The sequence below is a fragment of the Tursiops truncatus genome, chromosome 3 (assembly GCF_011762595.2).
Source record: "Tursiops truncatus isolate mTurTru1 chromosome 3, mTurTru1.mat.Y, whole genome shotgun sequence".
NCBI classification, from domain to species: domain Eukaryota; kingdom Metazoa; phylum Chordata; class Mammalia; order Artiodactyla; family Delphinidae; genus Tursiops; species Tursiops truncatus.
Window position 1 is genome coordinate 79,130,946 of NC_047036.1, and position 72,089 is coordinate 79,203,034.

At 38.5% G+C, this 72,089-nt stretch overlaps 1 non-coding gene across 1 annotated transcript; it reads left to right on the forward strand.

Annotated features, from left to right (window-relative positions):
- Positions 1–29,232: 29,232 nt before the first annotated feature.
- Positions 29,233–29,339, forward strand: LOC117312071 (U6 spliceosomal RNA). The gene has a single exon (XR_004526239.1). It is a non-coding gene; the product is annotated as a U6 spliceosomal RNA (small nuclear RNA).
- The last annotated feature ends 42,750 nt before the right edge of the window (positions 29,340–72,089 follow it).

Here is a 72,089-nt window from a genome sequence, read left to right on the forward strand (position 1 = left end):
GAGTAACTTATACTCTATTTTCAGAGCTTATTCTGTGTCTGCTGTTTCTCAAAATAATCAGCTCAAAATAATCCTTATGCCAAAGAGGCATATTTTGATATGACAAGTTCTACTACTCTTCACAATGTACTTATTTATTTCTGTCTAATCCACTAGACCGAGTCAAAACTAGAAGGCATTTCATGTATCTTCATAATCTCCCCCCACTCTTATTAGCTTCCCTCCATACCTGGTAAATAGTAGATACTCAAAATTTATTAGATGATGGCTGAATTAAAAGATATATAAACAACAAAAGAATGCATAGAATGATACAAAAGAGAGATTTTAGAGATTATTTTGCTCAACAAATGGGAAAATTAATGCCTTTGGACATAAAAAGAAAAGATTAAAGAGAAAAAGTTTTGAGATCTGGTTAGTGGCAGAAACTGAACTCAGTCCTAGCTTCACTGGCCATGCTTTCCACGATCCCACACTTAAACTCTAAAGTATACCCACATGACAGTGACGTACAAAGAAGGCATTAAAGAGGAGAAATATGTATGCATAGACAGAAACAGAGACAAACGGGAAAAGATGCAGAGAGAAGCACAGAAACACAAGATAGGCTTATAACCACACAGACTGCAAAGACTCGAACTCAGAGATAGACTGCTATAACCTGCTATAACCTGGTATCCCTACCTGGTGGTGTTTTGTATAATTCATGTAAAGACTTTGGAAGTTACATTTCATTTTCACAACTTTAAACTTTAAAGCATTGTTCATCAGTTAGTATGCACTCCAAGGTATCCATCAGTAGGAAGCAGCTAAGTGAATCATGAAGCAAGTGTATATTATACAACAATTACATGAATTATATACTTATACTGATATGGACCAAACTTCATTTAAACAATTGATGATCAAAAACAAAGTGCAGAGAAGTAAGAATCATATGCTACTAAATGGACAAAAAAAGGAAGTATTGATATGTACATACATGCTTGACAGGACTAGAATATCCCTGAATGTGTATACACAAGAATTTGAAAACTGGTTGTCATTAGAGTAGAAATTAGAGCACTAGAGACAAGAAGCAGGCATTCATTTGATGTATTCCCCCTGGCAATGTTTGAATTTCTCACTAGATACAGATAATAATTTTCTTATAAATAAAAATAGAAATAAATAGCTACTCTGGCTGATAAACTAATAGAATGCCATTACTGACACTTTTAAAAAATTCTTCAGGTTTTACCATGATTTTTGAACCCCAATAGTTACAATCAACAAAAGAAAATTAAAGGAGGTTATACTCGAGATTATAGATTGAATGAAACCATGCATTCTAGTTTAGTGCACAATGCTTGACATCAAGGAAACAATAAATTGCAAAACCTTATGCTAATCAATGAGTTACAGAGAGGAACTACTTTAACCCTCCTCTCTCTACCCACTCCCCCCATCCCAGGTCTACCCACTACTTCTCAGAGACTTCAAGCCAAAAACTTTTTTTTTTTGACTTTATCCCTTACTTTCTGTTTTGAAAATATATTCTATCACCCCTTGCCTAAGCCTCTATCTAGTGGACTGATTAACATTATTATATATATGGTATGATATGAGCATTTGAATCAACTCATGAGACAGTGTTAGACACTTTGTCTCCATGATGACAGATATAATAACTCTTAAAAGAAGAATTTTCTGGAAGAGAGCAACTGGAACAGTAAAGGTAGATTATGAAAAGAAAGCCATACACTTGTATAGAAAAATAGGCTCAGTGATCTAAAGGTACATTTTGAAGACTTCAAGCCAGAATGCCATAAAATGTCTCTAGCTGCCTAAATCTTTCTTGGAATAATGTGAAGATGTAAATAAGTATTTATTTATTAGCTCATATTGATTATATTATGTATCACCAGTATAAAGGGGAAGCATGCCTTTCGTGTCTCGGTGACACAACCTGATTGGGCAAGTGTAGATTCCACCCCTTGATGAGGGAACGGCAAGGCATATTGCAGAAGAACATGTGTGGTGGGAATTATTGTTACAGCCAACTTTGAAAAATCCAGTCAGCCACACTGAAATGTCTTCCAGAACAGGTACTGTGCACTCATGGACAGTAATTGTGTTATAGTAGAAGGACCACATGCTTAGGAGTCAGAAAATCAAGTCCTAGTTCCATCTTTTAATAACTTCATAACTTGTCACAAGCAAATCTCTTAAATAATTTTTCTTGACTAAAGTATAGAAAATACTGACGACTTTACACAATAATTTTTAAAATTTAAAAAACTAAAATAAAATTACCTCATGGTTCTATCCTTGATTAATCTCACTTCCTACTATCTCTTTCCAGAGTGAACTCACTTATACTATTGGCTTAGTAATATCAGTTCCATGCTAGTGAGTGACTCTCAAATCTATATTTATAACAATGAATTTGTGCTCTAGCTCCATTCCAGAATCCCAATAAGGATGTCCTTCCAGCATAACAAAAGCTATAAAGACATTATTGGGAATATTGGGAAAAAGTGTATAGATTGTATACCATAATATTATTTGAGAATGATGATTGTGTTTTGAATACATAAAGGAATGGACTGGTTATTAGGAGGTACGTGCCAAACAATTGGGGGGCTCAGCATCTGTCAGTGTGTGAGAAAGAGAGAGATCACATAGGTAAAACATTGACAATAGGTGAACCAAGCAAAGGGTAATTATGGTATTTATTGTACCTTCTTGTAATTTTTCTACTGTTTGAAATGTTCAAAAATAAAAAGATAGGAAAATAATAAAATTATATCTTCCCTTTCTCCTCTAAGCTTATGGCTCAAAAATGGATTCCTCTTTAATTTTTCTAGGTTTGGTCACCGACACCACCATCTCTCATTCCTCATAGTCAACTAGTCACCAAACCCTGATGACTGTTTGATTCCCACTTTCATTGTCCTAGCACAAATTCTGATGGTTATTCACTTGGATTATTGATGTTAACATATTTTGATATAATTTTCCCATTCTTCTTTTTCATCCTAGATTGCTTTTCTAAAACATAAATCTAATCATGTCCCTCTCTTCCAGAAAATAAAAACCCTTCACTGTTCCACACATGACTAAAAGAACAAAGTCTATACTCCCATACCTCCCTCTACATCCCTTCTTCTTAGTGTATGAACTATGCAATAAATATCCACACATATTTGGAAGTGACTTCTGCTTGTTTCTGTAACAAATTCATTTAGTGCTGCTATAATGAATCAAGAACAGTAGTATTTATGTTTCCTTTTATCTATTGCTGAACACTTAAGAAAAATTAAAACTCGAGCCAAGAAAATCTATACTTGCCTAGTTTGTTGCTTCAGGAATGAGGGTAGTACAAACAGTTTGCCATCTGAATGGGACGAGCGTGTGTGAAGGAAGATATGGATTTCTAATATGCTACATGGAATTAGGAAATGTTGCCTGGTAGCATCATTAATCAAAGCTAAAAATATTACCTAACAGAACCCAGCAGTCCCAGATACCATCTATTTCTCTGCTGCTTTCTTGTAAAAGCATGACACTGTGAATTTGATTAACACCTTCCTCTAATCTCTCTATTCAGTCCTACCACCTGTTTTATAAATTATTATTATTATCAGTCAGGGATTAGGATTGGTTTTTCTGTCTCCAGGTAAGCAGGTCCAGGGGGAAGAGTTTTCTGGCCTAATCACGTTTTTTAAATAAGTACACCCACATATTCTTATGGCCTTATTAGCAAGCTTTTTGCCTACAAATTGTGATGTTCTGATATGCAGTAAAATTATTTCACTCTGAAGTAATTTTAGGTTGAGCCGTTTATCTCTGAACATCAAGTGCTATCTTCAAAGTCAAAATGAATTGTGGCTCAATTGTGTAATTAATTTCCTAAAAATGGAAAACCCTTGTCAGTCAGGATTACTCATACCCACACCCAATCCCCTCAACTAGACTCTAAGCCCCTAAGGTTAGGATTCCTACCACATTCAACACACACACACACACACACACACACACACACACAGCACCTAGCCCAGTGCCATGGACATAGAAAATGCTCAATATATATTTAATAAATACGTAAATCAAGTTCTCCACCTTGTCTTTTTCTTTAGTATATGCTAGATATTTTTACCTGAATTATCAAGCTCACTTTTCCAGTTAACCTTACCTTTCAGGTCATAGCATGTTAGATTTGTGGAGTATAGAGCTCACAGGCAGCTTCAGGGTTTATAGGATGCAGCTCTTTATTTCCCAGGTGATGACATTGAGGTTATAAGAGATTAAGACAGTTATCTAAAGTCATGCAGCTGAAGAGTGACAGTTCTGGAGCCAGCCTCCGTCCTGAGCCCCAGTGCTCTCCGCTGCACCACACTGAACTGTCTCCCATCAAAGCAGTCTAATTAATTATACAGATAAAATGCAACCACATAAACCTCAATATATCTGCTTATTTCTGTGCAGAATATGTCCTTTTTGCCTTCAGATAGAAAAATCTGAATATTTGTCTAAGACTTGAATAATCTGAATATATACAAAGAAAGTCATTGACTAAAAGACATCAACAACCTCTGATATTCTCACAATAAATAATAGAGAAAGTCCCTGGAGATTTTTCCCCGACTTTGATCCATGTGAAGGTTTATTAGGCAGATTAATTATCTTGCATAGAATTCTAATGGAATGCAAAAACAGGGGAGTAAGGAAAAAAATATACATTGACTTCATTTAGCTCTTCAGAAATCTTGATTGAGGATCACCTTTGCTAGACTGTACAGAACATAGGTAAAGGAATAGGTGGGCATCTTCAAAGGTCTAACACCCTGGTAAGCTGAACTCTAGTAGCACTTCTTCCCTGTGAAGCACATAATGACTTTCATCACAGCCCACAAAAGGGAAGAGTGACATTTGGATAGCCGCACCTTAAATGCATAATAGCAGCTGAACGTTAAAAATGTCAATGTGTAAATAACTGGTAAGCTCCCCCATCCCCCAAAAAAGTGTTTAACAGAGAAAAAAAAGCACATTTTCAACTATAGTTACGGCGATTAAAAAATCAAATCGTGATCTTCAGAGTCCCTCAGGCTGGAGATCATAGACAAAGCAGTCCTCTGATGACCAGTGGTGTGACCTTTGTGTGGCTAAGCAGCTGACCCTTCAGAGAGGCTTTGGGATATTGGGTTGACATGCTAGGGAAGTTTATGGTGAAATTTCTGAATTTACAGAGAGACGAAATGTGATGGTGACAACAAAATCTATAGGGGAATCAAGGAAGTTACTTTTTTTACTGACCCTCTTAAGTCGGTCCCCAACAAGTGCTGGTGTAGTTCCAGCTAATAGAAGGAGACCATGTGCGGAAGCAAAGGAAAGTTTTATTCTTTGATCAAAGAATGGAGAGGTGCCAGCCAATGCTCTTAGAGTACATACTCTCCCTGATAGGACTTAGGTCAGGCTGCTTTATAGAGGTCTCCTCAGCGGGGAGGGAAAGGGGCAGAGTTTCGCTGGTCTGGTACAGCTGCGCGGCTCACGCCCCAGATTGAAGTACCAGGTGCAGCAGCTCTGCGCGCAGCCTGCCGCCATCATCTTGATTTGCAGCGTTGTGCGCAAACGCTTGCGCACTAGGCCGCCCAGCTGAGGTGTTGGGAGCAGCCATTTCTCACTAGGAGCTCTGGCCTGAAGCGGTGACTGCAAGGCCTCTGCACGCGGCGTCCTATGGGGCTAGTGAAACTCCATGAAGCACAAAGGAAGAAAAAAGGTTAGACTTTATTTTATTACCCAGATTCCATGTTTATTTCCCGGGAATTGTTAACGCGCTTTACCAGTGGAAAATCCCCCTCTGTCTTTCATCCTGCTCCTCTTTCTTGAGGGGCGCTGAGTGGCGCAGCTCCATCTTCTGAAAATGCTTCCTGCTGAGTCTGTGTGTTGTCGTAACGCTGGGTGGAGGAGCAGAGCTTCTCCCCAGCCTCCTTTAGATGTGTTTGACAGTCACCAGGTCTCAGCCCTAACTGTTCATAACCCTGAGCAGCCACCATTTGTCTTACCTTTTGGAGACAAAGGACACCAGATAATTTAAGATACGCGGCCCAAATATTAGGAAGAGAATAATGGTCACATGTAGGATGGCATAGTTCTAGCAGGAACCTGTGTAAACATTTAAGATCTTCCCTGTCCCGAGCTCTACGGCCCAGGTGAGGGCTATCAGCTCAGCCTTTGGGCAGAAGTCCCTGGGGGTAGGCTTCTTGCCTCTATGACTTGAGTCTGGGAGGTCACTGTGTATCCCACCAACCTTTCTCTCTCTCTCATAAAATCACTCCTGTCTGTGAACCATTCCTCTTCAGTGTTTAGGAGAGGCTCACTTCCTAACATTCTAGGTTGGAGTGACTGCAATAGATTGTGTCTATGGTTTCTATACAGTCATGCTCCAGGGACCCCGTTTCTGTGGGTAGCAGGCTGGCAGATTTTAGCGTGTGACAGGTTTCTGTGCTAGCCACTGGGTTGTCTAAAAGCATAGCCTGAACTTGAATCGACCTTACAGGGCATAGCCCCTCTGTTCCCTTAGAATTTACTAAAGCCTGAATGTGGTGTGGGGTCCATATAGTGACTGGCTGGCCAAACGTTAACTTTTCAGCCTCCTTTAGCCGGGTTGTAGGAGCTGCTACTGCCCCTAGGCAAGGAGGCCATCCCTTAGCGGTTTTTTTTTGTGTGTGCGGTACGCGGGCCTCTCACTGTTGTGGTCTCTCCCGTTGCGGAGCACAGGCTTCGGACGCGCAGGCTCAGCGGCCATGGCTCACGGGCCCAGCCGCTCCGCAGCATGTGGGATCTTCCCGGACCGGGGCACGAACCCGCGTTCCCTGAATCGGTAGGCGGACTCTCAACCACTGCGCCACCAGGGAAGCCCCCTTAGTGGTTTAATCTAATTTTTTAGAGAAAGAAGCCACCACCCAAGTAAGGGGTCCCAGTTTTTGAGCTGATGCCCAAAGGGCGATTCCCCTTCTCTCATGAATGTAAAGGTCAAAGGGTTTAGCTAAATCTGGAAGGGCCAGGGCAGGAGCCTAAAGTAATTGCTTTTTCAATTCTTGAAAGGCCCCTTCGCATTCTGAATTCCATTCAAAAGGATGATCATCCTTTTAACTTTTCAGATAGAGACCTTGCTATTTAGACCATAGTTAAGGATCCAGATGCGGCAACACCCAGCCATCCCCAGGAAACCCCTAAACTGTCTTCTAGATTTAGGATGGGTGAGGCTGCAAATAGCTTCTTTCTGTTTCTGGTGTAGTCTTCTCTGACCTTCTGTGAGAATGAATCCTGTGTAGGTCACCCTTGTTTGTGATATTTGAAACTTTTTCTTGGACACCTTATATCTTTTATCGGCTAGATGGTTCAGAGTGGTTATAGTATTTTTGTCAGAGACCTCCTTAGTAAGACTGGCCATCAGAATGTCATCTACATACTGGAGGATGGCTAATATTCATTGAGACTTATTATGTCTCAGTTGCTCTCTGTAGATTATTTAACCCCTACAATAACTCCTCTAAGATATACATTATTATTGTCTATTGAAACCCATGCAGCTACCTTCTTCTGTTTAAATAAGCATTTCTAAAGCACTTTGTTGACAATCTCTTCTAAATCACTTGGCATATTCCACCTTGATTTCCAATTTATGTGGTTGCTTATCTCTTTGTCTAGATTATAAACATCTTGAGAGCAGAAATCATAAGAACAAAGTAGCAATGCGTTCCGTTTAAGTGGGAATCAATGAACATCTGCTGGATTGGACTGAATTAATTTGAATTGAAATGTAGGTTGTAAATGTGTAAGAAAAACCCAAGTTACCATAGAGTTGATTAGCAAGTCACTGTTCAAATTCCAAGTGTTTTTCTTTGTCACCATGACATCTCATATGGTTCTAAATTTACGCCAGTTTGCTCTTTCTAACTTTCTATGCTACCATAACCGGAAAATTTGACAATATTATCACCCATTTGTATCCTGTCTAGGGGTTGCTGACTCGGAATCTGAGGCTGTCAGGGTAAATGGAGTGCAGATACCAAATCATATTATTTCTACATAGCCATATATGGATATACCAAGTTATAGATGCAGTAATTAATACAAATATAACAAGTCATGAAGGAAATTTATATACCAAAATCATAAGGATATTACTCTAACATGCATTTTTGCTCCTTTCTCCCTCATTATTAGTTTCATTTCACAGCTATTGTCCTGGATTATAACTTTCATTGGCTATATGTCATATAAAATATAGTTTGCTTTGGACTGAACTGGAAAGCTGGATAATTTGTTGGTAGAGAAACACACTTAAGGAATGAGGGTAACTTTCTCAGGAATTTGACTGAAGTAGGCTACTTAGCTATGCTAAATATGTTATAGCCAAATGACTAAAAAATGTTTTAGTCATTTTTGTTCCATCATGCAACAGTCTTTTGAAAAGATATTTACTATTTTTTTTAATATATTTTTTAGATGAAGGACTTGTACAGAAAGTTTTGATATAGCTAGCCCAAGGTTAGTAATTAGATCATCTTTGGAGCTAACACTGGAATTATAAATTTTCATTTTGTATATAACTACAGATCATAGGACAACTTCTACTAGTATGAAACAATCTCTTGTATCTACTTATATCACCTCTATTTCCATTTTCCGTTTCATACTATTTCTAATTTGGAAGAAAAACAAATTACTGAGCAAAATATTATATTTGGAAACCTTCTTAAACTTCAAAATTTGTATTCCCAAATATCAGTAGCTTTCAAAATGTTAACTATGATCCAAGATAAGAGGTAATTGTGCATTGTGACTCATGCACACACAAACATATATAAAACTGGAACAAAAGTTTTTTAAAATTGTATTTACCCTTATGATGTATAATGCATTTGGGATATTTTCTATTAAATACTATTCTATTTCATATTTTAAAAAATGCTTATCATATACTGAATTGATTTCATAACTATTAATGAGTCACAGCTATCAGAGCTTTTTTAAAATGCCATAAGCCTTAGAATAAAGACAACATTAATTAGACCTGAGTGGTCCTTAAATATATCCTTTTCTCCAGAAATTTCTTACATTTCCAAAAATTGCTACTTCATACTTCAGTGAAACTATGAAGTTTATGGCTATAGAGATAAATGTTTTGCATGTAAAAACATTTGGTACAGATATTTTATGTTTTGGGTGTGTTGTATATTAACTTTGATTTGCACTGTAGAATCAGACAACTGTTACTTACAGACAAAATTACTGAGATTGTTTTTCCCCCCACAGAGATGAGAGTTCTTGAGATAAACAGTAAGGTAGAAGATAGAGATAACAAGGGAGACTATCAGATGCAGTTGAACAAAGATAAAAGTAATAATTAATCTCTCCTTCTCCAGTCTCAGCAAATAGCATCATCTGGCCAAGACTTTAATTCAGTACCTATCCTTATTTTTTTTTAATTTTCTCTTAATTTTTTTCAATTTTATTTTGTATTTTATTTTATTCTTAATTGAAGTACAGTTGACTTACAATATTGTATTAGTGTACAATATAATGATTTGATATTTTTATACATTATACACCACACAGAATTCTTATAAAATATTGACTGTATTCCCTGTGTCATACATTACATCCCTGTGACTTATTTTATAGCTGGTATTTGGTACCTCTTAATCACCTTCACTTATTTTGCCCCTCCCCCAAACCCTCTCCCTTCTGGCAACCACTAGTTTGTTCTGTATATCTGAGTCTTTTTTTTTTTTAATTAATTTTTATTGGAGTATAGATGATTTAAAATGTTGTGTTAGTTTCTGCTGTACAACAAAGTGACTCAGTTATACATATATATATATCCACTCTTTTTTAGATTCTTTTCCCATATAGGTCATTACAGAGTATTGAGTAGAGTTCCCTGTGCTATGCAGTAGGTCCTTATTAGCTATCTATTTGGTATATAGTAGTGATTATATATCAATCCCAGTCTCCCTATTTGTCCTTCCCCGCTTCCCCCTAGGTAGCCATAAGTTTGTTTTCGACATCTGTGACTCTATTTCTGTTTTGTAAATAGGTTCATTTGTACCACTTTTTTAGACTCCACATATAAGCAATATCATATGATATTTGTCTTTCTCTGACTTACTTCACTCAGTATGACTGAGATCCATCCATGCTGCTGCAAATGGCATTATTTCATTCTTTTTAATGGCTGAATAATATTCCATTGTTTATATGTACCATATCTGCTTTATCCATTCCTCTGTCAATGGACATTTAAGTTGTTTCCATATCCTGGCTGTTGTAAATAGTGCTGCAATCAACACAGGGGTACATGTGCCTTTTTGAATTATGATTTTCTCCAGATATATGCTTAGGAGTGGGATTGTTGAATCATATGGTCCCTCTATTTTTAGTTTTTTAAGGAAAAAAAACTACCATTCATCATAGTGGCTGCATCAATTTACATTCTGACCAACAGTGTAGGAGGTTTCCCTTTTCTCCACACCTGTCCAGTATTTATTGTTTGTAGATTTTTTGATGATAGCCATTCTGAGCGGTGTGAGGTGATACCTCATTGTAGTTTTGATTTGCATTTCTCTAATAATTAGTGATATTGAACATCTTTTCATGTGCTTTTTGTCCATCTGTATGTCTTCCTTGGAGAAATGTTTATTTAGAGCTTCCACCCATTTATTGATTGGTTTGTTTGTTCTTTTTGATATTAAGCTGCATGAGCTGTTTGTATATTTTGAAGATTAATCTCTTGTCAGCCCCTTCATTTGCAAATATTTTCTTCCATTCTGTAGGTTGCCTTTTTGTTTTGTTTATGGCTTCCTTTTCTGTGCAAAAGCTTTTAAGTTTAATTAGGTCCCATTTGTTTATTTTTGTTTTTATTTTCATTACTTTAGGAGGTAGATCAAAAAAGATCTTGCTGTGATTTATGTGAGAGTGTTCTGCCTATGTTTTTCTCTAAGAGTTTTATAGTATCTGGTCTTACATTTAAGTCTGTGATCCATTTTGTGTTTATTTTTGTATATGGTGTTACAGAATGTTCTAACTTAATTCTTTTACATGTAGCTTTCCAGTTTTCCCAGCACCACTTATTGAAGAGACTTTTTCTCCATTGTATATTCTTACCTCCTTTGTTAAAGATTAGGTGACCATGGGTGCATGGGTTTATCTCTGGACTTTCTGTCCTGTTCCATTAATCTGTATATCTGTTTTTGTGCCAGTACCATAGTGTTTTTTTGTTTGTTTGTTTTACGGTACACGGGCCTCCCAATGCCGTGGCCTCTCCCGTTGTGGAGCACAGGCTGCGGATGCGCAGGCTCAGCGGCCGTGGCTCATGGGCCCAGCCGCTCCGCGGCATGTGGGATCTTACCAGACCGGGGCACAAACCTGTGTCCCCTGCACCGGCAGGTGGACTCTCAACCACTGCACCACGAGGGAAGCCCACCATACTGTTTTGATTGCTGTAACTTTGTAGTATAGTCTGAAGTCAGGGAGTCTGATTCCTCCAGCTCCATTTTTCTTTCTCAGGATTGCTTTGGCTATTCAGGGTCTCTTGTGTTTCCATATAAATTGTAAAAATTTTTGTTCTAATTCTGTGAAAAATGCTATTTGCATTGAATCTGTAGATTACGTTGGGTAGTATAGTCATTTTCACAATATTGATTCTTGTAATCCAAGAACATATCTCTCCATCTGTTTGTGTCATATTTTCTTTCTTTCATCAGTATCTTAAAGTTTTCTGAGCACATGTCTTTTGCCTCCTTAGGTAGGTTTATTCCTAGGTAATTTATTCTTTTTGATGCAATTGTAAATGGGATTGTTTCCTTAATTTCTTTTTCTGATCTTTTGTTCTTAGTGTATAGGAATGCAAGAGATTTCTCTGTATTAATTTTGCATCCTGCAACTTTACTAAATTCATTGATGAGCTTTAGTAGTTTTCTGGTAGCAGCTTTAGGATTTTTTTATGTATAGTACCATGTTATCTGCAGTGACAGTTTTACTTCTTCTTTTCCAATTTGGATTCCTTTTATTTCTTTTTCTTCTCTGACTGCCATGGCTAGGACTTACAAAACTATGTTGAATAAAATTGGCAAGAGTGGACATCCTTGTCATGTTCCTGATCTTATAGGAAATGATCATTTCGTATGATCTTATAGGAAATGCTTTCAATTTTTTACTACTGAGTTGTTAGCTGTGGATTTGTCATATATGTTGAGTTACGTTCCTCTATGCCCACTTTCTGGAGAATTTTTATCATAAATGGATGTTGAATTTTGAGGTATGTTCCCTTTATGCCCAGTTTCTGGAGAGTTTATTATGTTGAGGTATGTTCCCTCTATGCCCACTTTCTGTAGAGTTTTTATCATAAATCGGTGTTGAATTTTGTCATAAGGTTTTTCTACATCTATCAAGATGATCATATGGTTTTTATTGTTCAGTTTGTTAATGTGCTGTATCACATTGATTAATTTACGTATGTTGAAGAATTCTTGCATTCCTGGATAAATCCCAGTTGATCATGGTGTATCAACCTTTAATGTGTTGTTGGATTCGGTTTGCTAGTATTTTGTTGAGAATTTTGTGTCTATGTTCATCAGTGATATTGGCCTGTAATTTTCTTCTTTTACAATATCTTTTTCTGGTTTTGGTGGCAGGGTGATGGTGGCCTCATAGAATGAGCTTGGGAGTGCTCCTTCCTCTGCAGTTTTTTGGAAGAGTTTCAGAAGGATAGGTGTTAACTCTTCTCTAAGTGTTTGATAGAATTTGCCTGTGAAGCCATCTGGCCCTGGACTTTTGTTTGTTGGGAGTTTTTTAATCACCATTTCAATTTCAGTACTTGTGATTGGTCTATTCATATTTTCTGTTTCTTCCTCGTTTAGTCTTGGAAGGTTGTACCTTTCTAAGAGTTTACCTTTCTAAGAATTTTCTAGGTTGTCCATCTTATTGGCATATAGTTGCTTGTAGTCATCTGTTATGATGCTTTGTATTTCTGTGGTGTCCATTGTAACTTTTTCATTTCTAATTTTGTTGATTTGAATCCTCTCCCTTTTTTTCTTGATGAGTCTGGCTAAAGATTTATCAATTTTGTTTATCTTCTCAAAGAACCGGCTTTTAGTTTCATTGATCTTTCCTATTGTTTCTTCGTCTCTCTTTCATTTTTTTCTGCTCTGATCTTTATGATTTCTTTCCTTCTACTACCTTTGGGTTTTGTTTGCTCTTCTTTCTCTAGTTGCTTTAAGTGTAAGGTTAGGTTGTTTATTTGAGATTTTTCTTGTTTCCTGAGGTAAGATTGGATTGCTATAAACTTCCCTTTTAGAACTGCTTTTGCTGTGTCCCATAGGTTTTGCATCATCATGTTTTCATTGTCATTTGTTTCTAGGAATTCTTTTATTTCCTCTTTGCTTTCTTCAGTGATCCATTCATTGTTTAGTAGCATATTGTTTATCCTCCATGTGTGTTTTTTACAGTTATTTTTTCCTGTAATTGATTTCTAATCTCATATCTTTGTGGTTGGAAAAGATGCTTGATATGAGTTCAGTTTTCTTAAATTTACTGAGGCTTGATTTGTGGCCCAAGGTGTGATCTATCCTGGAGAATGTTCTGTGTGCACTTGAGAAGAAAGTGTATTCTGCTGCTTTCTGATGGAATGTCCTATAAGTATCGATTAAGTCTATCTGGTCTAATGTGTCATTTAAGCTTGTGTTTCCTTATTAATTTTCTGTCTGGATGATCTGTCCATTGGTGTAAGCAGGGTGTTAAAGTCCCCCACTATTATTGTGTTACTGTCGATTTCTTCTTTTATGGCTGTTAGCATTTGCCTTATATATTGAGGGGCTTCTATGTTGGGTGCATATATATTTACAATTGTTATATCTTCTTGTATTGATCCTTTGATCATTATGTAGTGTCCTTCCTTGTCTCTCGTAACAGTCTTTTTTCTGATATGAGTATTGCTCCTCCGGCTCTCTTTTTATTTCCATTTGCATGGAATATCCTTTTCATCCCCTCACTTTCAGTCTGCATGTGTCCTTAGGTCTGAAGTGGGTCTCCTGTAGACAGCATATATATGGGTCTTGTTTTTGTATCCATTCAGCCAGTCTGTTTTTTTGGGTTGGATCATTCCATCCTTTTACATTTAAAGTAATTATCAATATGTGTGTTCCTAGTGCCATTTAAAAAAAATTATTTGGGGTTTGTTTTTGTAGGTTTTTTTCCTTCCCTTCATCTTTTGTTTTCTTCTCCTGTGGTTTGATGACCATCTTTAGAGTTGTGTTTGGGTTGCTTTTTCTTTTTTTGTGTGTGTATCTATTGTAGTTTTGGGGTTTGATGTTGCCATGAGGTTTTGATATAGCAATCTATATATGTACAAGATTGTCTTAAGTTTCTGGTCTCTTTCCCACCTAGAGAAGTTCCTTTAGCATTTGTTGTAAAGTTGGGTTAGTGGTGCTGAATTCTCTTAGCTTTTGATTGTCTGTAAAGCTTCTGATTTCTCCATCGAATATGAATGAGAGCCTTGCTGGGTAGAGTGTCCTTGGTTGTAGGTTCTTCCCTTTCATCACTTTAAATATATCATACCACTCCCTTCTGGCCTACAGGGTTTCTGCTGAAAAATCAGCTGATAACCTTATGGGGATTCCCTTTTATATTGTTCATTGCTTTTCCCTTATTGCTTTTAATATTTTTTCTTTGCCTTTAATTTTTGTCAGTTTGGTTAATGTGTGTCTTGGCATGTTCCTCCTTGGGTTCATCCTGTATGGGACTCTCTGTGCTTCCTGGACTTGAGTGAGTGTTTCCTTTCTCATGTTAGGGAAGTTTTTGTCTGTAATATCTTCAAGTGTTTTCTCAGACTCTTTCCCTTTCTCTTCTCCTTCTGGGACCTCAATAATGTGAATGTTGGTGCATTTAATGTTGTCCCAGAAGTCTCTGAGACCGTACTCATTTCTTTTCATTCTTTTTTCTTTATTCTGTTCTGTAGCAGTGATTTCCACCACTCTGTCTTCCAGCTCACTTATTCGTTCTTCTGCCTCAGTTATTCTACTCTTGATTCCTTCTAGTGTATTTTTATTCCAGTTATTATATTGTTCATCTCTGTTTGTTTGTTCTTTAAATCTTCTAGCTCCGTGTTAAACATTTCTTATATCTTCTTGACCTGTGCCTCCATTCTTTTACCAAGATTTTGGGTCATCTTTACAATCATTACTCTGAATTCTTTTTCAGGAAGATAGCACCTATTCTTATGGAGAAGAGTGAAATTTCTCCATAGACAATATCTACTTGCAGTTTCAAAGCAGAAACTAACAAACAACAAAATCACTGAAAGATAGAAATTATAAATGAGAAATACTTTTCTTTATTTCTTAAAAATTTTACTTACAAATTCATGAGACAAATAATTTAAACTATTTAATTTAAAAATTGCCCCCATTTTACTAACACTGTATAGAAAAACTTTTATTGTGGTAATATATGTTGAATTAAAAATCAATTTATATGTGCCTAGCTTCTATAATAAATAATAAACATTTTGCTAATGGATGAAGTTCTTCTAATCAAAGAGTTGCAAGTAATTTTTAATATTGCATAGTCTTCTTATAAAATACATCATATTTGAAAAGATAAGTCCAGTTTCTCTAAATAGCTCTGTTTATTAGTTCATTCAGATTTACTATGTACAATTATTGTTATTCAAACAATTTATTCATTCCAATGTCTTCTTGCCTTTATTTCATCCAACTTCCAATCACCCATAAAATAATATTCTGGAAGGCCAATTATTTATTCCATTACTCTTCTTCCTCATATTTCCAGTGCCCTAAGGTTTATATGTAAGATCCTAAAATTGCCCATAAAGACCTCCCTAACCTGGACCTAGCCAATCTATCCTACCTAATTCCTCAGTTCTCTGCTGTATACTCAACACTGTGGACAAATCTGTCCCGTTGAACACAGATGAGTCTGTCTCTCTGCCTTTGTTAATGTTCATCCCTTTTTTGATAAAGGTTTTCCATGCCTCAGCACCTATCAAATGCTAACATTTACTTATGGAGCAATTCAAGTCTTACCTAACTCTCCCTTCATGACTTTCTAGCCTAGGAGTAAAAACGGAGATCATATTTGCATTAGCTCTCTTTTTTGCATGGTATGCTACTCTATAATTTAGTGACTTAAACTATAGTAATCATTACTATTTGTCTCTGTTTCTGTGGGTTAAGAGTTTGGAAGAGGGTTGTGTGAGTTCAGTCTCTCATGAGGTTGCAGTCTGACCTTGGCCAGGCTGTAGTCATCTGAAGGTTTGCCTGAGACTGAAAAATCTACAAACGTGGCTGGCAAATGCTGGCTTTTTTTTTTTTTTTTTGCAGTACGTGGGCCTCTCACTGTTGTGGCCTCTCCCGTTGTAGAGCATAGGCTCTGGACGTGCAGGCTCAGCGGCCATGGCTCACGGGACCAGCCGCTTCGCGGCATGTGGGATCTTCCCGGACTGGGGCACGAACCCGTGTCCCCTGCATCGGCAGGCGGACTCTCAACCACTGCACCACCAGGGAAGCCCCAAATGCTGGCTTTTGATGGGAGGCCTCAGTTACCCTCACCATCCACTCTCCACAGGGCTACTTGAGTGTTCTTAAAACATGAGGTTGACTTCTCCCAGAGTGAACAATCTGAGATATCAAAGGCAGTACCTTTCATAACCTAGCTTAAAAGTTACACACCATCACTTCCACACTATTCTACTGGTGACATGGGTCAGCACTGATTTACTGTATGTTTGGTTCAACACGAGGACATGAATATCAGGAGCCAGGGAGTATTAGGAGGCATCTGGGAGGCTGAATAGCACAGCAATAATTATAATCAGCCTCTTAGGGCTGCCTCTATCCACTATTTAGAATCCCTAGAGTCCCTTAAAATCTCTCCTAATTATTTCTGAAAGTATCTCACATGGATTCAAGCACAGAGTTCTTTTAGATACCATGAAATCATTGCCTTTTTTTGTCTTTTGTTCCATTCATTGCTCTCAATGTGAAGGCTGCTACCCAGGTTCAGGCTTATAACATCCCGTGAAGACCCTTTTCTTCCAGGTCCAGGATAAATTCTAGTAACGATAACTGAATATGCACTATGCAGATGTCCTGCTGGGCTAAAACCTCTCTGCTGTGCCAACATGATATGGTGCTCAATGCTGCGGACACCATGGAGGCCACCTGTGTCCTGAATGTCTTCAAGGTGGTAGCAGTGCCATGCTATATGTTGTCTGTATAGGTAGGGAAGAAGCCCCAGTGAGCCTGTGTGTCACACTATGTTACATGGGTAAAAAAGTCCCAGTGATTTCAGACTTTGATGAAAAATTTCTTTCAAATCTTACCTGGTTTCTCCTAGCACTCAACCTGTGTCTTTTGGGGCTGAAGGATAAGCTGAGTGACAGACACCATTCTATATTAATAATGACTCTTCCTCTCCAGTACTGATGATATTATTGGGCACAAACATGTGCCAGATTGCCTTTTCTCTTGTAGTAGTTATTTCCCAGGAGGCTTTCCTTCTCATAAAAATCTGCCTTTGATAAACCTCTGCAACAGGAGTCCTAAAGTGCTCTCAGTTTAGGTTCAACTGGGACTTCTTCAAGTAATATCCTGAAAAGGTCTCTATCCCTAGGAATGGACAATCTTTTTATTGGAAAAAAACTGAGCCTTTTCCTAGGCATGATTCTGAGAGATGCTGAGTCCCACATAGTAAATGGCTGAGAGCTATCTGTGTAAAAACTTTCCTGAAGTTCTGATGACAGAAGTAGTGTAATCAATCTTGATTCAGTCTGTTTTGTCAACCTGTCCTGTGAAAAGTTAATTCCTTTTAGAAGAGCCTTCTTCATTCCCTCACAGTACCACTTAGGGCGGCAGAAAAACTAATGATGTAGCCCACAAACTTTGAAGTCAGACAGACTGAGATTAAAAGCCCAATTAGTTCATGTAGTAGTTAAATAAACTTGGTCAAGTTACTAAATCTAATTTTCCTCATCCGATATCATGTGATTATTATAAGAATTACATAAGACTGTTTGGGTCTGTGCTTGAGAAATAAGTGCTTAAGAACATTAGCCATTATCATTTTCATCATAATCATTATTCATGCTGACCTTTATCAAAGCTTCTTGGCATTCTGGAAAACTCCCCTTCACAGAGCTTGGAACTCATAGTGAACCAATGTCTAGTCTTGAGCTGATTTTCCAGGCCACATAATCAGCTACATCCTTTTCGTTCACAAGGTCAAATTTCACCTGTAGATGTTCAGGGTGCAAATAGTTGGAGGGGTGAATTCCCGCTTATCCCCTTGTCTTTACTGTGGGTTATGGAACATTAACCACAGATTTCTGCCTATAAATCAATTTCAAAGGCAGATTATTTCCTGGTGACATCTTCTGCTCTGAATTTTCCTTTTCTGATGGTTGTCTTCATCTCACTACCTTGCCTCAGAAATCATCAGTCAAAAAGACCCTCAATTACGTTTCTCAAAGCATAGTCCCAGCATCACTTTGAGAAGGGAAGTATATCAGTTAAAATTTAGACTCCTGAGCCCCACCCTGAACTTACTGAATTGGAATACAAAGAGATCGGTCTCAAGAATAAATATATAGGGCTTCCCTGGTGGCGCAGTGGTTGGGAGTCCACCTGCCGATGCAGGGGGCACGGGTTCGAGCCCTGGTCTGGGAGGATCCCACATGCCATGGCCGCTGAGTCTGCGCCTCTGGAGCCTGTGCTCCGCGGCGAGAGAGGCCGCAGCAGTGAGAGGCCCACCTACCGCAAAAAACAAAAACAAAAACATCACTAAGTCTTATTTTAAAAGGGCCAGAAAAGCTAAACTTAACATGGCTCTCCAGGTAGAACTGGACTTCTAAGATTTGGCTTTTCCTGTTGTTCACATGTCACAAGGAAAAATGGTATGAATGCAACAGTTACAAAATGGTTAATAGTTCCATTCACAGTTCCACCATTTATTACACACAACACTGGGAAGGGCTTGAAGATCAGCTGCCAGTTTGAATGGTCCTCTAAGTTACTTCTAGCATAGTGCCTTGAAGTGCTGGGTAATTTGGTAGCTGTTCCAGTGATTTCTGCTCCCTGCACCCTGCACCCCCGGGATTTTGTCCATCTTAGTGCTGAAACTGGCCTCCTCTGCTGCTAGTGTGTATTAATTATGGGAAGCTAAGTTGCCGTACTCTTTTTTCCCCTGCAATCTAAGCCACCATTAAATACTTCACTATGGCAACCATTTGTTTACAGTGAGTCCCTGTCTCACCTCCTGTGTCTATTACTGTTTATAAGTTTTCATCTTCACAACACACAAGCAGAACTTTCCTGCATGCTGATATATCTCAAGAAATTTAATTCTTATGGTCGTGTAACTTCCCGTGGTTTTAAGCACCTATTTATACATCACCAGCATCCCCCATCCTCAACTATAAGCATTCTCTGCCTGAGAGAATAGATGTTATTTTCTATGGGCCTACAGGCATCCAATAACACCCTTCTCCCTCTTCTTCCCATTCCTACTCCCTTTTACAATACCTGAGTGGAATGTTCCAACCAGAGCCAAAAGGCACTTCCCCTAAGGCTGGTAGAGACCTCTCTGATCTCTCAGAGAAGACCATCACTTTTCTCCCAGAGACTGAACAGCCTTTCCTACTACCTGCAACAACATCTCTAATCCAGTGCCCAGGCTTGGAGCTATATAAACAATCTCTGACAGTGTACAGTATTCTCACATGGTCCTGCCACTAACCACAAGGAAGTTAGTGCTAATCTTTGGGTAGTACTTAATCCATGCTACATACAGATGCTATACTAAGATTACTAATTACCCAAAGAAGCCTGAAGAATAAAATTCCTGCTTCATAGGCCACACCAACCTGTGGTTTAAGAAAAAGTCATATAATGGCAGTATATTACTTTTCCACTTTGACTTCCTCTCATGATGGAATTTCCACCCTTCCTTCTCCTAGGTGCTCATAAACAGACATCTCAGTTCTCAAGCTCTCATGTTGCCTCTGCCAGTTCCTCCTTTCCTCCCGTGGTCCTGACATCTGTGGTAGCCCAGGTGGCTTACGTATGTAAAACCCCCTCAGTGCCCCTCTGCACCAGCAGGGAAGGCAGTGACATTTCACACGGATGGCTGCCAGAGCCCAAGGTACCTTAGATGCTCCAACTGGCCAGAGAGGCCCTTCTTCCCTATGGCAGACCGTGGAAGCATGAGGCAGTTCTGCCTAGTGGTTAGTATATCATCTCCCAGAAATGTTGGCAAATCTTTTGTGGAAGCACTTCGTTTTTCTCAAGGCGTTCTACTCCACACTTCTATTTTTTCTGGCCAAGCAGCCCATCTAAGAGAAGCACCAAGCTGTTTCCACTCCTTTTCTGACAATAAAGCTTGCCTGATGGAGCAAGGAAGAGTTCATTTCCAGGAGGCTGTTAAGTTTCCATGCAAATATATTCTCAAGACATCTGCCTCATCAATGTCATAGGCAAACTCAGTCTTCTTAAGCTTTTAGGATAAGCAGAGTTTTTCCTTATGCTTAACTCTCCCTTTCCCCCAACTCCACCTTTACTGACTTCCATACAGTACAGTCAGCCCTCTGTGTCCATGGGTTCTCCATCCAAGTTTGGCTGAATTCACTGAGGCAGAACCCTGAAAATGAGGGCTGACTGTACTACATCATCTTATATAAGGAACTTGAGCATCCACGGATTTTTGGTATCTGTGGGGGTCCTGGAACCAATAAATGATACTGAGTGTACAGGTAGAGTGACCATACTCAAAATCCAATACTTAGTTGAAAGTACAGTTGACCCTTGAACAACACAGGCATGAATTGCATGGGTCCACTTATACATGGATTTTTTTCAATAGTAAATACTACAGTACTAGATGATCTGTGGTTGGTTGAATCTGCTGATGTGGAACCATGGATATGGAAGGGCTGTGGATAGAAAGGGCTGACTATAAGTTTGATGAGAGAAATTTTCACATATTGAGGTATGGGGAAGTCATTCCGGCTTATACATGATTTAACTTAAAATTTATGCTACCTAGAAGAGCCTGTTACGTGGACTGTCAAACATGCATTGTATAACTGCTTTAACCATTAAAGAAAAGGATACATTTAAGAAATCAAAATGGAGTAACCATGGTTCAGGCATTCAAAATGGAGGCAGGTGACTATTGTGAATGTGGTTTCAGACACATTCCTGTATCACTGAAATCTTGAATTTTCTGAACTGTATCAGACTCAGGAACACCACCCACTGTTCTCAAAACAATATCTGCTAGCAGCTGCCAGCTGTAACCTTATGGTTTCAAGGTCTCCCCTTGTTACTATGCCGTCATTTCAAACCCCAACCAATCCTTACTTAATAAGCACCCTTACTTTTTGCTGGCTACAATCCTAATTCTTGACAAATACCTTATGTAATTTTGTGGGTTTGTCATTTATAAGGCAAAAAGCCTCCCCATTTTGTAGTTCAGTAGAATACAATTCAAGTGCTTCTTTTTTTTTTAATTGGGGGTAGGAGTTTATTAATTAATTAATTAATTTTTGCTGTGTTGCGTCTTCGTTTCTTTTCGAGGGCTTTCTGTACTTGTGGCAAGCCGGGGCCACTCTTCATCGCGGTGCGTGGGCCTCTCACTATGGCGGCCTCTCTTGTTGTGGAGCACAGGCTCCAGATGCGCAGGCTCAGTAGTTGTGGCTCACAGGCCTAGTTGCTTGGCGGCATATGGGATCCTTCCAGACCAGGGCTCGAACCTGTGTCCCCTGCATTAGCAGGCAGATTCTCAACCACTGTGCCACCAGGAAAGCCCCTCAAGTGCTTCTTGAATCTGTGTCTCCTGGGGTGTAGTCCTCAGTTTGGCTCAAATAAAACTCTTTTCTATTCCTATTATAGATTACTTATTGATTATTTTCATCAACAAGTTATACGTAGATTTTAGACTCTGTGGAGGGTTGGCACTCTTAACCCCTGCATTGTTCAAGGGTCAACTGTACAGCCTTGAGTTGTTTACTAATTTTTTTTTTTTTTAATGAGAGTATAAGATGCTCAAGGCTGGTACATTAGTTATCTATTGGTGTGTAGCAAATTACCCCCACGATTAGTGATTGAAAACAACAAACATTTATTATCTCACAGTTTCTGTGGGTCAAGAATCTGGGAGCAGCTTAGCTGGGTGGGTCTGTTTTAGAGTCTCTCCGAAGGCTGCAATCAAGGTGTTGCCAGGTCCACAGTTATCTAAAAGGTCAACTGGGGAGGACCTGCTTCCAACTCAGTCACAGGGCTGTTGGCAGACTTCAGATCCTTGCTAACTCTTGGCTGAAGACATCAGTTTCTCGTCTCTACATAAGGTTTCTTACAACATGTCAGCTGGCCTCCCTCAGAGCGAGGGCTCCAAGAAGCAGAGAGAGAGACAGAGAGACAGAGGCAGACAGAGAGAGAGAGAGAGAGAGAGAGACTGAGACTGAGACAGAAAGAGAAAAAGAGAGAGGTACTCAGAACTCCTATTCCTGGTTACACTAGTTTTATGTATACATGACTTAATTGTAATTTGACAGTATTTCAAGATAGAGTCATTTTGTAGTATTTGTTAGGAAATTCTAATGAGTGCTGGGCTAAAATAAAATTCTTAAGAAATGGCACATGACAACTATGTGAGTATTAATTTATTGCTATAACACTGAACAGCAAAATCCCAAATATATCCAAAGGAATTGGCTGTTTTAAATCACATGTTTGCAAAACAGTCTGTGATTCAACTGTAAACTGTTTGTTAGCTTGGCAGTGGAAGAACTGGATAGTTTTATACTGAAATGTTTTTACAGAATATTTCTGCTAAAAATAAGGACTTTTCCTCTATTTTTTTGTAAAATCCATACGACAGGCAAATCCACCAACTTCATGCGTCAACATTTATGCTTTATTATGATAGACTAAATAATGCTCTCCACCAGATCTGTCACATTCTAATCCCTGGAACCTGTGAATATTACTTTACAAAGTCCCTACAAAAGGGTCTTTGCAGATGTTATCAAATTAAGGATCTTGAGATGGGAAGATTATTCTGGATTACCTGAATGGGCCCAATGTAATCACAAGGGTCCTTACAAAAGGGACATAGGAGTTGTCAGGTTGAGAAGATAGTGATATGATGACAGAAGCAAGGAACAAAAAGGGATTTGAAGAAGCTACATTGGTTTCAGAGATAGAATAAAGTGGCCACAAATAAAGGAATACAGGCAGTCTCTAGAAGCTGTAAAAGTCAAGTAAATGGATTCTCCCATAGAACCTCTAAAATGAACCAGTCCTGCTGACACTTTGACTTTGTCCAGTGAAACTGATTTTGAATTTTTGACCCCCTAAACTGTAACAGAATAAAAGGTGTGTTGTTATAAGCCCCCAAATAATTTATAATTGATCACAGCTATAAAAGGAAATGAATACACTTCTAAAAGAAATAAAGGTCTCTCAATATTTTTATAAGTATTTTGTGATAGATTGCACATCTTGAAGGCTTTTCAATAAACTTGTAGCCCAGTTCTCCAAATACACAGAGATACCACTTCTCCATGATTAAAGGCCTGGATTCCTCCTCAAGATGATCTGTCCCTCCTCCAGGTGGAGGTGGGCTGGGAAGAGAGACTGAGCAGCAACTGTGGCACAGATCCTCCATCAAGGGACAAAAGTGGGAGAGGCTCTTGCAGCAACCCATCTTTGAACCCCCAGTGGACAAAGCCCAGGGAACACAATCCTTACTGTATCTATAACAACCCAAGGATTTTAGCAGATCATATAGTGGCTCTATCCCTGAAGAGAATTAGGATTATTCGCCCATCTCTACAAACAGGTATCAATTAAGGAGAATAAAATATATCCATGTCTCCCATGGCCCAAGTTATACACTCCAGTCCTTCCATGAATTATTCATTACATGCTGAATTGACCATGAAATGAAATTTCAAATGAGGTTTTTGAAACTCTTGTTAGAGAGAGTGACTTGGAATATGAAAGTACTGTGTTTCACAAAATATATATACCTCCCCCCCAAAGCATTCTATACAATCTCAAAGAATCAAACCTAATTTATGAGCAAAACAGCCTAGCCACTGTGGGCTGAACTGTTTTATTGAGAAATAAAGATATTTTCGTATGACATTTAGAGATCCGGTTGTTCATGGAAGATGAATGGTAGACAGATCCCCCTCTTACAAAAAAAGAAAAGTCTCCAAGGGAACCTCATAAAATTTCCAGAACTGGAAGTGTATGACAGCCTTGAAGGATGCAGCTAGCTGTCAGGGAGTGAGGTTGGTAGGCAGAGGGCATTTTCAGTGGCTTGGCTCTGATAGGCCCAACGTAGGAAAGGACTCAAGGCTCAGTGAGTGAAAGAGTGTACAGGCTCAGTGTGGAGATACATGCACTGTCTCCAGCTGTCTGCCCCTTCTTCTAGCTGATGCCACAGAGAGGCCCACTGATAGGCAGAGCTGCTGTGCCTGTTCTGCAGCAGGGCAGGCACTTCAAGAGTGGGTGCCCAGCATGATCACCACTACCTAAACTGAAGAAAATTCTTGTGGTTTAATGCTCAACAGAATCTGGCAGGGCCTTGTCCTGAATCCCACAGCGAAATATCCCTTAGTCTTTAGGGGTAAGAAGCCCCTGGTGACTCCACAGACTCTACCTCCCATGATAAACAATGACAAACTCAGGCCTCTGCTGACAGCACCTACCTTCACAGAAGGACCTGTGCCCCATACAACTGCCCTTATGAAGCTAGATTCAGGGGCTATGCCTGTTCATCACAGGTTTTCGACATTTTCCCTGGTCCTTAGTGTCTCCTTACTAGGAATCCATGACATCATCATCACCTGAGGAACCCACAAGCTACATTTCTTCTCTAGCATAGCCATCAGAACTGCTTGAAGCCCCTGAAGGATGCCATTCCCCAGGTTAGAGACTAGTAGTTCTGAATTTAAAAGCCCCAAACACTCAAGGATGTCCAGTGGCTCCTGAGTTTTCCTTAAGTGAGCAACTTAGATGCTCAATTTCCCATGTTACTCACGGTTTCTTTAGAAAGGAAAGGGATTCATTAGATATTTACCCCCAAAACAAAACATTCTATTAACTGGCATCCTTGTCTGCTTTACCCTGATTTTAGTCTACTCTGATCCAACCCAGGACATCATAGATGAAATGAATTGTTCCAAAATCGGAGTGGAAACCATCCTACCTCCACACTGGGTCTGCATCTTCAGGATCTTGGTTGCAGTCATAGATACCTGCCTCAGGAAGGAGGAGTTTCTGGTCATTAGAGACATGAATGCCCTACATTCTCCATCTTCTCAATATAATATCTGCCAAATACTATGGCTGCCTGCCAAGCTGACCAAGGACAGATTTGAAAGCTAAAGGGCTAATAAAACTTCTTGCTGTCACTCCTTTCTCCTAAGACATTAGCATAATCAACTTAGGCAGAGATGTGCCTTTCCTCCATGATTTGCTGTTATCTGGGTTGTGGTGGACCTCTCACCAACATGCTACCTTCATCCTGTACCTTGTCTCCTATCTGTTCTAGGCACCACTACACTGTTCACCAAGGAAGCTTCCTTCCTCCATGTGCCATCCAGAAACCTGAGCTATACTTATGGCTCCTAGTTTAAGACCTACTCTGACAAGCATCATTCATATCCTTTGGCTTTTATATTCTCCTATCTGCTAACCTTTAGATACAAACCAATAACCACATGGGGTGCATTAACCTAGCTTTGTGGCAGAAAGAGCACCGACTCAAACTGACCCCACAGTCAGAAAAATATGTGAAATATGTAGTCAGAAAAGCGATTATGGGCAGGACCAGCTACATAATTTGCAAGGCCCAGTGCAAACTACAAATGTGGAGCTGCTGGTGAAAAAATTATTAATTTCAAGATGGTGACAACAGAATATTAAACCAAGCATGGGGCCCTTCTAAGTACAGGGTTCTGTGTAGCTGCATAGGTTGCACACACATGAAGCCAGCCTTGACTATGGGGAATTGTTTTCCACTTTCCAAATTACCACTTTTCAACAAGGGTTCACCAGAGCATGCCAGGGCTTTCTACTCAACAGTACACAAGAGGCCTTAGCCAACTCCAACTGGAGAAGAGAGCCTGTAGTTTATGGGACTGGAATCTCCTCTGAGCTCCCGACCCAGCACTGCTATACCTGGGCTGTTACATTTTTAAAAGAAAAAAAAAAAAAATCCCTATCTGTGAAGAAGATCCGGACACCTCCCATCTATTCTCAACTTGCTCATGCTTGTTCCAATCCGTAGTTTCTGCCTTCCTGGCTCCATAACCAAGCTTTGATATCTGATCCTGGCATCTTCTCTTTGATAACCATCCAGATGCCCCTTTCTGACTTCTCAGACTAGTCTCTGACACTAGTTTCAGCGCTCCTGGCTCCACAGATTTTAATATCCCACATTTCACCTGAGAAACTTTCTGTTCCCTCTCCTAGTTCCATGTAATCTCGCTGGCCAGACTAGCCCTCTTTCTTCTACTAACTGGGGAAAGATACATAATCAGAAGGTACCATATGTAGCCATGACACAGTAGCTAATTTCACTCATTTAAAGAGTTGATAAGAGGGCTTCCCTGGTGGCACAGCGGTTAAGAATCCACCTGCCAATGCAGGGGACATGGGTTCGAGCCCTGGTCCGGGAAGATCCCACATGCCGCAGAGCAACTAAGCCCGTGCACCACAACTACTGAGCCTGAGCTCTAGAGCCCGAGCTCTAGAGCCCATGAGCCACAACTACGGAAGCCTCGCACTGAGAGCCTGTGCTCCACAGCAAGAGAAGCCCGCGTGCAGCAACAAAGACCCAATACAGACAAAAATATAAATAAATTTATGAAAAAATTGATAAAGAGTTGATAAGAAACCATTACCATATTTTTTATACTAGTCTGTTTATGTCCTCCTTGGAATTGTCTTTTCTAACTTTGTGACAGTATACTCTCCCCATCTTCCTCATGCCTCACTGAAGTGTTGTATTTTTCTTTTCTAATCAGTGCTCCTTCTACTCTGCCTCCTCTATCGCTAGCCACACAACTACCATCTTCTTGCCTTACTTTGCCATAAATGTTGGGCTGGCCCAGAGTTCATTCCTGAGCTCTCTTCTCTTTTCTGTGACCTTTTATTATACAATGACCTCCAGATTTTTATCTCCATCCCTGACTTCATCCCAAATTCCAGATATATATATCCCTGCCTTCTTTATGTAGTCATATCTTTTCCCTATCAAATAGGCATGTAAGGGATATTCCCTAACTCTAAGAAAGAGTATTATTCCCTCAGTCTTCCAGATCTCAATAAGAGGCACCATCAAATTTCTCAAGCCAAAAACCAAAAAGTCATCATTCTGCTCTCTTCTTTATCAATTTAATCCAGTCCATCAGTAAGGCCTGCTGGCTCTACTTCCAAATTTATCTTTTATCAATACACTTTTCACCAAAACCTCTTGCCATCTCCCTTACTGAGCCCTTCCTGAATTCCTTCCTGAATTATGGCAATAACCTTCAAAATACTCCCTTCTGATACTTTTTCCTGCTAAATCTCTCCAAATATAATCAGAGTGATCGTTTTAAAAAATAAATCAGGTAATGTAATTGGCCCACTTAAAACTCTCCAGTGTCCTCCCGTTGCATTTAGAATGAAATCCAAATGTTTTACAATTCTCACACTTCCCTCTCTCACCTCAAGTCTTAACACTCTCCCATTGAATCAATTTGTTCAACAACACTGCATTTCTCTCTTTTCTAAATCACACCACAGGGACTTTGAACTTGCTTTGTCTCATTACTGGAATATTTTGCCCAGATCGTCACATAGTTGAAAGTTTCTCTCATTATCACCTCTGCAGAGTACATTCTAGTAAATGTTGCCTGTCCTACTACAGTCTGATTTCTCTGTATTATTTCTCCCTCACCTCTTCCTTCTTCTCTTCTTCCATTCTTCCCTTCCTCTCTCTCTCTCTCTCTCTCTGTCTCTCTGTCTCTCTCTCTGTGTCTCTCTCTCTCTCTCTCTCCCCTTCTTTTGGCATATAGGGTTGGTTGTTTGTTAATTAGGGAACAGGCCTTTTTTTGCCTTGTCCAACAACGTGTCCTGAGCACTTAGAAGATTTAGTATAGAGTAGGTGCTCAATAAATATTCACTGAACAAACAGGTCCACAAAGTTATAAGGGAGTCTGTGATCCAATAATAGGTGGGTCAGTTTAACACAACCCATAGGCCAAATCTGGCCACCATCTATTTTGACAGGTAAAATTTTATGGAAACACAATCATATCCACTTGCTTACAAATTGTCTGTGGTGGCTTTTGCACTACAGCAGAAGAATTGAGGAGGTGCAACTGAGACCATAAAGCCCGCAAACCTGTAAACATTCACTATCTAGCTCTTTATGGAAAGTTTGCTGACCCCTGCAATAATATATGCCAGGTCAAGTTGCCATTCAAATTAAAAGGAACAGGCAGACATTAACCTAAATAATACTGAGGGAACTAAAATTGTGTGCCCCTCCTAGAGGTGGAGGGGGCACTACTTGAGAAAAAATTCAGCTAAGCAAAATGATGCAAAATAGAGAACTCTAGAATTGGAGAAGCTAAGGTAAAAGTTTTTGTGGGCAGTTTGAAGCTATTTAAAAATAGAGCTAAGATTAAACACTATAGCACCTTTATTAACAGAACAAAAAATTTAGTAAGGGCAACAAACCTTGATAACATGACCAACAATAATCAGGGAGGGAAATAAGATTACGTCTAAGTATACTCTTCTCCTCAGTAATAATCACAGCAAGTTGACAAGGGTGCCAAGATGATTCAGTAGAAAAAAATTTAGTCCTTTTCAACAAATGGTGCCAGGTAACTGAATATCCACATGCAAAAAAATTAAGGTGGGCCCCTCCCTCACAACATACACAAAATTAATTCAGCATGGATCAGAGACCTACTGTAAAGCTTACACTATAGAACTACTAGAAGAAAACACAGATGTAAATTTTTGTGACCTTGGATTAGGCAATGATAGATAAAACACCAAAAGCACAGGCAATCAAAGAAAAAATAAATAAATTGGCCTTCATCCAAATTAAAAAAGACTTTTGTGCTTCAAGGACACTATCAAGAAAATGAAAGTTGTGCTCACTTTGGCAGCACATACACTAAAATTGGAATGATACAGAGAAGATTAGCATGGGCCCTGCACAAAGATGACATGCAAATTCATGAAGTGTTTCTTCTTTTTAAAATATAACTAGGAAATTAGAAGAAGCTGCTGCTGAATTTGAATCTGGATCCTATAGAGCTTCTCCTCTAGGATCTACTGATGAGTCAAATCTATACCAAGATCTAGTTTTGAAAACATCACAAGCATATGTACAGATTTTGAAGAAAAATGATATGATCTGAAAGATAAATAGTAAAAATTTACCTCCTGGGCTCTTTACATAACATTTTAGTTGTTTCCCATTAAACATGATGTGAAAATCTTTATTAAAGGAAAATATTTTTGTATTATAATAAAAAAAGAAAATGAGAAGATGACCCACAGAATGTGAGAAAATAGTTGCAACTCATTTATCTGATAAGGGTCCAGGATACAGAATATATAACGAACTTATAACCCCAGGACCAGCTCAATCTGGTCCTACTCTATTGATAATGAGATACTGAGTTGTTTTTCAGAAACAACAGAACGAAACTGCAAGTCACGCAACCAAAGCATGAGTAGAGGAGAAAATTTTTACCTCAAATAATAATTAGAACTAAAGTTTCTTCCTTCTATGGAACCAAAGGACTAGGACATGACTGGAACCTGAACACAAGAACACTTTCAAAAGCCAAGGGTTTGTTGTCCAGGAAGATCTGATGCTGAAGCCCACTTTACCACACCTTACCATACATGGCCAAGTTCCAAAGCCCTCCAGTGGAAACCTGCCCTGCCAGTGCTTCCACATTCCAACACATCCTCCCCTAACTCATGAAAGTTTTACTTAACTCCAGATCAGGAAGACAGATTTGAGCCCTGCCTCCTGTCTTCTTGCTGGTCAACCTCAAGATAAAGTACTTTTCTTTTCTCAAAAGCTAGTGTCATAGTATTAGCTTCTATGGGTGTTGAGCAATGAGCGCTTGCTTGGTAACAAACCCTTACAATTCAACAATAAAAAGACATAAAAGACAAATAATCCAACTTTAAAATGAGCAAATGATTTAAATAGACATTTTCAAAAGATATACAAATGGCCAATAAAAACATGAAAATATCTGTAACATCCTTAGTTATAAGAGAAATGTAAACCTAAGCCACAATGACATATCATTTCACACACAGGAAGATGGCTATAGTAAAATAGACAGATGATAGCAAGTGTTGGCAAGGATGTGGAGAAATTAGAGCCCCCATATATTGCTTGTGGGAATGTAAAATGGTTCAGCTGCTTTGGGAAACAGTTTGGCATTCCTCAAAAGGTTAAATGTAGAGGTATCATATGACCCAGCAATTCCACTTCTAGATATATACCTAAGAGAACTAAAAACATATGTTCACATTAGAACATATATTTTTTCATAACAGTATTATTCATAATAGCTAAAAAGTGGAAACAACCCAAATGTCCATTATCTGATAAATAGATAAACAAAAACAATGGATAAAAGATGTGGTATATCTATACAATGGAACATTACTTGACAATAGAAAGAAATGAAGTACTTATACATTATACAACATAGATGAACCTTGAAAACATTGTGTTAAGTGAAAGAAGCCAGACACAAAATCTAGGTATTGTAGATTCCATTTCTATGAAAACTACTTGGTTGAGCTTGTGATAGTCTACAATAAGATGAACTAAGTAATATTTACTATTTAATTTGACTGTCAGGCCCCTGAAGAAAATGATGAATCCTGGAAAATTAAATGGTGATATAATAGACACCACCATCCCTATGTTCTTTAGGTCCATAATTGAAGCACTAATCTTCACCATTGCCCCAGGGTGTGATACTCTTTTTAAATTTGGTGTCTTGGTCAGGGGTAAGACAGAATAGTTTCAGAGTTCCTACTTGGCTTTAGCTATCTTCACTATGATATGATAACTCTTATTCCACAGGTCAAGAATTCAGTGTGAGTGTTATCCAACTGCCAAGAATGCCAATCCCTATTATATATCTGAGACTAGGAAAATAATAGTCACGTGGTTCTATCCATGGACCCATTAGCTATTGTAAGCTTGACTTTAATTAGGACTGCCTTTATTACTTGGCCTCTTTTACTTGCTACTTTCACATGGGGACCATAATAAATTTTCAGTTTCTAAGTGTGGATATCAGTTCAAATTCTGTGTGCAATAGTTCTCAAAATGTCCCGGCATTCCTCTTTCCCCAGTGTAAAGGCGCTGAAGTAAGTGACCTTGGGCCCTTTTGGGGATAGTATATGGTATAGTATACACTTGCTGTGGGTTGTAGGTCTCTCCTCCTAGGGAGCTGAACACCTCTTCTGTTAATAAAGTCTGTATGTGAAAATCACCAGAAACTGAACAGGGAATTATGACTGTTTATTGAAGTGACTGCTCTCAATCTCCTGTCCTTCCATTCTTATCATCTTCTGGTTGTAGATATTAAGCAGCACACTTGTTGGCTGCCCATCTATTTTACTTATATAGACACCATCCTCTATTAACCATCTCTACAAATCTTTTTGACTGTCCTCTCTGATCTTTCTGGTTGTTACAGTAATTAGGACCTCTTGGTTCCTGACTGTAAGCAGTGCCCCCTGGTGTCTGTTACTTTGGTGCCTCATAAGCCACCTAGATAGTAGAGAGCCCAGGTCTGTGAGCCCCTCTCCTCCTAACAGCCCTGGCCTTCAGAAAAGACCAACCCCTGAACTTCTCAGTGATGTTGGTTCCCCTCTCACCAGTACATTCTTCATGGCCTTGGAGATGAGACTTAATCATCTAGTGGATTTTCTGGCCTTATACAATATGTCCATTCCAGTATGTCCACTTCCCTGAGACTGTATTCCTTCCTCTACCATATACCTCATGCCATATACCAATACCTGAATTCTATTTAGGAATTTCCACTTTACCCAGCATAGATCTTTGATTTTTCCACACACCTAACAGCATACCCAGCAAAGAGTTTGCCCCATTCTTTGCAAGATATTAAATCACACATCCTTAGAAAGTATTGTGAAGCAAATACATTTTTGCTTAACCTGTCTTTATTCCGGACCCCTTAAACAATTTTAAAGCCTAATCCCAGGGATTCTTAACATGTCTTACAGAGCTCTGTGACTCTATCAAACATGCAAGCTAATTCTTGCCTCTTTCTTGGTGTGTACTCTCTATCCTCCTTTATGAGGCCCAGCTGGGATATACTGAGATTTAACCCTTATTATCAGACTGGCAGCTAGGGGAGGAGATGGGACATTTCCTTAAGGGGATACATATTGCATTGCTGGGGAGAGGCCTTTGTAATGTCTTTCTACAGAGTTCTCCAGGGAGATGTAAGCCACCCCTGGGAGCTCTGGGAGTTCAGAGAGGTCTACATTACCGAGATCATCAGGAGCATCCATCCAATTATCTCCCACCTATGTACCAGGTTCCTAAGTGTGATATTTTTATTTACAAGAAATATATATTTGGTTTTCATGTCACTTCTTGCACAGGGCTCCTAAAACCCTTGGAATTTCCTAAATGGTGAGAGCAATTAGGGTGCCTTTTGTTAATGATAATGAAGTGACTTTTTGGAAAACACCTTAAGTTGGGGGCTGGTTGCCAGGAGAACTAACCATATGAATAGAGGGTTGGAATTTTCAGTCCCACCCCCTGGCCTCTTGGGGAAGGGAGAGGGGCTGGAGACTGAGAGTTCAATCACCAATGGCCAATGAGTTAATCCATCATGCCTATGTAATGAAACCTCCATAAAACCCCTAAAGGATGGAGCTCAAAGAGCTTCTATGTTAGTGAACACGTGAGGATTTGAAAGGAATAGTACACGTGGAGAAGGCATGAAAACTCCACGACCTTTCCCCATGCCTTGTGCTATGTATCTCTTTCATCTGGATGTTCTTGAGTTATATCCTTTTACAATTAACCAGTGATTGATCTAGTAAGCAAAGTGTTTCTCTAAGTTCTGTGAGCTACTCTAGCAAATTAATCAAACCCAAGGTTGGAGTGAGGGGGTCATTGGAACTGCCAATCTGTAGCTGGTTGGTCAAAAGCACAGGATAACCTGGGCGTGCTAGGAGTTAGTAGGGAGGCAGTCTTGTGGGCAGACTTGCAGACTTAACCTGCAAGTCTGATGCTGTCTCCAGGTAGAGAGTGTCAGAATTGAGTTGAACTGTAGGGACATCCAGCTGATGTCATAGAATTGATGGGGTGTATGGGGAAGAAAACTGCCACACACTGAAACTGGTGACCAGAATCCTTACCAAGTTTTCTCAAACAAGGCCCCGACCTTGGCATAACAGACCTACATTGACTGGTCATCTCTGGAGTGTTGTGACTCAGAAGTCTCATGTCTGCTTTTCTGCTTTTCACCATCATGGACTGAACTGTGTCCTCCTAAATTTCACATGTTAAAGCCCTAACCCCCTATGTGACTCTATGCAAAGATAAGGCCTTTAAGGAGATAATTAATGTTGAATGAAATCATAAGGGTGAGATCCTACTCCAACAGGACTGGTGTCCTTATGAGAAGAAGAAACACCAGAGCTTGCTTTCTCACTCCATTTACGTGCATCAAGGAAAGGCCATATGAGAACACAGCAGGAAGGTGGTCATCTGCAAGCCAGAAAGAGAGCCCTTACCAGACACCAGCCCTGCTGATGCCTTGATTTTGGACTTCTAATCTTCATAACTCTGAGAAAATTACATTTCTATTGTTTAAGCCACCCAGTCTTTGGCATTCTGTTATGGCAGCCTGAACTAATACATCACCCATGTCTGCTCTTCCTCTGGAAGAGAAAGGGTTTTTTTGTTAGCTATCAAAATATTTAATTTTCTGTTAACTACCCTCGGTTTCCTGCTTTCTCTTTGCAAGTTGTCAAACACAGCCTAGTAGTAACCAGATAATGCCACTGTCCTTGAAGGAGTTGCTCTCCATGAATCTTTTAAATACCAGAATCATAGCACCAACAAGGTCATTCCTCTACACTAGGACATTTTTCCAGGGTATCACTGCTGGAACCTTCAGCAATTAGGCTGCCATTTTGTTCCAGAGATTATCCATCCTGCACATTCCACTTAGAACAAAGTCCTCTTTGTCAGCCAGTTAAGGAGTGAGCCATTCTCAAAACTCACCTTGCTGCCTGATTTCCTGAATCAATCTTAGTACTATTTGCATCAATTCAGGCCTTCTCATAAGTAAGCATCAAGACAGGATTAGATATTTGAGAGATTTATTGTGGTGGCTCTGCGAAGGATAAAAGTGAGAGTAGGAGTAGGTAAGAAGAGGCTTCAGACCACTGTGTAGGTTTGACAACTGTGAAAGGAGAGAAGGAGGAAAGGATTGCTTAGAACCAGCCTCTGAATGTACTTTCATTCTAAGAAAGTCTTGGCTAAGCCAGTGGGTAGACTCAAAGCACAAGTTATTCTTTAAAGAATCTCATATTGAACATGAATGGTCTGGTTCCTATGTACTGGCCAAACTCAGCCATTGATTCATAGCAGCTTGGGAAAAGTGTTATCTGTGGTGGTTGATTCAAAGCTGTAACAGCTAGGGTTGTAAATCAACTATGCTCCATGTATCAGGTCCTCTTGAAGGAGATCTGAGTAGCCTACTTCTATGGCTGCCATTGTGTGGGTATTAATACTTTGACTTGATTAAAGAGTAAGGATAGAATACTGCTATTTTCTCATCAAAATTTTGCCTCCTTCTCCTGGGCACTACTACATTTCCCTGCCTCCTTCAAGTTAGCAGGGCTATGTGACTCAGCTCTGGTTGATAGAATGTGCCCCTTTTCTTTGCTTGGTCTCTTTTTTAAAAAAAATTTTATTTATTTTTGGCTGCGTTGGGTCTTCATTGCTGTGCATGGGCTTTCTCTAACTGCAGCCAGCAGGGCTACTCTTTGTTGCGGTGCATGGGCTTTGCATTGTGGTGGCTTCTCTTATTGCGGAGCACAGGCTCTAGGCGTGCGGGCTTCAGTAGTTGCAGCATGTGGGCTCAGTAGTTGCTGCAAGTGGGCCCTAGAGTGCGTGGGCTTCAGTAGTTGTGGTGCGTGGGCTCAGTAGTTGTGGCTTGCGAGCTCTAGAGCTCAGGCTCAGTAGTTGTGGCACGTGGGCTTAGTTGCTCCGCAGCATGTGGGATCTTCCTGGACCAGGGATTGAACCCATATCCCCTGCATCAACAGGCGGATTCTTAACCACTGTGCCACCAGGGAAGTCGTTGCCTGGTCTCTTAAATTTCCGTACAGCCCTCTACTCTCTTTCTACTTCTGAGGCAAACTTAAAGTTGATATGTTGAAGAAGAACCACAAGATGGAGGGGGAGGCTGAGCTTCTGAATCACCGCTTTGAGAAGAGATGCCAGACTGCAGTGGACTATGTGATGTGGGCAAGCAATAAGTCTTGACAATTAAGATTCTGACATTTGGGAGCTGCTAATTTCAATAACTAGCCTAGCTTTTGTGTTCCAGCAGTTAGCTTACTTTCTTGGTAGAAATGTTTTAAAACAAGCAAATTTTAAAAGTTCTATTTTCATTACTTAGCTAGAATCTTCATATGGGCATGTGTGTTGGAATGACTGAATGAAGAAGAGATGGGATACAGAAGCTAAACGACTCCTTATTCTCATCCATCTTATCTTTTAAATAGTAATATTCTATAAAACACAGCCTAACTCTACTAAATAACCAAGCAGAATTCTAAATATCTAATGTAATACACACTTTTAAATTTCTTTCACAAACTCCTTAAGATTACTTGCAAAAATATTACTATTATTCTCTAGAAATGTTTTTCCAAATCGTGAGTGCCTACAGTTTCTAATTAACATCCAGATCATCCTTGTTCAAATCATCTTTGAACCAAAACAGCATTTTTTCTCTAAAATAGAATTTCTTGTTTTTTTCCAATGATGCATTAGTAAGGTAAGTCTTTACCTGGTCCTTCACAATGACTAGTGAAAATCGTGTGTAATGTTTCAGGACTGTGAGAATAGCTCTAGGAAATCTTTCTAAACTCAATGAAACAGATATAACCAACTTTATCTCCAAGCTGTCTTAGTTTTTAATATGCAATGGTTGAATTATTTTTATATGATTTTGAATCTAAGAAGCAAGTGCCAAATCACGTGTGAAGATGTGAAATGATTTATAATCATCTAAAATCTATTATGCTTCACCTGCACATGAAACCAGGATCTTAATACTTTGAAAGTTGTCAGAATGGTGTATGTTCAGCATATTGTAAATAGCACAAGATTTATTATTTTATTCCATGTTTTAAAAATTTTAGATCCCCCTCACCTATCATCTTAAAGATATAAATGTTAATTCTAATAATATTTCAGTGGTTCTACTTTTAGCAATTTCCTCCAGTAATTACACCTAGATTGACTAACAAATTACTCGAAATTTTATGTACTTCTTTAATTTACTGTTTATATTTATTAGGTGCCTAATAAACAACAAATACTATGCGAACACTAGAGAATTTTAAAGTAAAATAGATTGGCCAAAACCTTGCTTTTTAACAACTAGAGAGATTAACCATAAAATATAAATAAAGGGGATAAAGAAGAAACAAACACAAAAATATCAGGTAATAACTATTTTGCAAAGAATTAAAATTGGGTGGTGAAATGAAGAGTGACAGCAGACAGCAAGGCTACTTTAAATATGTGGTCCAGGACAGTCTCTCTGAAGGAGGCATTTAAGCTACAATCTGACTAACTAGACTGAGGGAGTCACATTAAATTAAGGAGAACTCTGTTCCACATGTAGGGAGCAGCTGGTGCCAGGGCTCTGGAACAGAAACAAACTTGGAGAATTTGAGGAAGTGAGGGAAGGCCAGCATGGATGGAGTATACACACACACACACACACACACACACGCACACAAAGAAAATAGAGGCACATGAGATAGAAGAGTTTTCATATAGACTTTGTATTTTTAGATAGGCTTGGGGCTTTCATATAGGGTTAGAATTTTATTCTAGGTAAACTAAGACACTGGAGGGTTTTTAAGCAGAAGAGTGGTATAAAATAATTTTTATTTCCAATTTGAAGGAATATTTTGGGGGGTTCTTAAACATGGGATGAGTTTTAGATAGTCACTGGCACTACTAAAAACAACATATTAACAAAATCTTTAGAACATAAGAGAATAACTTTTGACCAAACAGTACTTACTCATTCAGACTTATGACTAGAATAAGTAATAACAGTCTATAAATTTTGATGAATATCTAAACTCTCATTAATGTATAATTAGCTCCTAGTTTCCATATAAGAGAATTAGACTACTTTGGATGGAGGAACTTTCTCAAGATCTCAGTATAAGTGCAGAGAAGTAAAGCCCATGTGTTTTTCACCTCTCTTCTCCATTCTAAGCACAATAGTAAACCCCATTGTGCTTCATATGAATTAAGAATGTCAATTGTTAAAAGAAGGAAGAGGAGGAGAGGAAAAGAAAATTTTCATTGACTGACTCAAGATGGAAGTTAAAAGTACATTAGTCTTTGTCTTAATTCAAACCACTTTTAACCAGTACCAAAAATGTATCTAGTTGTCTTCATTTCTTTATGTTCCATTATTTATCCATTTATCTGTTTGCAAATTTGGTATGAGAAATTTTTAACTGAAATATTATATAATATTATGGGAGGAGAATAAAGAAAAAGAAAAGGGGAAAATGAAAATATAAATATGAAATAAAGACAGAGAAAGACAACAAACTGTAAGAATTAGGGGCCTGACTTTATCTTACTTGCTGGTTAATTGTTTTGAGGAATACATGGAATTATGCAAACAATTAGAGATGAATGGAACATAGTCCTTTGACTATCCTGGAAATGGAACCAAGAGCTAAATATAATTACCATAGTGTAAAACATCACAGTGTCAGTGACATAGCTATATATCAAGTTAAACATGGCAGACTGACTACAGACATTTATCTTCTCCCCTCAAACAACTTTAACATGACAGTAAATAAATTTTAAAAAGAAAGTGGACAAAACAATGGAAAACATATTGGACAAGAAATTTCAACAAGCTTTTGGAGGCCAGAAGAAGGTCAGGAAACTGATAGCAAATTAAGAAAGCTTCAGAAATACCATTGAGAACAAGCTGGTTTAAACCACAGAGGGCTCAGGATTCACATGTATCAAATATACTAAGGATGAATATGGGTTAGGGCTGAAAACAGGCATTAAAACCTGTATAAAAAATGGTTGGACTTCTATTTTTTTTTTCCTTCCACCCCTTATGGACTACTTACCCTCACTACTACCACCCTTCTCTCCAAAGTCTAGAGTCCTAACAAAGGGTAGGAAGGAGAAATGGGATTTTAAAAAGAGGAAGGAGTGATTAAGTGAGTTGTAATCAAAGAGTGGGACTCTCGCCTTTTTCCTCCCTGTGGCACTTGAACCAGGACCCTGGCAGGCAGGAACAACCCTGATGCAAGAGACTAGTGGTGTTACTCACTGGATAAACTGAACTGGTCCAGATTTAAAACAAAAATGAAAACCACAGATATGTTTATTTGGGGATATTTCAGTGAAGAAAAGCTGATTTTGACTACGGGATGCCCACTTTTGACAAGCATCATCCAGGTGCTCAAGGCTTGTTATTTGTTTCTTCACACTTAATTATGAACAAGGAGGCCTGGCTCACCAGGGATGTGACCAAAACCTCCACATACAAAACAGAATAAGAAAAGACACAAAAGTAAGAAGAAAATCAAGAAGAGACCAAGACAATGTAGGAAACAAAAGAAAATTTAAGAACCTTGCAACTAATACCCTGAGATAAGACAGTAATATATTGTGTCCATTAAAAAAGAACAGATGTTATTAAAAATAAGAAAAAAAGAAAGAGCTTTTGAAAATTTGTATAGTATATTTAAAATTAGAAATTGCTCTCTTGAAATCAAGTGCACTTTCAAGAAAACTAAACAATTCAAACAGATGGAAATAAGTAAAGAAAGGATAAGCAAATAAGAGGACCATTTTAGATGTTCAATATCCAACCAATGGAAGTTCTTGAAAGAGAAAATGAACAAACAAAATTGTAGAGGATGATTCCTTTTTCCTAAAAATAATATAAAAGTATACAAGGGCTTCCCTGGTGAAGCAGTTGAGAGTCCGCCTACCGATGCAGGGGACACGGGTTCGTGCCCCGGTCCAGGAAGATCCCACATGCCGCGGAGCGGCTAGGCCCGTGAGCCATGGCCGCTGAGCCTGCGCATCCGGAGCCTGTGCTCCGCAATGGGAGAGGCCACAACAGTGAGAGGCCCGCATACCGCAAAAACAAACAATGGAGTAATGTATTCAAAATTTGGAGGAAAAAGTATTTTCAAGATAGAATTTAAACAAAAGATCAGTCAAGTGGCAGTATAGAATGAAGATATTTTCTTATATTTAAAATGACACTTTTAACATTTAAGAATTCTTTCTTAGGAAGTACACTGTAAAAAGAAAATAAACCAAAAAGACACAATTCCAAAAAAAGCATTCAATGCAAGACCATGAGGAAAAGAAGTTCTTGGATAATAGCAGTGCAACAAATGTTTGATGCAACAGCTTCAGACTTAAACAGAAGGAGAGAGAGATAGCTCTACAAGAGAGGGCTTGAGGATAGGAGGCAATTAATTCCTGAACAAAGAAATTATTGTTCAAAAAAGAAAATGTGAGGGGAAAATGCTATAAAAGACAGTATAGAGTCATTTGACAAAACCAGAATGTGGACTGAATTTACCATAGAGAAATGAAAATTTATGTTCACACAAATACCTGCATACAAATATTTATAGCTGCTTTATTTGTAATAGCCCCAAATTGGAAATAACCCAAATGTACTTTCACAGATGAATAGATTAACTGTGATACATCTGAATACTAGTCAGCAATAAAAAGAGCAAAGTTGATAGACACAGAAACTGGGACTGAATCTCAAGAGCATTATACTGAGAGGAAAAAGCCAATCCCAACAGATTACATGCTACATGATTCCACTTATATAACTTTCTTGTAATGACAAAACTATAGAAATAGAGAACAGATGAGTGGTCACCAAAAATTAGGAATGGGAGTAGAGTATGGGTATAGGGCTAACACAAGGGAGTTCAGGGAGTTGATGGAACAGTTCTGTGTGCTGATTGTGTTGGTAGTTACACAAATCTATAAATGTGAAAAAATTTCATAAAACTAATATACCAAAAAATGTATGTAAAAGCTTCTGTCATCCTAATTAAGGTCTACAGTTAATTGTGTCACACCATCATCTATTTCCTCGTTTGGATCATTGTGTTATATGTTAAAGTTAAGTAAGACGAAGTTGAGGGACTAGAACATGGGAACTCTATACTGTTTTTGAAGCTTGTATGTGAATGTAAAACTATTTCAAAATAAAAATTAATTTTAAAACTCATCTCAAGGACTATTCCCAGAGATTCTGATTTAGTAGGTCTGAAATGGGTCACAGGATGTATAATACATGATGTCCAGAAAAGACCCTTTGGCGCTGAAGACAATAGCAGGTTCTACACAGCTGTTTCTTACAATGCCTCTTTTTGCAAACAGAAGGCATCATGCCTAAGTTCAAATAACAAATATATGAGGGGCCAAAACTGTACATTGCATCCTAGTGGCATGGCTTGATGCTCAGATAGTATCTAGACTGAGATTAGATGGCTTCAAATCTTTCAAGGGCATACCATAAGAATTATTTCTTACCCTTAAATGTTTCATAAAATGTTTCATGTTGCCATTTAAGCCAGATGAACATGATTTGATATTATACCAGCTGGAGAGGAAGGATGGTACCCTTTTAAGAATATTACAGAAGATTCCTATTTGAAGAGTACACCTCTCCCCTTCAAATGTAGATGGGCTGAGTGATACCCTGTGAAGAGGACCAAGATTTTACTAGAAAATCTACCTAGAATTAAATGAGTAATTGAGGCCTAAGATATTACTCTTAATTGTAAGGAGTATAAAATGTGGTTTAATCTTAGTGAATATCAGTTGCATTCAATGGGAAAAGCCTATAATATGGTAAAGGCTCAACACCTCTGTATTGCTTAGTTAACATCAACTTTCACCATATAAAAATTTTACTATCATGAAGAAAATGAGTCTAAAATTCTCTGTTATTTTGTTTAAATATTAATTTGCTAATATGAAAATTAGATGGCTAATATTAGTTATGTTCTTAGAAATTTAAGCATATATATTATAAGAAGAAAATAATTCTTTCAACAGACCCATGTTTTAGCATCTCTACTATATGTCAGTTACTATGTTAGGTATTGAGATTTAAACATAAATAGTATATTGTTTCTTTCCTCAAGAAGCCCGTATCTATTGGAATGAAAAAAAATTGGACCAACAACTACAGTATACTCAATAATTATAGTATAGGTGGTTCTTGACCTGAATATTGAAAGCTGAGTAGAACTTAGCTAGATGAAGAAAAAATGGATGTACATTGCAGGGAGAGGAAACAGTTATGTGAATGCGTGGAAGAATTTGATATGACGATGTGTTTGGGTAATAGTGACTATATCATATCTGAGGTAAATGACACATTTGGGTGTAGGTTTGCAAGTGGCAGAATAACTACCTGAAGTTAGGTCATGGTGAGGATCTCTATTATGGCAGTCTGATATGCAAGGCCACCCTAAAGTATTCAAACATTTTGAAAAGAGCATCCAAGTAGTAGTGTTGACAATGGATTGGAATATAATTAAACTGAGGGTAAAGGAAAAATAAAATGACTAAACCAAGAAAATTGTTTGGGATACAGAAAAATTACCCATTATGATTATTTTCATCACAATTTATACTGGTCTCTACACATTGAAAAGCCACTTCTTTTTTAAAGCAGCTGAAATTAATTATTTAAAATCCCCCAAATTGGTGGCATTTCACCTATAGTCAAACCATCTGTATACAATAATTTGAAGAAAATAAAAAGAATGCATGTATAGCCAAGTTTCCGTTAAAAAAAAAAAAGTCCTTTGGGTTGGAAATACCATCTGGATCATTTCAAGCTTACCAGGCACCAAATGCAGCACTGAAAAGCCTAAAGTCTGAAATTTTTAAACAAAAATATCTTTAAAAAAATTCTCTCCAGTAAGATAGGTTGGCGTTTTCTACACTGCACCTGGATTGTCTTACATTAAAATGTCATGTTACGTCCTAGAAAGGATATTGTGAAGATTAGCAAGATCATGTTTTAAAGCTTTTTGAGTTCCTCAAAGAGTGAAGCTCTGTAAGTACAAGGTGTAATGTTCACTTTTTACTGCATGGTCATTTGAATCTCGGTTATGTGTGATAACAGAGAGAAGCAGACCCACTTCCTTTCAAAGTCTTACTACCTACATGAAGTAGATAGTGGAATTCAGTAGAGAATTAGAATTGGTAGTGTTTGAATTACTGAGCAAGAATTGTGCTAAATAACTGCATCCGTATTACTTCTAGTTGTCTTGACAGACCTTAATAGTAGACAAAAAGATTTTTACCCAGGTCACGATAATGGAGGGATTTGCTCGTTGATTATTCAGGTTGGGGGAGGGGAGGGGTATTACTGCAAGTAAAAAGAAATGAAAATCCAAAAAAAGAGAATTTTTCTGAAATACGGGCAAACCAAACATTTATCTTTGCCAATTCAGGCAGTCAGTAATATGTATCCAATAGTCCTTAATGCTAGGAATTCTGAGAAATTATAAAGCAATTAATTCAACAAAACAATCAGTGATTTGTTTCTTTCAAGAAACTTAATTTTTAACCTACAGGTGAAGATATTATAGAGACAACTACGTACATACGCAAACAGTGGAACTATTGCCCGGTGTTTGCTAATAATGTTGTGCAGGAGGTCTTTGTCAAAGGCTGTTAAGAATGAAGAGTCACTCTTGTTTTATTTCCATTCATTCATTTAAACAGCACTTACTATTACCTGACATAAATCCTCTTGTAAATGGGCAAATATGCCATGCATTATAATTCCTTTGTTCATTCAAACATATGTTGAGACCCAGACACTAGAGCAAATATAAAAAGTAAGCTCTATTCTATGTCCTTAAGGTTGTTTTTCAATACTGGCAGAGTCAGATTTGTAAATATTTAATAAACTCATATATAAGGTAGAATATATATGGTAGAGTAGTAATTAAGATGTATAAACAACATAAGGAAGCTTAAATGCTAAGTCAGGAACTCTCAAGCCTGGCCGAATTTTAGAATCATCTAAATTTTTTTTTTGGTAATACAATGCACAGTCCTTCCGTCCTTTCTCTTACCAATTCTGATTTAATTGGGCTAAAATGGGAAACTAGAATTGTTGTTGGGTTTTTTTTTCCCAAACCTCCACTGGTTCTAATGTGTATCTGTGGTTGAGGCGACCCCACTCCTATGCTAAATGGTTTGCTTAAAAGATTAGGGAAAGACAGATAAAATACTATGTTGAAATTGAGTTAGCTTCAGAGAAATGCCATAGGAGACAAGGGAAATCCCTTAGAATAGCTATTACCAAAATTGAATGCAATATGGTAAATATATTCTAACAATTCAGAGGAAGATAGAAGAGCTTTACATAATATCCACACATCCATGAGCCCAAACCTAGTACTAGGTAAAACTGCAAAGTATGTGAATGTTTGTTCTTGGCTCTCAATCTCCGAATTCTTCTAATCACCCGAGCTCATAACTGATCAAACCCTCTAAGGAAAGGTTCTACCATGTTGTATATTTGGAATAAGAGTAATCATGTAAAATATTACATGCAAGGGGGTTACATTTAAAAGCAAACTGAAATTCCAGGCATCACAAACAACAGTGGAGATTCTCATGGCATAATGAGACCTTCCTAGCCCCTGAAATACTAGGAGGCAGTAGTCTACACTGGCAGCATATTCCATCAGGAACTATAGTTCTGGAATTTGGGGTTCTCACTCAATTTTCCATAGTAATAAACAAAACTAAATAATGTAAAAACACAAGGGTGTCTCTAAGAACTTTTCAAGTTTAGCTTCCAGGTGTTTGTGAACATTAGATTTACCATGTCATGCAACTATGATGAAAATAAAGATCAGGTAAAAGATGATCCAAGCAAAGGGAGGTTTAACAAATAAAACTTCAGGACCAAAATGCTATATATTGACATTCTCAATCACAAACTATACAAAAAATTCTGATACCAAAGTTTATAGCCTTGTAAAAATATTTTCGCAGTAGTATCACACCTCCATGTAATATTTTTAGGCATGCCTAGCAAGCTGGATTCAGCACAGTTAGAGAAAAAGAATCATGTAGATGAACAGGTAAGTTTCTTCATCAGCAGATTTAAAGGATACCCCTTCACTACTCTATTTAAAGCTTCCTGAATTGCATTCAGAGACATGGCTCTGTTTAAGTGTCTCTAATTGATAAACATAAATACATCTTTAGAATATACCAATGAATTATAGACCTAGATTGTCATCAAATACCCACAATGTACTTTTTCTAATATAAATTGGCTGTGCACCTATAGCCTGTTGACAAGTTATTTTCTTGCTGCTTGGGGTGTTAGAGCACAATACAAGATTATATAAACACATATAGCTAAAATTTAAAGTAATTTTCTTTACAACTAACATAAAGCAGAAGTCAAAAGAAGTCTTTTAACTGTATGCTTTATTCATAGAGGAGACAATAAAACATACTTTTTTTTCAATTTTGGTTTTCCAAAAATGACAAGGTAGATCACGGTATAAGTAAATTTTTGTTGTTGTTGTTTTTCTATTCAGCACTTTATTTTTATTATTATTTTTTTACATCTTTATTGGAGTATAATTGCTTTACAATGGTGTGTTAGTTTCTGCTTTATAACAAAGTGAATCAGTTATACATATACATATGTTCCCATACCTCTTCCCTCTTGCGTCTCCCTCCCTCCCACCCTCCCTATCCCACTCCTCCAGGTGGTCACAAAGCACCGAGCTGATCTCCCTGTGCTATGCGGCTGCTTCCCACCAGCTATTTTACGTGTTTGGTAGTGTATATATGTCCCTGCCACTCTCTCACTTTGTCACAGCTTACCCTTCCTGCTCCCCATATCCTCAAGTCCATTCTCTAGTAGGTCTGGGTCTTTATTCCTGTCTTACTACTAGGTTCTTCATGGCATTTTTTTTTCTTATTCCATATTTATGTGTTAGCATACGGTATTTGTCTTTCTCTTTCTGACTTACTTCACTCTGTATGACAGACTCTAGGTCTAACCACCTCATTACAAATAGCTCAATTTCGTTTCTTTTAATGGCTGAGGAATATTCCATTGTATGTATGTGCCACATCTTCTTTATTCATTCATCCGATGATGGACACTTAGGTTGTTTCCATCTCCTGGCTATTGTAAATAGAGCTGCAATGAATATTTTGGTACATGACTCTTTTTGAATTATGGTTTTCTCAGGGTATATGCCCAGTAGTGGGATTGCTGGGTCATATGGTAGTTCTATTTGTAGTTTTTTAAGGAATCTCCATACTGTTCTCCATAGTGACTGTACCAATTCACATTCCCACCAGCAGTGCAAGAGTGTTCCCTTTTCTCCACACCCTCTCCAGCATTTATTGTTTCTAGATTTTTTTATGATGGCCATTCTGACTGGTGTGAGGTGATATCTCATTGTAGTTTTGATTTGCATTTCTCTAATGATTAATGATGTTGAGCATTCTTCCATGTGTTTGTTGGCACTTTGTATATCTTCTTTGAAGAAATGTCTATTTAGGTCTTCTGTCCATTTTTGGATTGGGTTGTTTGTTTTTTTGTTATTGAGCTGCATGAGCTGCTTGTGAATTTTGGAGATTAATCCTTTGTCAGTTGCTTCATTTGCAAATATTTTCTCCCATTCTGAGGGTTGTCTTTTGGTCTTGTTTATGGTTTCCTTTGCTGTGCAAAAGCTTTGAAGTTTCATTAGGTCCCATTTGTTTATTTTTGTTTTTATTTCCATTTCTCTAGGAAGTGGGTCAAAAAGGATCTTGCTGTGATTTACGTCATAGAGTGTTCTGCCTATGTTTTCCTCTAAGAGTTTGATAGTTTCTGGCGTTACATTTAGGTCTTTAATCTATTTTGAGCTTATTTTTGTGTATGGTGTTAGGGAGTGATCTAATCTCATACTTTTACATGTACCTGTCCAGTTTTCCCAGCACCACTTATTGAAGAGGCTGTCCTTTCTCCACTGTACAGTCCTGCCTCCTTTATCAAAGATAAGGTGACCATATGTGTGTGGGTTTATCTCTGGACTTTCTATCCTGTTCCATCGATCTATCTTTCTGTTTTTGTTCCAGTACCATACTGTCTTGATTTCTGTAGCTTTGTAGTATAGTCTGAAGTCAGGGAGCCTGATTCCTCCAGCTCCGTTTTTCATTCTCAAGATTGCTTTGGCTATTCGGGGTCTTTTGTGTTTCCATACAAATTGTGAAATTTTTTGTTCTAGTTCTGTGAAAAATGCCAGTGGTAGTTTGATAGGGATTGCATTGAATCTGTAGATTGCTTTGGGTAGTAGAGTCATTTTCACAATGTTGATTCTTCCAATCCAAGAACATGGTATATCTCTCCATCTATTTGTATCATCTTTAATTTCTTTCATCAGTGTCTTATCATTTTCTGCATACAGGTCTTTTGTCTCCTAAGGTAGGTTTATTCCTAGATATATTATTCTTTTTGTTGCAATGGTAAATGGGAGTGTTTTCTTGATTTCACTTTCAAATTTTTCATTATTAGTGTATAGGAATGCCAGAGATTTCTGTGCATTAATTTTGTATCCTGCTACTTTACCAAATTCATTGATTAGCTCTAGTAGTTTTCTGGTAGCATCTTTAGGATTCTCTATGTATAGTATCATGTCATCTGCAAACAGTGACAGCTTTACTTCTTCTTTTCCGATTTGGATTCCTTTTATTTCCTTTTCTTCTCTGATTGCTGTGGCTAAAACTTCCAAAACTATGTTGAATAAGAGTGGTGAGAGTGGGCAACCTTGTCTTGTTCCTGATCTTAGTGGAAATGCATTCAGTTTTTCACCATTGAGGACGATGTTGGCTGTGGGTTTGTCATATATGGCCTTTATTATGTTGAGGAAAGTTCCCTCTATGCCTACTTTCTGGAGGGTTTTTATCATAAATGGGTGTTGAATTTTGTCAAAAGCTTTTTCTGCATCTATTGAGATGATCATATGGTTTTTCTCCTTCAATTTGTTAATATGGTGTATCACGTTGACTGATTTGCATATATTGAAGAATCCTTGCATTCCTGGAATAAACCCCACTTGATCATGGTGTATGATCCTTTTGATGTGCTGTTGGATTCTGTTTGCTAGTATTTTGTTGAGAATTTTTGCATCTATGTTCATCAGTGATATTGGCTTATAGTTTTTTCTTTGCGACATTCTTGTCAGGTTTTGGTATCAAGGTGATGGTGAACTCATAGAATGAGTTTGGGAGTGTTCCTCCCTCTGCTATATTTTGGAACAGTTTGAGAAGGATAGGTGTTAGCTCTTCTCTAAATGTTGATAGAATTCACCTGTGAAGCCATCTGGTTCTGGGCTTTTGTTTGTTGGAAGATTTTTAATCAGTTTCAATTTCAGTGCTTGTGATTGGTCTGTTCTTATTTTCTATTTCTTCCTGATTCAGTCTTGGCAGGTTGTGCATTTCTAAGAATTTGTCCATTTCTTCCAGGTTGTCCATTTTATTGGCATAGAGTTGCTTGTAGTAATCTCTCATGGTCTTTTGTATTTCTGCAGTGTCAGTTGTTACTTCTCCTTTTTCATTTCTAAGTCTATTGATTTGAGTCTTCTACCGTTTCTGCTTGATGAGTCTGGCTAATGGTTTATCAATTTTGTTTATTTTCTCAAAGAACCAGCTTTTAGTTTTATTGATCTTTGCTGTCGTTCCCTTCATTTCTTTTTCATTTATATCTGCTCTGATCTTTATGATTTCTTTCCTTCTGCTAACTTTGGGGGGTTTTTGTTCTTCTTTTTCTAAGTGCTGTAGGTGCAAGGTTACGTTGTTTATTTGAAATGTTTCCTGTTTCTTCAGGTAGGATTATATTGCTATAAACTTCCCTCTTAAAACTACTTTTGCTGCATCCCATAGGTTTTGGGTCGTCGTGTCTCCATTGTCATTTGTTTCTAGGTATTTTTTGATTTCCTCGTTGATTTCTTCAGTGATCACTTCATTATTAAGTAGTGTATTTTTTAATTTCCATGTGTTTGTATTTTTTACAAATCTTTTCCTGTAATTGATATATAGTCTCATACCATTGTGGTCGGAAAAGATACTTGATACCATTTCAGTTTTCTTAAATTTACCAAGGCTTGATTTGTGACCCAAGATATGATCTGTCCTGGAGAATGTTCCATGAGCACTTGAGAAAAATGTGTATTCTGTTGTTTTTGGATGGAATGTCCTATAAATATCAATAAAGTCCATCTTGTTTAATGTATCATTTAAAGCTTGTGTTTCCTTATTTATTTTCATTTTGGATGATATGTCCATTGGTGAAAGTGGGGTGTTAACGTCCCCTACTATGAATGTGTTATTGTCGATTTCCCCTTTTATGGCTGTTAGTATTTGCCTTACGTATTGAGGTGCTCTTATGTTGGGTGCATAAATATTTACAATTGTTATATTTTCTTCTTGGATCGATCCCTTGATCCTTATGTAGTATACTTCTTTGTCTCTTCTAATAGTCTTTATTTTAAAGTCTATTTTGTCTGATATGAGAATTGCTACTCCAGCTTTTTTTGGTTTCCATTTGCATGTCTTTTTCCATCCCCTCACTTTCAGTATGTATGTGTCTCTAGGTCTGAAGTGGGTCTCTTGTAGACAGGATATATATGGGTCTTGTGTTTGTATCCATTCAGCCAGTCTGTGTCTTTTGGTGGGAGCATTTAATCCATTTACATTTAGGGTAATTATCGATTGTACGTTCCTATTCCCATTTTCTTAATTGTTTTGGGTTTGTTATTGTAGGGCTTTTCCTTCTCTTGTGTTTCTTGCCTAGAGAAGATCCTTTAGCATTTGCTGTAATCTGGTTTGGTGGTGCTGAACTGTCTCAGCTTTTGCTTGTCTGTAAAGGTTTTAATTTCTCCATGAAGTCTGAATGAGATCCTTGCTGGATAGAGTAGTCTTGGTTGCGGGTTTTTCTCCTTCATCACTTTAAATATATTCTGCCAGTGCCTTCTGGCTTGCAGAGTTTCTGCTGAAAGATCAGCTGTTAACCTTATGGGGATTCCCTTGTGTGTCTTTTGTTGTTTTTTGCTTGCTGCTTTTAATATGTTTTCTTTGTATTTAATTTTTTGACAGTTTGGTTTATATGTGTCTTGGCGTATTTCTCCTTGGATTTATCCTGTATGGGACTGTCTGTGCTTCCTGGACTTGATTAACTATTTCTGTTCCCATATTAGGGAAGTTTTCAAGTATAATCTCTTCAAATATTTTCTCAGTCCCTTTCTTTTTCTCTTCTTCTTCTGGAACCCCTATAATTTGAATGTTGCTGTGTTTAATGTTGTCCCAGAGGTCTCTGAGACTGTCCTCAGTTATTTTCATTCTTTTGTCTTTATTCTGCTCTGCAGTAGTTATTTCCACTATTTTATCTTCCAGGTCAGTTATCCGTTCTTCTGCCTCAGTTATCCTGCTATTGATCCCTTCTAGAGTATTTTTAATTTCATTTATTTTGTTGTTCATCACTGCTTGTTTCATCTTTAATTCTTCTAGGTCCTTGTTAAATGTTTCTTGCATTTTCTCTATTCTGTTTCCAAGATTTTGGATCATCTTTACTATCATTATTCTGAATTCTTTTTCAGATAGACTGCCTATTTCCTCTTCATTTGTTAGGTCTGGTGGGTTTTTATCTTGCTCCTTCATCTGCTGTGTGTTTTTCTGTCTTCTCATTTTGCTTATCTTACTGTGTTTGGGGTCTCCTTTTTCAGGCTGCAGGTTCATAGTTCCCATTGTTTTTGGTGTCTGTCCCCAGTGGCTAAAGTTGGTTCTGTGTGTTGTGTAGGCTTCCTGGTGGAGGGGACTAGTGCCTGTGTTCTGGAGGATGAGGCTGGATCTTGTTTTTCTTGTGGGCAGGTCCATGTCTGGTGGTGTGTTTTGGGGTGTCTGTAGACTTATTACGATTTTAGGCAGCCTCTCTGCTAATGGGTGGTTTTGTGTTCCTGTCTTGCTAGTTGTTTGGCATAGGGTGTCCAGCACTGTAGCTTGCTGGTCGTTGAGTGAAGCTGGGTGTGTGTGTTGAGATGGAGATCTGTGGGAGATTTTCGCCGTTTGATATTTTGTGGACCTGGGAGGGCTCTTGTGGACCAGTGCCCTGAAGTTGGCTCTCCCACCTCAGAGGCACAGCACTGACTCCTGGCTGGAGCACCAAGAGCCTTTCATCCACACGGCTCAGAATAAAAGGGAGAAAAAATAGAAAGGAAGAATTAGTAGAAGTAGAAAGAGAAAGAAAGAAAGAAAGGAAGAAAGAAGGGAGGGACAGAGGGAGGGAGGAAGCAAGGAAGTAAGGAGGGAAGGAAGAAAAAAAGACAGAGTGAAAGAAGATAAAGTAAAATAAAATAAATATAAAATAAAATAAAGTTATTAAAATAAAAAATAATTATTGAGAATAAAAAATTAAAAAAACAAAATACAACGGACATATAGAACCCTAGGACAAAGGGTGGAAGCAAAGCTATACAGACAAAATCTCACACAGAAGCATACACATACAGACTCACAAAAAGAGGAAAAGGGGAAAAAATCATAAATCTTGCTCTCAAAGTCCACCTCCTCAATTTGGGATGATTTGTTGTCTATTCAGTTATTCCACAGATGCAGGGTATATCAAGATGATTATGGAGCTTTAATCCGCTGCTTCTGAGGCTGCTGGGAGAGATTTCCCTTTCTCTTCTTTGTTCTCACAGCTCCCGGGGCTCAGCTTTGGATTTGGCCCCGCCTCTGCATGTAGGTCCTCGGAGGGCCTCTGTTTTTTACTCAGACAGGACGGGCTTAAAGGAGCAGCTGTTTCGGGGGCTCTGGCTCACTCAGGTCGGGGGCGGAGGGAGGGGCACGGAGTGCGGGGCAGGCCTCCTGCGGCAGAGCCCGGCATAACGTTAAACCAGCCTGAGGCTTGCCGTGCGTTCTCTCGGGGAAGTTGTCCCTGGATCCCGGGACCCTGGCAGTGGCGGGCTGCACAGCCTCTCCAGAAGGGGGTTGTAGATAGTGACCTGTGCTCGCACACAGGCTTCTGGGTGGCGGCGGCAGCAGCCTTAGCGTATCATGCCCGTCTCTGGGGTCCGCGCTTTTAGCCGCGGCTCACGCCCGTCTCTGGAGCTCCTTTAAGCAGCACTCTTAATCCCCTCTCTTCGTGCTGCAGGAAACAAAGAGGGAAGAAAAAGTCTCTTGCCTCTTCAGCAGGTCCAGACTTTTCTCTGGACTCCCTCCCGGCTAGCCGTGGTGCACTAACCCCCTGCAGGCTGTGTTCAGGCAGCCAACCTCAGTCCTCTCCCTGGGATCCGGCGCTCCCAGCCCCGCCCACCCCGGCGGGTTAGCAGACAAGCCTCTCGGGCTGGTGAGTGCTGGTCGGCACCGATCCTCCGTGCAGAAATCTCTGCTTTGCCCTCCGCACCCCTGTTGCTGTGCTCTCCTCTGCGGCTCCGAAGCTTCCCCCTCCGCCACCCACAGTCTCCGCCCGCGAAGGGGCTTCTAGTGTGTGGAAACATTTCCTCCTTCACAGCTCCCTCCCACTGCTACAGGTCCCGTCCCTATCCTTTTGTCTCTGTTTATTCTTTTTTGTTTTGCCCTACCCAGGTACGTGGGAAGTTTCTTGCCTTTTGGGAGGTCAGAGGTCTTCTTCCAGCGTTCAGTGGGTGTTCTGTAGGAGTTGTTCCACGTGTAGATGTATTTCTGTTGTATCTGTGGGGAGGAAGGTGATTTCCGTGTCTTACTCTTACGCCATCTTCCAGTAAATTTGTTTTTGAATTGTATTGTTTGAGGTATTAGGCCATATGAGGTATTTATTTTTTATTCCTAATCTTTTGCTATAAAGCTCTCAATTTTTTTGCATCACTCATGCAACCCTTAATAGTAAGGTGGAATCCTTACCAATGAGATATCAAGAGGCTGAAAGTCCACTGGCCAAGCAGTTACAATCACAGAAATCTCCAGATAACTCAGAGCCTCTGTGTGAGGGATTCCACTAGGTGAACTGAAACTAGTATATCATATTTAGCAGAGGTGTCAAATCCTTCAAAATACTCAGGGAATAACAGTAATGAGTAAAACGCAGAGTAATCAGAAACACAGGGGCTCCTTTTTGTTAGGCTAGACATAAGCTGTAGACAATATCTGGCAGCAACAAAGAAAGACATTCTGTACTTTACCTGAAATATGGCAAGGACAATTGGCCTCTCTTTAGTCTTTCAGATTTCACTCTTCTACAGAGATAGAAATTGCCATCAACGTAGGCATCTTCTGAAACAAAGGGTAGAAATCGATATTTCTGTGAGCAGGAGGTGATGTCAATATGTTAACCCAAGCCCCCTTCTGAAGATGGCAAAAGTGTTTTCTCAAACTGCTGCTAAAATCCATCTTTGCCTAATATTCACAAAGAACATAATGGTTTCGTTTCCCTGACGACAACCTTAAATGTAGCTGGTCTTCATCCGTTTGTCCTCTGATCTGTGTCCAAGCAACAATCCAACTCCTCAAATTAATCTTTGCATCCAATGGGTAATCACAAGGAAGGTTGAAAAAGGTGTTCCTCTGGTCATCAGTGTTATATCATTTATTAAAGATTGCAAAGACAAAAAAAGCTATGTGTCTTAGACTGTTCAGGCTGCTATGACAAAATACCGCAGACAGCGTGGCTTATAAACAACAGAGATTTGTTTCTCACAGTTCTGGAGGCTGGAAGTTCAAGAATAGGATGCCATCATGACGCTGTGAGAACCCTCTTTCAGGTCCCAAACTTCTCATTTTATCTTCACAAGGTAGAAGTGGCCAGAGATGTCTCTCCGGCCTCTTTTATAAGGGCAAAGTTGTCTTTGAGAAGAGCGAGCAAGCAGTAGAATAGCAGGCAGTGGTTATAATAGACTGGCTAAATTTGTAAATGTTTTGTTTCTTTAAAAAATGATGGAACTGGGCTTCCCTGGTGGCGCAGTGGTTGAGAGTCCGCCTGCCGATGCAGGGGACACGGGTTCGTGCCCCGGTCCGGGAGGATCCGACATGCCACGGAGCGGCTGGGCCCATGAGCCATGGCCGCTGAGCCTGCGCGTCCAGAGCCTGTGCTCCGCAACGGGAGAGGCCACAACAGTAAGAGGCCCGCGTACCGCAAAAAAAAAAAAAAAAGAAAAAAGAAATGATGGAACAAATATAACTAGTGGAATGTTTTTAATATTGTATGTTGTGGTTTTTTAATATTTTTCTTTCATCTTTTCTACATTTTAAGATCTCAAAAAATTAAGAAAACAAGACTATTAGCGAGTCACATGCCCATTGTTCTTTCTGTTTTTAAAGGAAATGATGGCAATTAGAGTACCTCTCCTTGTCTAATTCACAATGTGCATCAAAGAAATTTTCACTGGACACTAATCAATTCAAATCAATTTTAATGGCACTAGTCACCCTGCTTTTAAATAAATACGTTAATATTCAAATTCATGTATAATGCCCCATATATCTGAATAACTGGAGTAAGAAAACCCTCACTATATGCAGAACATCATTCATGTGCTCTAAAAAGCAAGTGAAGAAGCTGGAATCAATATATTATGAGTTATATGTGTCTGTATTTTATGGAAATGAAGAAAAATTCCCTCAGGAAGAACCCAAATATTTGGCTGTTTTGATATTTTACAAGGCATAGAGCAGAGTACCATACCTGGCAAAGCAACAGTAAGGATAAGAATGAGTGGATTCATTTATAATAATAAGTTATGAATAACATTTATATTATATATATGTATCATATGTAGCAAGAACATGTGTATAGAATTTCTTTGAGTACTGTGTTGTTTTTATAAGAACTTTCAAAAAAAGATCCTAAAATTATTGATGACTGTTTACTTTCAGTCCATGAATCATTTCCTGAACATATTTTACAATTGTGCTTCAGCTGGGCTTTTAACTTATTTATTTATTTTTTGTTTCCTTTTTTAAAAATCACCATTTCTATTTTCAGATTATCCACAGGTGTGGCCTATCTCATGGGGTAATACCAAACACATCTGTTGATTTCTCCCTAAATGACAACACCAACAATAGTGTACTTGACAACAGCAACAATAGTGTACTTTCAAAATAAAAGCTCGAGAGGGAGGCATTTCAAAACACAAGGGGGAAAATAATTCAAAATGAGAGAAATGAGATAACCAATAGATACTCGAGAATATGGAAGTCATCTGTAAGCATTTAGTGGGATGGAGAATGCTGAAACAGTTCTCCATTTGCCAGATGCCTGAAATAGAGACAGATGAGCTATTCCTCTGAACTTCAACAACAGCGCCAGCTGAAAAAGCAGACCCTTTCTGCCAAGGGTCACTTGTTGAAACTGTTGACTGTAAATCTGAGTTCTCTTTTTGGACTTCTGGTACCCAGAAAATACAATCAAAATGTTCCTATGTGATCAAAAAAAAAAAAAAATGTTCCTATGTGTACCTTACCTTGGGCACAATGACTATCATCCTTGGTTGCTACAGGTCTGTGGGGGTGGAGACAACTCGTTTACATGTTTTGAACAAAAGTACATTTTATGAAACCCACATGTTGTACATGCCTTTTCTTACCTTTCCTTGATGAGTAAGAAATGTTCCCAAATGAAGTAACCCACATTTCAATTGCACTGGTAAACAGTGGTAAGGATAGTTAGGTCTGGAAATATTCATAAAAACGCCCTTTATGTATTTTTTCTTTATAAAATAGTTGCTGCTGCATTACACTGTCTCTTCTAACCTGCTTTAGTAGAAAGGAATGTCTGTGCGAAGTGTACTATCTGGAATTCTTTTCCTCGTATTGTTTAGCTCATGAGTCTGTTTTTTTGCACTTGCTCCCAGGGTGTTTGAAACATTTAAAAAATAACAGTGGGTAGTCAGAACTGCTCGTGCTGGCAGCGGGTGCCTTACAGTTTGCCATCATATAAATGTCAATTTGCTTCTTTCATGGAGCTAAGCAGAGATAAATCCCAGTAGCATAGAAAGAGGTCTCTAGATTTCATAGTTTCTTCCATTTCTGTGTGTGGCCTGACTAAACAACCCAAAGTGTCTCTGTTTCTCTCCATCCTGTTTAACTCCATCACTCTTTAACTTTTCCAGGTCTGCCATTAGGCTTGGGGGATTTCTAGTGGGTCTAGGATATATTCTAGACTAGAAGTTCTTACAGTGCAGTCTCCAAACCAGTAGCAGTGCCTGGGAACTTGCTAGAAATACAGATTATTTACGCCTTACCTTTTGAATCAGAAACTCTGGGGTTGAGGTAATCTGTGTTTTAACAGGCCCTTCAGGTCATTCTGATCCACACTAAATTTTAAAAAGTTACTGGTATAGACCACAATGCCAAAATTTCTCCTAGGAACTCCACAAACCATCACCTTCAGAACTTTCCCCCAAATATCCCCAGGGAATTCCCTAATTGTCAGAGCCTGAACACTTTTAGATGCTCATTTTGCATCTAAACTGTGCTGGCCCCAAGATATAAAAGGAATACCATCTAAATTAAACCTGGTATCAGTTTTTGGAAGAGGTAGCAGTGAATTAATTTGCAGTAAGAATTTGTCCTAAATCAACAAAACAGATCAGCTAAGTTGTAGCACCAATGCCTTCTAAAAATGACACTCCTTTGATTTTCCTCTCCACTAATATATAACAAAAAGGAGATTTAAAAGCCTTGCAGAATAACACTGCCATCCGTTCAGAAGACAGGCACTTCAGTTGGTTGATGAATGGGTTATATCTACTAGTTGAGGTGTCCATATTGATGAATAAAAACAACTGATTCATTATTTTCTTTAATTAGCTTTAAATGTACTATTCAACCAAGTGAGATTTTGCAGGATTTTTCAGATTATATTCCAAAAGAACAACAGCCAAAATGTTCAACTGAGGAACTGCAAAGTATTTTATGACACAATCTAAAAACTGGTGATACTACAAACATAAGGAAAATACCAAAAGGGATTTTGCATTAAACTATGTAACAACTTTAGTCAAAGTTGTTATATAGTTATAAAATTTTACTTAAATCCAAGAATGGTTTTTCCCTTATACAGCTCGCTCTCGCTCTCTCTCTCTCTCTCTCTCTCTATATATATATAGTCATATAGTGACACATATAGTGTCAATAAAATAAGATATATAAAAGAAGCAAAAGAACAACTTTGGTATCAGTGTTCTTGATTTTGAACTTTGACTTAAAGACCTTTATACTACCATTTGTCTCTTCATTTCTAAAGGTACTGAATGATATTAATTAGTTTTGGAGAGTGGAGTGACACTATAGAATGATTTTGCTCTGAAACTTATGACATCCCTTCAGATAACTGAAGACACCAAAGAAGGCTATATAAATAGAAATGAAAATCCACTATGAATCTTCTGCTTAGAGAAAAGCATTTAAGCACTGAGAGGTAGTGAACCAGCACAGGGACATATAAAGAAAGAGAGATGGCAGGAGAGACGAGTTAGTGGTTAGTTTTTTTCTCCTAAAATTTTGAAAATCTATAGATTGAACTTTTATTTTGCAAAGTAGTTGATCTTACTGAGTTTTTTTAAATAAAATACCACATTTTCAATGATTTTAAACCTTAGAGATTTTAGAAAATTTCAAATTTGAATTCTGTTAAATGGAATAGAGTTTAAAATATATATTTAAATCCATGTGTAATTACTAAAATAGAAATAATGCTAACATTTTTATAATACCAGAGATTAAATAATTCACAATAATTTAAATTCATATTTACATAATTTTTATAGAACTCTTATCTCAACCCATTCACTGCTCCATTTCCATGTTTAAAAAAACTTCCATCCAGTAACTTTTATCTATTGTTAATTTTCTCTAAATGAGGTTGATTTTATTATACCAACGTAAAGCTATTCAGTTACTCACCAATAAGATTCTAGTAGATAATTCCCCAAAGTTTAGCTTAATTTTTTTTTAAATAAACATTTCTCTCTGTAAATATTTAATGCTTCTTGCCATATCTGAACTTCATACACAAGCCTTCAAGCCCCAGAGAAAAATTACCAGTGGCTAGATATGTTAGTCCATAAAACCAAATAGCTCAAGAGCAGGATGTTAGGTAGACAAAACTCAAACAGTGGAGATTTCTTCATTTATTGTATACCATGCATCACTGATAAAGATATTCACCTTAAAGAGTAAAATAATAATAATAATAATATGTACTTACTATGTGCTCAGTTTCTGTGTTGGACAGGAGATTCAGGGATGAGTAAAGAACACATCTTCCCTCAGAGAGTTTGTGGCTGAGCAGATGAGATATGATGATGCACACACAAATGACTATGATTTAGAATAGGTCACTTCCATTTAAAAAGTACAAAATTCTAAAGGGACTTGAAGAGTATAGTTTTCTAGGGAACATGAAAAGCATTATAAAATAAGTGTCATTTGAGACAAAACTTGGAAGCTCCCATAAGCCTGGGACTGGCAGGGAAGGTGGAAATAGTCTAGGACTGATTTGGCCTGGAAACTACCTTGGACCCTCTCATATGTTATTTCTTATTTTCCCACCTCTGTGCCTTTGTTCATGCTTATTCTTCAGAGATACCTACCCCCACCTCTCCACCTGCACACCTCCATTGATTGTGGAGAGAATGGGTATCCCAGGCTAATGCACTCCAGAAATGCAAATAACTACTTGCAAAGGTTGTGCACCCCCATCTCTGCCTTTAGTGGACTCCCCCAACAAAGCCTAACAGTGTTGCACACAGAGTAGCTGAGTAACATTCGTTCATAAATGTTTAATGGGCACCTACTCAGTGTGAAACTATGTTAGGAGGTAGAGGATATAAACAAAAATTAATGTCCTCACTTCCATGGAGATTATAGATAATTAAATACGCAATTGCAACCATCTAATGAGTGTTATGACAGTGGAAGCATAGGATACTATAGTAGTACAAGGCAAAGACACCTGCCAGATTAGGAGGGTCAGGAAATCTTTCCGAAAAGAGATAAACTGATTCTTCAAGGATGATTGGGAGTTAGCAGGTGCCATTGTGCAGCAAAAACATGGAACTGCCATCACTCTGGGGAGCATGTGTTTTTACAGTAAGGCACATTTCGAGGCAGTTACAACTAGGGACATCTGGCAGTGATGGCTCCCTAATACTTGCAACTGAAAAGCTCATAATTGCAGTGGGAGTTTATTGACCAGAGGCCAAAGGGAGGGGAAAGGGAGGGGAAGCTTTCCTGGGGTCAGTAAAAGGAAGGACTGCCACTGAGATTTGGGGGGAGGGGATTTATGAAAAAAGGGGAAAGGAACCTGAGATAAAGGATGGGGAATTACAGCCTTTGAAGCTCTCTCATCGCTAATTATGACTGGAAGTCAATCCATCAGGAGTAGGCGCAGGTTAAGCTTCAGTTGAACAGGACTTTTTAATGCAAATGTCTCTTGAAATGCAAACTGAAGAGAAAAAAAGTATGAAAAACACAACCATGAAAGACAGGAGAGTTTCCTATTCAGTAGCAATTTCTTTAAATTCAGAAAAAAAGAAAAAAAAAATCTGTAAAAGGGGTGGGGAAAAAAAATCTCTTTACAGCAGGTTGCAAAGCATGTTCTATGTAGATGGTATTCATCTACAGCACTCTATATTCCATCTTTGAAAGAGTACTCCAAATAGAAGAGACCTTATAAGCGTCTTCACTCTATAATAACTTCAACAGAACAGACACATAGAGTCCTCCCCAATGCAAAGGAAACGTTCTTTAAAAATCAAAATGACTGCTCTGTAAAAAAAAGTGTGTATGTGAGGTCTCCTGCTTAGGGGCTTAGAAAAGAAAATGAGTAGATTTAAAGATAGTGTGCTTGATTCCAAAAATGGTACTGTGAGACTGAATATTACTTCATTGTGGGCTGTAGGAAATATGTTTTGTTCTGTTGTGTTTAATTCTGAGATTAAAAGCAGTAGTTAAACCATGACAGCGAGGAGCTTTCTGCTCTGTTATATTACAGCTCACTTCTTTCCCTCCAAATATTAAACAATGCCAAAAAAACTTTTAGCTATTTGGGGTGAGATCCATTTTCACTTTACTCTTGTCCTTTTTTGGTTGCGAGATGACAGTTTAATATTCCAGGCTCCAAACCGGAGCTTGGCAAATGGATTTAAAAAAAAAAAAAGGTTAAATGCTGTAGGGAAGAAAAAAGGTGTGCAATTAATTTTCCATAAGAAACTGTGTAACTGTTACTAAAGATGGTTATGTTTATCATCTATTTATCTCATATAATTCTTGGAAATTTTTAGGACAACATAGCACAAATGTAATTTTATTGGTTAACTCTTGGTTTTATTGTATAAAAATGGACACATATTCCATTTCAGCATCTTTTTAATAGTTGACATTTAATCATCTGGAATTAAGTGCAGGATAATATAGTGATTGAAAATACAAGTTCGAGAATCAAATTTGAGTTTAAATCTCATGACTCATAAATTGTGTCGCCTTGGGAACATTATTTAACCCCTCTCAGCTCTAGTTTTATCATCTTTAAAATTGATGATATTAATAATACTAAATTTATTGTTCTTTTCGGAGGATTAAGTAACATAAACCACATGAAAGAGCTGCTACATAATGAACTTTTAATAAATAGGAACTACTGTTATTATCATTGTTAAATGAATGTTCTATTCTGAAGATTTAGAAATGTTTCCTTTGCCAAGTCACATTCTTGTTCACACAGTATTTTTCTAGGTATTTCTGTACTTTATTCCATTGCAAATAAATGTCAACATAAATATGTGGATAACATCATAACTAGTTCAGAGAGTGAAATACAACATTTTGATCAAACAGTGGCTTTTTGGATACACCTAACCTACTTAAGAGCTAAAAGTTGGTCACTAAGACCATACTTAGAAATTGCTCCATCACAAACTTCCACGCACACCTCAAAAAAATCAGAGAAAACTCATTTGTCCAGTTGCCTTTCTTAACACCAAACATGGCAGGGAAAGCAGCCAGTGAGTAACTAGCTTCAAGGCTTTCTTTCAAATCCTAGTTTAAAAGAAATGGCTATGGCCAGGAGAAATTCCAGTTCTGAAAATGCTACGTGCTGTTGATACATTTGTCTTTTACTTAAGGAAATGTTAAGTAAGTTTTGAAATACATTCTTGGTGTAATGACCTTTGAAAATACCTCTAAGACAATGTTCTCATGATTGTTTTATTCACCAAAAATTGGAGGGCATTATTATATGTGCAAGGCCCTTGGATAGCTCTGAGTCTGCAATATGGATTGAAATATTGCTCCTGACTCACAGAGTTCACTGTCAAAGTGGAGGGAACTAGAAATTAACAGGCATTAACACACTAATGTAGTGTATGTAATAAGGAAAATACAGGACACCATAATATATTTGCATTTGATTCCAGGCAAAATGTTGAATAATGGCCGGGCTTTAATTAACCAATCAATGCACATTAATTGAGAACTAGTGTTAGTGACAAGGAGTGGTTTGACAGTGGGAAAGTGACATAGAAAAATAACCCTTGTGATTTCTGCTGGGCTTCCTCCCAAGCTGCATCAAGTAATCAAACAATTTAAATAGAAACTGCAGTCTTTCTAAGAAGATGTGGCTTCAGGCTGAGTTCCCTAGCACCTTCACTTTTCTACTAGTTGTCATCTTTAAATCCTTTCTTTGTAGACACTGAATACAACCATGATGTTGAGATTCTGTTATGAAATAAGAAAAATAACTATTACAACTCAGAGCCTCAGTCCCCAAAGACTTTTGGTTATAATTTTACTTGCAGAGATTAGTTCAATCTCAAATATGCAATCAAATCCTTACCACCAGGGGAAACTGAGATTCTTGAGTAGCTAAATATTTACAAACTCTAACAATAGATTTTTGAAGAAAATGTGTCAAATCAGCATTAACTTAGTGCTAGCTCTTTGGAAGTTGTGACACCATTTGTTTGTTTCTCAGCTTCTGGTTATCCATAACTAAGTCCATCCTCATCAAGTAATTAAAAGAAAACATAATTCTAAGATGGAGACGGAAGAATAAATCTTAATTTTGCTGCTCTTTTCCCTGGAGGACTCTACAAGTATGTCAGGAAGCTATCCACACAGAAGGAGACTTGTTAATGGTATTCTTATGACACTATCATGAAGGCCAGAGAACAGTTTATCCCCACTTGAGGGTTCCTGCTAACCTTCTGATCTTAATAAAAAGGGGTTTTGGCTCATTGACTAGTTCTCTTTATCTGATATAAAAGGAAGAGAAATCATGTACATATATGTGATTTAGTATATTTGGCAGATATTTTTATCTCAATTTAGGACATCTAGCCAATGACAAGGATTGAAATAAATGTGAAATGGATATGAAATTGGTGCATACCTACACATATTTATATACCCAAAATACAATCTCCTAAAACAATCTTAAATCTTCCCTAAAATAAGGTAATAAGTAAGTTACAAGTAAAATTTATACAGATAATCACACACACACATATACACACACACAAGCTTGGTGAAGGGCATAAACTGGGCATGAGAAATGTAGAAAAAATTAAGAAAGCAGTTACTTTTTATTAAGGCCTCAGTTAAGAAGCCCTCTTTAAAGTCCATTGCATGAGAGACTAAATATGTAGTGTAATGAATTTAAAAATTGAGAGGAGCAAGTTTTGAAAATGTTCATCAATAGAACAGGGCAGTGGTATATGTGGGAGTCAGAAGAACTTAATTTTATTTTCACAAAGCTTTATTTAAAAAAAACCTTTAATTTGCCATCAAAATATTTTTCTACCTTTATGCAATGTTTAGAAGAGGAAAATAAACTTTTTCATGTAATAGAGTTACAAAAGTACCCTTAAAAACTCTCATTAGTCTAAGGGCCATATTTCTTTAGATCAAGGCAGAACAACAGAGTATAGTTGGGACAATTGAGGACACAGGTGAGTCCAAATGACTTGCAAGCTGCTACATTAGAGCAGTACCAAAGGGGTAACCAATGCCAGAGGTACCAGATGCTCATGAATTGCTTCAGCCTCAAGACACCCTTGGGTGGCAAGGTTACACACGAATGAGATTAATCACATGCACCTTAAATTGTGACCCTACTCCCAAAACAACAAGTACTCAAGAATTTATCTAGCTATAACAAAAAGAATGTTAATTAAAGATTTAGGATAAAATATGGGTTGCTGCAAGTTTAGGTTGAAAAAAAAAATTAGTACTTGGGATGAAATTTAAATTATTTTTTTATCAACAAATACTCATTTTCTATTACATTGCAAACATTTTACTTGATGTGATGCACAAACATGTTTCTGCCTTCATGGAACTTAAAAGTTCCAGTAAAGTCTTTAATATATATACACACATTTACATATTCCTTCCCCCTGTATGTGTGTGTGTACAGAACCTTACTCAATGCCTAGACTATGCAACTGTATTTTTTGTTTCAAATTTTTGTTAATTTATTTTTTACATCTTTATTGGAGTATAATTGCTTTACCATGGTGTGTTAGTTTCTGCTTTATAACAAAGTGAATCAGTTATACATATACATATATTCCCATATCTCTTCCCTCTTGCGTCTCCCTCCCTCCCACCCTCCCTATCCCACCCCTCTAGGTGATCACATAGCACCAAGCTGATCTCCCTGTGCTATGCGGCTGCTTCCCACTAGCTATCTACTTTACATTTGGTAGTGTATATATGTCCATGCCACTCTCTCACTTTGTCACAGCTTACGCTTCCCCCTCCCCATATCCTCAAGTCCATTCTCTAGTAGGTCTGTGTCTTTATTCCTGTCTTACCCCTAGGCTCTTCATGACATTTTTTTTTTCTTAGATTCCATATATGTGTGTTAGCATACGGTATTTGTCTTTCTCTTTGTGACTTACTTCACTCTGTATGACAGACTCTAGGTCTATCCACCTCATTACAAATAGCTCAATTTCATTTCTTTTTTTGGCTGAGTAATATTCCATTGTATATATGTGCCACATCTTCTTTATCCATTCATCTGATGATGGACACTTAGGTTGTTTCCATCCCAGGGCTATTGTAAATAGAGCTGCAGTGAACATTTTGGTACATGACTCTTTTTGAATTATGGTTTTCTCAGGGTATATGCCCAGTAGTGGGATTGCTGGGTCATATGGTAGTTCTATTTGTAGTTTTTTAAGGAACCTCCATACTTCTCCACAGTGGCTGTATCAATTCACATTACCACCAGCAGTGCAGGAGTGTTCCCTTTTCTCCACACCCTCTCCAGCATTTATTGTTTCTAGATTTTTTGATGATGGCCATTCTGACTGGTGTGAAATGATATCTCATTGTAGTTTTGATTTGCATTTCTCTAATGATTAAAGATGTTGCGCATTCTTTTATGTGTTTGTTGGCACTCTGTATATCTTCTTTGAAGAAATGTCTATTCAGGTCTTCTGTCCATTTTTGGATTGGGTTGTTTGTTTTTTTTGTTATTGAGCTGCATGAGCTGCTTGTGAATTTTGGAGATTAAGCCTTTGTCAGTTGCTTCATTTGCAAATATTTTCTCCCATTCTGAGGGTTGTCTTTTGGTCTTGTTTATGGTTTCCTTTGCTGTGCAAAAGCTCTGAAGTTTCATTAGGTCCCATTTGTTTATTTTTGTTTTCATTTCCATTTCTCTAGGAGGTGGGTCAAAAAGGATCTTGCTGTGATTTATGTCATACAGTGTTCTGCCTATGTTTTCCTCTAAGAGTTTGATAGTTTCAGGCCTTACATTTAGGTCTTTAATCCATTTTGAGCTTATTTTTGTGTATGGTGTTAGGGAGTGATCTAATCTCATACTTTTAAATGTACCTGTCCAGTTTTCCCAGCACCACTTATTGAAGAGGCTGTCCTTTCTCCACTGTACATTCCTGCCTCTTTATCAAAGATAAGGTAACCATATGTGTGTGGGTTTATCTCTGGGCTTTCTGTCCTGTTCCATTTATCTATATTTCTGTTTCTGTGCCAGTACCATACTGTCTTGATTTCTGTAGCTTTGTAGTATAGTCTGAAATCAGGGAGCCTGATTCCTCCAGCTCCATTTTTCATTCTCAAGATTGCTTTGGCTATTCGGGGTCTTTTGTGTTTCCATACAAATTGTGAAATTTTTTGTTCTAGTTCTGTGAAAAATGCCAGTAGTAGTTTGATAGGGATTGCATTGAATCTGTAGATTGCTCTGGGTAGTAGAGTTCTTTTCACAATGTTGATTCTTCCAATCCAAGAACATGGTATATCTCTCCATTTGTATCATCTTTAATTTCTTTCATCAGTGTCTTATCATTTTCTGCATACAGGTCTTTTGTCTCCTTAGGTAGGTTTATTCCTAGATATATTATTCTTTTTGTTGCAATGGTAAATGGGGGTGTTTTCTTCATTTCACTTTCAGATTTTTCATCATTAGTGTATAGGAATGCCAGAGATTTCTGTGCATTTTGTATCCTGCTACTTTACTACATTCATTGATTAGCTCTAGTAGTTTTCTGGTAGCATCTTTAGGATTCTCTATGTATAGTATCATGTCATCTGCAAACAGTGACAGCTTTACTTCTTCTTTTCCGATTTGGATTCCTTTTATTTCTTTTTCTTCTCTGATTGCTGTGGCTAAAACTTCCAAACCTGTGTTGAATAAGAGTGGTGAGAGTTGGCAACCTTGTCTTGTTCCTGATCTTAGTGGAAATGCTTTCAGTTTTTCACCATTGAGGATGATGTTGGCTGTGGGTTTGTCATATATGGCCTTTATTATGTTGAGGAAAGTTCCCTCTATGCCTACTTTCTGCAGGGTTTTTATCATAAATGGGTGTTCAATTTCGTCGAAAGCTTTCTCTGCATCTATTGAGATGACCATATGCTTTTTCTCCTTCAATTTGTTAATATGGTGTATCACATTGATTGATTTGTGTATATTGAAGAATCCTTGCATTCCTGGAATAAACCCCACTTGATCATGGTGTATGATCCTTTTAATGTGCTGTTGGATTTTGTTTACTAGTATTTTGTTGAGGATGTTTACATCTATGTTGATTAGTGATACTGGCCTGTAGTTTTCTTTCTGTGTGACATCCTCGTCTGGCTTTGGTATCAAGGTGATGGTGGCTTCGTAGAATGAGTTTGGGAGTGTTCCTCCCTCTGCTATATTTTGGAAGAGCTTGAGAAGGATAGGTGTTAGCTCTTCTCTAAATGTTTGATAGAATTCGTCTGTGAAGCCATCTGGTCCTGGGCTTTTGTTTGTTGGAAGATTATTAATCACAGTTTCAATTTCAGTGCTTGTGATTGGTCTGTTCATACTTTCTATTTCTTCCTGATTCAGTCTTGGCAGGTTGTGCATTTCTAAGAATTTGTCTATTTCTTCCAGGTTGTCCATTTTATTGGCATAGAGTTGCTTGTAGTAATCTCTCATGATCTTTTGTATTTCTGCAGTGTCAGTTGTTACTTCTCCTTTTTCATTTCTAATTCTATTGATTTGAGTCTTCTCCCTTTTTTTCTTGATGAGTCTGGCTAATGGTTTATCAATTTTGTTTATCGTTTCAAAGAACCAGCTTTTAGTTTTATTGATCTTTGCTATCATTTCCTTCATTTCTTTTTCATTTATTTCTGATCTGATCTTTATGATTTCTTTCCTCTGTTAACTTTGGGGTTTTTTTGTTCTTCTTTCTCTAATTGCTTTAGGTGCAGGGTTAGGTTGTTTATTCAAGATGTTTTCTGTTTCTTCAGGTAGGATTGTATTGCTATAAACTTCCCTCTTAGAACTGCTTTTGCTGCATCCCGTAGGTTTTGGGTCGTCGTGTCTCCATTGTCATTTGTTTCTAGGTATTTTTTGATTTCCTCTTTGATTTCTTCAGTGATCACTTTGTTATTAAGTAGTGTATTGTTTAGCCTCCATGTGTTTGTATTTTTTACAGATCTTTTCCTGTAAGTGATATCTAGTCTCATAGACTAGTCTCTAGCCTCATAGTGTTGTGGTCGGAAAAGATAGTTGATACAATTTCAATTATCTTAAATTTACCAAGGCTTGATTTGTGACCCAAGATATGATCTATCCTGGACAATGTTCCATGAGCACTTGAGAAAAATGTGTATTCTGTTGTTTTTGGATGGAATGTCCTATAAATATCAGTTAAGTCCATCTTGTTCAATGTATCATTTAAAGCCTGTGTTTCCTTATTTATTTTCATTTTGGATGATCTGTCCATTGGTGAAAGTGGGGTGTTAAAGTCCCCTACTATGAATGTGTTACTGTCGATTTCCCCTTTTATGGCTATTAGTATTTGCCTTACGTATTGAGGTGCTTCTATGTTGGGTGCATAAATATTTACAATTGTTATATCTTCTTCTTGGATCGATCCCTTGATCCTTATGTAGTGTCCTTCTTTGTCTCTTCTAGTAGCCTTTATTTTAATGTCTATTTTGTCTGATATGAGAATTGCTACTCCAGCTTTCTTTTGGTTTCCATTTGCATGGAATATCTTTTTCCATCCCCTCACTTTCAGTATGTATGTGTCTCTAGGTCTGAAGTGGGTCTCTTGTAGACAGGATATGTGAGTCTTGTGTTTGTATCCATTCAGCCAGTTTGTGTCTTTTGGTTGGAGCATTTCATCTATTTACATTTAAGGTAATTATCAATATGTATGTTCCTATTCCCATTTTCTTAATTGTTTTGAGTTTGTTATTGTAGGTCTTTTCCTTCTCTTGTGTTTCTTGCCTAGAGAGATCCTTTAGCATTTGTTTTAAAGGGGGTTTGGTGGTGCTGCACTCTCTCAGCTTTTGCTTGTCTGTAAAGGTTTTAATTTCTCTATCAAGTCTGAATGAGATCCTTGCTGGATAGAGTAGTCTTGGTTGCGGGTTTTTCTCCTTCATCACTTTAAATATATTCTGCCAGTGCCTTCTGGCTTGCAGAGTTTCTGCTGAAAGATCAGCTGTTAACCTTATAGGGATTCCCTTGTGTGTCTTTTGTTGTTTTTCGCTTGCTGCTTTTAATATGTTTTCTTTGTATTTAATTTTTTGACAGTTTGGTTTATATGTGTCTTGGCGTATTTCTCCTTGGATTTATCCTGTATGGGACTGTCTGTGCTTCCTGGACTTGATTAACTATTTCCGTTCCCATATTAGGGAAGTTTTCAAGTATAATCTCTTCAAATATTTTCTCAGTCCCTTTCTTTTTCTCTTCTTCTGGAACCCCTATAATTTGAATGTTGCTGCGTTTAATGTTGTCCCAGAGGTCTCTGAGACTGTCCTCAGTTATTTTCATTCTTTTGTCTTCATTCTGCTCTGCAGTAGTTACTTCCACTATTTTATCTTCCACGTCACTTATCCGTTCTTCTGCCTCAGTTATCCTGCTATTGATCCCTTCTAGAGTATTTTTAATTTCATTTATTTTGTTGTTCATCACTGCTTGTTTCATCTTTAATTCTTCTAGGTCCTTGTTAAATGTTTCTTGCATTTTCTCTATTCTGTTTCCAAGATTTTGGATCATCTTTACTATCATTATTCTGAATTCTTTTTCAGATAGACTGCCTATTTCCTCTTCATTTGTTAGGTCTGGTGGGTTTTTATCTTGCTCCTTAATCCGCTGTGTGTTTTTCTGTCTTCTCATTTTGCTTATCTTACTGTGTTTGGGGTCTCCTTTTTTCAGGCTGCAGGGTCATAGTTCCCGTTGTTTTTGGTGTCTGTCCCCAGTGGCTAAAGTTGGTTCTGTGTGTTGTGTAGGCTTCCTGGTGGAGGGGACTAGTGCCTGTGTTCTGGAGGATGAGGCTGGATCTTGTCTTTCTTGTGGGCAGGTCCATGTCTGGTGGTGTGTTTTGGGGTGTCTGTAGACTTATTATGATTTTAGGCAGCCTCTCTGCTTATGGGTGGTTTTGTGTTCCTGTCTTGCTAGTTGTTTGGCATAGGGTGTCCAGCACTGTAGCTTGCTGGTCGTTGAGTGAAGCTGGATGTTTGTGTTGAGATGGAGATCTATGGGAGATTTTCGCCGTTTGATATTTTGTGGACCTGGGAGGGCTCTTGTGGACCAGTGCCCTGAAGTTGGCTCTCCCACCTCAGAGGCACAGCACTGACTCCTGGCTGGAGCACCAAGAGCCTTTCATCCACACGGCTCAGAGTAAAAGGGAGAAAAAGTAGAAAGAAAGAGCATAAAATAAAATAAAGTAAGATAAAATAAAATAAAGTTATTAAAATAATTATTAAGAAAAAAAACTTTTTTAAGTAAAAAAAAAAAAAAAGAAAACAGACGGAGAGAACACTAGGACAAATGGTGAAAGCAAAGCTATACAAACAAAATCTCACACAGAAGCATACACATACACACTCACAAAAAGAGGAAAGGGGAAATAATAATAAATTTTGCTCTCGAAGTCCACCTCCTCAATTTGGGATGATTCGTTGTCTATTCATGTATTCCACAGAAGCAGGGTACATCAAGTTGATTGTGTAGATTTAATCCGCTGCTTCTGAGGCTGCTGGGAGAGATTTCCCTTTCTCTTCTTTGTTCTCACAGCTCCCAGGGCTCAGTTTTGTATTTGGCCCCACCTCTGCGTATAGGTCTTCGGAAGGCCTCTGTTCTTTTCTCAGACAGGACGGGGTTAAAGGAGCAGCTGCTTCGGTGACTCTGGCTCATTCAGGCGAGGGGGAGGGAGGGGTACGGAGTGCGGGGTGAGCCTTCGGTCGCAGAGGCCAGCGTGACGTTACACCCGCCTGAGGCGCGCCGTGCGTTTTCCCGGGGAAGTTGCCCCTGGATCCCGGGATTCTGGCAGTGGCGGGCTGCACAGCCTCCCAGAAAGGGAGGTGTGGATAGTGACCTATGCTCACACACAGGCTTCTTGGTGGCGGCAGCAGCAGCCTTAGCGTCTCATGCCTGTTTCTAGGGTCCGCGCTGTTGGCTGCAGCTTGCGCCCGTCTCTGGAGCTCCTTTAAGCAGCGCTCTTAATCCCCTCTCCTCGAGCACCAGGAAACAAAGAGGGAAGAAAACGTCTCTTTCCTCTTCGGCAGGTCCAGACTTTTCCCCAGACTCCCTCCCGGCTAGCCGTGGTGCACTAACCCCCTGCAGGCTGTGTTCACACCGCCAACCCCAGTCCTCTTCTGGCGCTCCGACCGAAGCCCAAGCCTCAGCTCCCAGCCCCGCCCACCCCGGTGGGTGAGCAGACAAGCCTCTCGGGCTGGTGAGTGCCGGTCGGCACCGATCCTCTGTGCGGGAATCTCTCCACTTTGCCCTCCGCACCCCTGTTGCTGTGCTCTCCTCTGCGGCTCCGAAGCTTCTCCCCTCCACCACACTTCCTAGTGTGTGGAAACATTTCCTCCTTCACAGCTCCCTCCCACTGGTGCGGGTGCAGTCCCTATTCTTTTGTCTCTGTTTTTTCTTTTGCCCTACTCAGGTACGTGGGGAGCTTCTTGCCTTTTGGGAGGTCTGAGGTCTTCTGCCAGCGTTCAGTAGATGTTCTGTAGGAGTTGTTCCACGTGTAGATGTATTTCTGATGTATCTGTGGGGAGGAAGGTGATCTCCGCGTCTTACTCTTCCGCCGTCTTCCCCCTCTCCTCTATGCAACTGTATTTTATTGGGTAAATTGGAGGTGGAGAATGGGAAATTACTCATGTTTTTAAATTTGAAATTCAGTTTTTTTGGAGCCATGGCACCGTGCTAAACTTTAAGGTACACTCATTGAAATCAGTAAACTGAAATAAAATGTTGTTTGGTTTTACTCATTGATATAAGTGGGAACCTCATTTGCTTACAAAAGCCATAGCTTTTAAATATTGGATATTAATATATCATGAAGGAAATGTGGCTCCTGACATAGAGTGGCTCAGAATCAAATGAGAGAGACCAATAACAGAATATGGAAAGAGGAATAAATTTTGGCTGGATGTTGAGAGGGATTCCCAGAGAAGCAAAATTTTTGGCTGAGATTTGAATAAGTTCAGAACCCCATACATTAAAAAAATAAATAAATAAAACAATGTTCTAAGAGTGTGAAAGATATACATGACATGGAGATCTGGAAATATATGTTTGGCATGACTGGGAATTGGGAAACCACATGCTGGCCGTCATGACTGAAGTGAGTAGTATAGGGAGAGATAGGAGAAGTGTTTTAGAAATGATGTTAGGGATACATTTTAAATAGCTAAAATGATAAGCTGAAGAAAATGGGTCATACTTTATGAAAAGGGAGAAACCACATAAGGTTTTTGAGCAAAACTATTTCATGATAATAGCTTTATTTCTGTCAAGATGAATGATAGGTTGGAGTGGGAAGAGAAGAAATGCAGAACCAACTAGAATATTAGCACAGTTTTCCTGATTAGGGACAATGAACGTCTCACACTGGGTTTGAGACATAGTAAACCCTCAATAAATATTTGTGAATGAATGAAAAAAATGGAAGTAACTAAGGGAGTGACAGTGAAGATAAGACTCACCACCCAAATAAAACTTACGTGATTTCGAAAGTATTTGATGCAAGAGGTGAAAGAGTGACAGGAAAAAGCAATGACTCCAAGGTTTCAGGATGAGATAAATGGGTAGTTTGTAGTGCCATTAACTGAGATGTGGAACAAGATGAGAAGATGGTGATGCAGGATGGTGAAGAGGTGAGCTATTGACAATATTTGACAGCATACTGAGCTGACACCTTTATGAAGATATACCATACTAGGTGTAAAATCAGTATCTGAAGGTTACAGAGGAACCCAGAGCAAAAGAAGGAGTTAGGAATCATCTGATGTTAGCTGAGGTCCAGAAAGGTTGAGGTTACATCAGGAAAAAAGCACAGCATGTAAAAAAAAGGTGACTGTCACAGGTTGGGTTCCCAAGGAAGCAGGCTCTGAGATGGAGATTAGCGAGCATGATGTTTATTAGGAAGTATGCTTGGGATCAACAGGTTGGGAAAAAGGAGAGGTCAAGGAAGGATACAGTCTCAGTGGAAGCTTCAGCTAATCCTCCAGGGTGTTCTGAAGATGGTATGACCCTTTAAAGATGCCCAAAGTTGGGGCAGAGACTGGGCCTTACACCTCTGTGCCAATCAGACATTGGAAGTAGCTGCCCTGGGAAGGAAGCATGGTCTTTGTCTAGGTGACTTTCTTAACTCCTTAAAAGTGCCAACAGTTGCAGTCTGTCTTCTGGCAGTACACCCAGCGCAAGTGTTATGATTACTTCATCATACCTGAAAGGTGCTCTTGGTGGCACATCACACATCCACCAGTACGGGTGGGAACAAAATTTTGTAGGTAAGCCTATATTAAAGGCACTGGATAGTTAGGGTAAAATAGAGCAAGGGTTTCTGGAGGTGTAAGAGGAACACTGGGATACAGGTGCACTTTGGAAGCCAAGATTCAAGAAGGAAGAGAAACAATGGACACAATATCTGCAGAAATTTTTAGTTTAAAGAACAAGAAAAGCCATATGACTTGGCAAAAAAAATTTTTTTAATGTTACAATGCACTAGGGGAGATGTTTGGCCATAAGTGATCATAGTTGAAAGCAGAGAAATAGAAATGGGAAGTCAGCATGCTGAGAAAGAAAATAACAAGCAGCAATAGAACACGTTCTTCTCTTTCTATTCAAAAATTCACCTGCCATTACT